We start from the raw sequence: 72,089 nt of genomic DNA on the forward strand, positions 1-72,089 counted from the left end.
AGTCTGTTTAGGGAGCCATTTGAGGCCTCGCCGAGCTTTTTTAAACATTAGTTACACCTTTCAAAATGCATCAGCCACACTCTAAGTCACACGTGGGCAAAATCTCAAGCCGGCACTCGATGGCCTCAACGGAAACTTGACACACACACTCCTCCAAAAAACAGTAAAAGCTTTATTACACACATTAATAAATCATACTGTAAATGCTTTGCGTCAATAAATAACAGAAAGTATCAGCTGTTTGCTCACTGAGTGGATGGAGTCAAATTTCACTGCGTTGCAGGTTGTGACGGTGGCCCTCGCTCCGCTCTGCAGCCTCATTGATCCTCGTGCGGCGACACACGAACCACAAAATCAAAGTCTTGAATTCAGCTTTTAAATTGTGCAGAGAGCTAATGGAGAAAAGCCTCGATTGGGTGATGTGATGGGATCTGGAAAACCAGTAAGAAGCTGAACTGTTGCTTTTTGAACCAGCTGAAGAAGAGCGATAGAAAAGAAGAGGATTGATGTCTATTCCAAGCTCAGATTTTGGAAGCACTGGTTTAATTTTGTTGATGAAATTTGGAAAATGACGGCACATTTTTCTGACCTTTGATGTAAAAGGTTAAGGCTGCATCAAACTATACCCCCAGGTTTCTGGCATCTGGTTTCATGGTAGCACAAAAGGGTCAAGAATACATATTCAGTAGCTGCTGTGGTTTGGATGACTGAAAAACAATGACCAGAATTTGTATGTGTAATTATTAATATTTTCTCCATCCAATGATGCAGGCGTGGATTTTAAAATAACACAATTTAAGTGTATTACAGAGAAAAATCAACATATTCAAACAGAAAGTTTGAGGGTTTTGGAACACAGATCTGTCATGTCTCTTACATTCATGGATTTAATGTTTTTTTTTCTTTTTTTATCACTACATGCACTTTATTTAAGTCAGTATTTTACCTCTGGGGAAAAATGCTCTCCACCCCTGCTCTCTAAAGCATCATGTGTTTGGTTCAGTTTTATTTACCTGCTCACACCACCTCAGTCTGATCAGGGAGCTATTCTGAGCCCTGCTGAGCTTATTAGACGATGGTTACACCTTTCAAGATGCATCAGCCACAGTCCAAGTCCTCATATTTCCTCTGTTGCTCTTTTAGGTGCAGTGACTGCCGTCTCCAGGTTTCCCAACAAGAACAGGCAGGCCAGCTTTATTTATACTGCACGTTTAATACGCAGGGTTATTCAAGGTGCTTTATGTAAGAGACACAGGCGCAAGATAATTAGAAGGAATGTCAGAAGATAAGAAGAAAAACAAAGAAAAGCAGAGAAAGAATTGGGAAGGGGGAAAAAATAAAATCATCTGAAGAAGCTCAAAGCACAAATTGGGCCACACTTTGATTTACACCAAAGAAATATTTCCTGAAGCCATTCTCAGACCCCTGGGAAAATTACCCGATGCATTTGTACTGTAGTTGGGTTCAAGTGTAAGAATATCAAACAGCCTAAGAGTAGGTTTACGCACATATTAGGCTGCTGGTGACAAAGTCCTTCTAATTTGGTAAGCTAGGTGTTCATATTGCTTTGTCTTTCTGCCTTTATTTCAGGATTCCTTATTCCTTAAATTGAACCAGTGAAGAAAAAAAGGATTTTTTTGCATAGTACCTGAAACTTGTTCTCTGGTATGACAGCAGCAAGCTGGACTTTTTGGCCTTTTAAATCTTAAATAACTTCCCTGTATGTGCATGTACTGTGCGTGAATAAATAGGCATACGTGGTGTTGGTGGTGGGGACGTTTTTGTCTACGGAAACCAAGAAAAAATCAAATCCACATTCAGAAAGTTGCACGGGACCGTGACAGCTCTCTGACCTTCTGACTCTTCTCTTCTCGTTCTGCTAGGACACCAAAGCCCCGGCTGCTCGGTTAAAAACACAACCAAGCAGGATACGAATTAATGCGTAAATAAATAAATAAAACTTCAAACGCTGGAGCCCTCATGCAGCGTGAGGCAGGGCCTTTGGTGCACCGCCAGTTCACCTCTGCCACCTGAATATCGAGGATAATAGAAGTACGATGAGAATAACACAGCCATAAAATGGAAGAAAGGCTCAAAACATCCACAGCCATCAAGCCGAGACGCTCTATTCAGTGTAGCGTAATATGCTGCACTTTGACATGCTCCATGTACGCTGACATTTGGTTCTCTGATGATTTCTTTCAAATTGAAATGTGAAGTTTCACTGTCATCTTTGTCCTTCCTTTTCAGCTGTGTCATTTGTTGGCTGTCATCAGGTTTGCTGCTGCAGGAGGTACAGCATTATAACGTCCCTGCTGTGCTGCTGCTGGACATCTGTGGTGAAGGTCTGAGGAGGTCGTTACAGACAAAAGGTGACAGCTGACACTTTTCTCTTGGCTCTCACCTTGTTTTGTTTCCAAATCACTGCCCACGCTATTTTACTATGACTCCGTCTGTCAGTATGTCCAGACAGTTAAGTAGTGACAAGGGTCAGGTTTTCCTCTGTATATCCATCCATTTTCTGCCACTTATGCAAGTGACACTTACCCAGACTTTTAGCAAACTATTTTTAGCCACTTTTAGTGATTCATTTTATGCACAAATATTATTGTAATGATTTTAAAAGATAATGAATAACGTCTTAAATTATTACCATATGAAAAATGATACAAATCAAGTGTAAAAATCAGTGAAGTGTATGACTTGAACTTAAGTCTCTGGTATTAGTAGCAAAAGGCAGGTAAGAGGTGGTGACTGTTTCATGATCTGCCTCAGACTATATTGGAGGTACATAATCTCTCCAGTCTGTTGGGCCTCCTGGCAGGACAAGCCTGAAACCCTTCACCTTGGAGTAGTTCATCCTGGTAAGGTGGTGGTCCACCTCAGGGCCCGACCGGGTGGTGTTAGTACCACTACTCCCCAGGCAGAGAGTTCATCCTGAACTATGAGCTCCTCACTTTATCTCTAGGGTTGATCTCATACAGCCTTCAGAGGAAGCTCATTTCTGCACCTTGTACCTCTGGTCTTGGTCATTACTCACAGCTCCTGGTTGTAGGTGAAAGTAGAAATGTAGATTGACCATTTGCCTTCATGCTTCATTCTCTCTTTACCACAAAAGACAAATTTGTCTTCCCTCATTGAGAAAAGGACCCAGACATAGTTTGGGCTTCAGGAAAGTAGTGACAGGTGTCCCAGTCCTGTAGGTGAATGGTCCCTTTTCCCCTTGTGAACATGTGCAACATCCAACATCCCACCTCCAACAACCTCAGCAACCATCTACCTTCAAAGTGGGCAAAATGCACCATAATTAAATCTAAAAACCAAATAATTAAGCAAGGACTGAGGAGGCAGATACAACAACAGGCAGTGTGGTGGTTCATGCCATGAAGACACCCCCACTCCTATCAAGGTCACTCGAATCACCAGAGCCCAAACACCAAAACACCGAGAGGTCACAGGATCCCACACAAGCCCAGAAACCCCAAGTGGAGAGCAAAGTCACAGAGAGCAGAAGGTGCCCAAAGATACTTGACTGCTTCCAGCAGTCTGTACTTTTACAGACCGACCCTTCTCTGCAAATGTCCCCAGCAGGAGCAGGTCATTGGTTTTTGAAGCCAGAATGATCACATCATCTGTGAAAAACGGCAAGATCTTGATACTAGTTGTGGACACCCTTCACGTGTTTGCTGTTCTGTGCAGTTCATGAACAGTGGAAAGGGCAGTCGTGGCAGAGGAAAAAAGACTGACTCATTACTGCCATGCAAACTAACCTCTCAGTGCAGCTTCTTCCAGCTACTGCACCTTTTGTAGCAGTTTTTCTTATTTTCAGTGGCAGCTGTTTTCTTCCCGCTGCCTTTCCTTTGATTACCACGAGTCTATCTCTGTGTGGAGTTCGCTCAGCCTTCAGCTGAACAGTCTTGGCTCAGAAAGTTGTTACTCTCTTTGTATGGAAATACTCCCCAGCCAGAATAACAAAGTAAAAATCCCTACATGTGCCCGAACTACAGCTAATGTTCTCGGGTAGTTGGGCGCAGCTCACACAATATTTGTAACACCACCAAAATACAAGATAGGACGGTCTATAAAAGTCTGTCTAAAAATATTTTTGTTTCATTACAGAAGAAGTTTAAACAATGCCGTTCTGCAGAGCCGGCAAATTGGTTCCCAAGACATTTCCTCTTTGAATAAACTGGAATCCAACAAGTCCTGGCTGTGCATTTTTAGGTCAGACATGCTCAAACAGAAAAATACAGCAAAATACGAGTGTTGCAAACAATGTCAAGCGCTGCAGAGAGGCTTGTTTTTGCTATTGTTTGAATTGTTAATAGGTGAATTGTTGGCTACTGTCACTGTATTAGCTTTGATGATGAAGCAAGAAGAACTGTATGTCTCTACCTGTGCCGTGCTCGGATTTTTGCTAGTGTAGGGCATCTGGGAGTTTGATGCAGGGTCCTGAGGGGTTTGAGAGGCAGTCGTCATAAGCTGGTGCTGCAGGTTTGGAACACCAAAGAGAGATTGGAATACCCTGCCACCGCATTGGAAGCACATAACTGCCACCCTCTTGAACCACACTGCAGCCATCATAGGGAACCATCATAACCAGTGACCGTAAGTTCCTCTGCATGTTGTAGCCATCCATCCTTTCTCTTCCACTTATCCTTATCAGGGTTGTGGGGGGCCTGGCGCTATCACAGCTGTCACGGGGCGAGAGGTGGGATACACCAATTAACCTAACCGCATGAACAGCATGTCTTTGGACTGTGGAAGGAAGCCGGTGTACCTGAAAATGGGAAAACACTATACTTTTGAAACTTTACCTAAATTATCAGACTCCTCTTGGGGAGTAGGTGTCAAAGTGGTAGCTAACACTAGGTGTCAAAATTAAAAATATGCATATATTTAACAACAAAATCCTTTAATTTTCTCAAAAATCTGCAGCGCACCTTATAATCTGGTGCACCTTATGTATGAATTCTGGTTGTGCCTACTGACCTCAAAACCATTTTATGTGCTACACGGCGCTCAAAAATCTATCAAAAAACGTTTTAGTACGACTTTGGTGAGCTACGAAGCCGCACCACTTGATGGATTGTTGGAGCTTTATGGCTAATGTAGTCAGGAGCCTCGCAGAGTAATCTGGGTCCTAAACTCTGTTCGCTTCAGGTCCCAAAGTCAAACGAACACTGCGGCGTCACTGAGAGTTACAAACTTTCTACATTCTTTTATCTTTAATAACATGATCAGTGTTGCTGCTTTACCAGGTGTAACAATTAAGTTTAACATCCAGGCATCCATGAAAACAGAATTTATTACATTTAACAGAGTTAGAAGTTAGCAAGCTAATTTCCACCTAAACATGATATAGCATGTTCTGACTGAGAGATTTCTGAAAAATTAAAACATACAGCTCTGCTATCACTTCCAACATAAATGAAGACAGAAATGCATGGCAGGATGCTGTAAACAGACCAAACTTCAGTCAGGAGAACAACAGAGAAAATCCATCCACAATAAGAGGTTACTCATTAATATACTGCAACAACATGGGAATAGAGCAGCTGCCAGAGAATTCAACATTAATGAATCAATGTTACAGAAGTGGAGGAAGCAAGAAGAATGATTTGAGTGAAGTTTGACTTATCTGACTGTTTTGTTTCGCTTAATGCGCCTTATGGTACTATTGCTACTATCTGGAGACTGAAGAATTTTGTTTGATTCAGATTAGTTTGATATTTAGTTAGAGAGACAGCTTGATTTTATTTTTCATATATTAACTTGCCAATAACCTTAAACAAAGGTTTCAGATCCTGAGGCATGCATATATGAATGATAAAAACATACTGCTGAGTTTTGTTAATAAATATACAGCATATAATTTACAAGACTTGGTACAGATCTGCATCACTAAATTAAGACAAAATGTGCTGATGTTTACTACTTATGATCACATTACTTTAGTTATGAATAAATAAATGAATTGTCTGTGACATTTAGTTTCAAACAGTTTCTCTTCCAAACAGTCGTGTCAAAGCTGAAAAATCTACAACAAAAAAAAAACGAATGTTTGTGGATTTAAATCCTAATTTTAAGTCTTTGAAAATGGGGAACTGTGTATAAGAGTAACTCCTCACCCGTTAATGCTAAAGTTTTGAATCCCATCTTGATTGATGTAGAATCTGATGTGGTGCTGTACTGTGCTTTGTAAATTTACAAAGACTAAGTAACTGTGCAAATACTCGACTCTCTTCTTGCTACAATGACGTTAACACGTGAGCTGATGAAGCTCAGCAGGCGCTGGTTACCATTTGGCTCATTTCAGATCAACATTTCTGAACTCTTATGCTGATGCTCGTTGTTTTCAGAACTGCAGCCGAAAGCCAACCTGACATTTTTGTTGCCAAGCAGAAGAGTTTTTCGTTTGTCCTGCAGGCAGACCGGGTTTAACTATCAGTCTGCATATTTAGGGAATAATTGACGGATGTGGCCCCGTGTCTCCAAAGCCTATTTGAGTTTGATTCATACATCGCTAGCGCTGCTAAGTTTTATGACTTTATTTGCATACTTATGCCTCTTGAATTAATACTAGATGCATGCATGTGTACAAAGCATGCATCATGATCATGAATTCCCCCCCCTCTTTAGCTTCCAAACCAATTTTTCTCTGCATATGTTTTATTTTATCCCATCCTCTCTCTCTATGTGCTGGTATATTTAGCTCAGAAAAGTTTATCACCCTCCACCAGCAAGCGTCTGAGGTCATTTGTACAATATTTCACTGTTCAGATCAGCAGGGCACAGAGCCTCCGATGACAGCTGCGGTTTGTGCTTTGCTCAATCACTGCAGAAAAGTAATCAGATGCAGCACAGTAATCCGAGAAGAAGTAGCTGTAATGACTTATTTGCTTTTGAATTATCAACAACGGAACAGTTTTCATCTTGTGTACACATTATAACAGATGTGCAATCAAACATTTATGAGCACCGAAGACAGTCAGCGTCAATTTATTAGTCAGCTCTGTGAGAGAAATTTAATTTCTCCCTATGATAAGAGAAATATCTAGTGTTGTATATGAAATAAGTGGGTTTGGGCTGGCATTCAGACCACTTTGTTTCAGACAGGAGCTCAGTCGTTACTTGTCTGCAGACTGTTTGGGGCTGTATTGGCAGCTAAGTTAAAGCCTTGTGTCTGAATTCAATGTAACACAGTGCTACTCTCACTGGGAGAGTTTATGTTGTCTTGTAATTCTCCTAGGGAAAAAGAAGAGACTGTTAAGTGTCTTACTCCATATTGAACCACCGATTTCGAATCACAGCACAGGATGACACCCCACTAGAGGGAGCATTCACCTTCCCACCTGCAGCCGTTCCACCTCTCAGTCCTCCACAGCCACTGTGATGATGATGGAGTGTTCATGGTTTTTTTCATGTCTGTAATGATCAGGTCAGTATAACTCAGTCAGCCGACCAATCGCAGAAAGCTTTGGTTTCTACCACGTTTTCCGTGGCTAAGATAATGGCCACAAATGAGACGTGATCTTGGGTTTTGTGTAGGGTTCCTTTTTGAGGTCAGCCCCCCACCCTGATTTTATATATATGGTGTATTAAAAAGAATCATTTGATTTCTAAAGGCTATAATAAGTAATAGACATAGAAGCATTAGGTCAATTTTAAAATTCAGTATAAATTATTACATACAAAACTTAAAGTGTTCACAAGCGCTGAAAGTGTCCGCCTCCAGACATTTTTGGTGCCGTCCAGTGTGAGGCTGGACGGTGCTAACGCGTTAACGAGCTAACAGCGCTAACGCATTGATGCCGTGCAGCCCCACGCACTGGGCGATCTGCCACGTTAATGCGGTTATGCCGTTAATGTAATTTTAATGAGATCGATGCTGACAGCACTAATATATATATATATATATATATATATATATATATATATATATATATTTTCCCTGTTGGCTGTAAACAATTTTCATTTAATAGAAAATGCAGTTGCCAGTAGATTTGCCCTTGTTTCTGCTTGGCCATATGCTGCGAACTCCAGCTTTTCTCATGTGAATGTACTCGTAGCTGGGCTGATAAACCCCAGGCTGATGTTTGAGTTGATAACCACTTTTGTATGACCGCTTACCCTAAATGATGATTGTTGAAGCCAGATAATGGAAGGATACACTGAGCGTCTAATTTTTGCAGTTTTCATATTTTCTTAGTTTTGGATTTGTCTTTGTGGACCTTGGTCGTCATCCTTCATCTTCATTTTAGTGTCATGTTTCGGCGGTGTGGCGGGCAGGAATTGGACCCAAACGCAAACTCACAGGGACAGAACTTGAACTCAAAGCACAGCTTTATTTTTGGAAAACAGATCACAAACAATACAAAACTAAACTGGGAAAAGCTAATTATAATGTACACAGGGAGAACCACACACAGCATGAGGGAGATCGCGACCCTGACACAGAGAAACACCGGGCTTAAATACACTGGGAAATAACGAGGGGAATGAGACACAGAAGGGGAGCACAGCTGGGAGAAATCGGAGATAACGAGACCAAAGGGAAGAAAAACTCAATACATTCACATAGGACGCAGACCTTCAAAGTAACACAGGAAATGTAACATAGACGCAGACGTGACTAGGGGAGACAGAGCAACTAAGAAACACAGAGAACAATAACAGGGAGACACAGAGAAAATTAAACAGAATACAAGAAAGCCAAACTAAGACACTAGACTAAAGAATAAACTGGGGCAGCAAAGAGAACTAAGATCATAATATAAAAACTCAGAGACACAAGAAACTCAAAACACTGGGTCACCGACCCAGGACCGTGACATTTAGCCCCTTTTGGTATACTCTATATTCTAGTTAAATTACTTATTTTTTTTTATCTTACGTTCAGCCTCTTTGGTGTTGGCATAAAGACACTACCAAAAAGAATAACAAAGAATAAAAATAGTGTTCAGAGCTAAATAAGTATGTAATTACCGTAGTTAATGACAAGATCCAGACATCAACAATCGCCCTTATTACAGTAGAATATGAAATATATATGCAGTCATCAGTGTTGGGGAGTAACGGAATACATGTACCGCCGTTACGTATTTAAAATACAAAATATGAGTAACTGTATTCCGTTACAGTTACCGTTTAAACAGGTGGTATTCAGAATACAGTTACTTTGTTGAAATAAATGGATTACACTGCGGTACTTTCCTGTTTCATTTTGTCGCGGGTCAGGACTGTTTGGGTTAACAGGCAGAATGCTACAAGCATAGCTCTAAAGAATGTAGCATCATGGGCAGTGTAGTCCGTGTTGCAGGGAGAATGGACTGCCATACACGTTATGGGTCTGTGAGCGCGAGGAGGAAGAAAAAGGGGAGTGGAAAGGTACGAGTTGTCATCGAGCAAAAACGGGAGCTGGAAGCATGTAAATATAATGATAACCACTGCAGCCAAGAAGAGAGCCTGACGAGCCCAGTTGTAAGTAAGCTATTAAGACTCGACTGTACACCGTGTTCGTGTTTTCCTCCGAAAACAATAAGTTCCGTTGCAGCAGCCTTTCAACGCCTCTCTCTGTCTCTCGCTAGCAAAGTTGACCCAGACAACAAAGTAAAGCTATTTTTCGGCTACGACAGGGACCCCGCCGTATTAGTCAGAGGTCCCTTTACTACAGTTTGGAGTCGCGGACCTTCAGTAATAATAATAAATCACACAGCAATAGTACATTCACGTTGTTGTAAAAAGCATGATAATATATTAAGTAATCCAAAGTATTCAGAATACGTTACTGTCATTGAGTAACGTAACGGAATACGTTACAGAATACATTTTGGGGCATGTATTCTGTATTCTGTAATGGAATACATTTTAAAAGTAACCTTCCCAACACTGGCAGTCATATATATTCAGCACACAGTTTTCAGCTCTGCTCCCATATTAGAAAACACTATCAAACACACTCTATCACATCTGACAGACTCTTCCCAGTCTGTCAGATGATAAATTATTTAGTTCATTCAACCAAAAAGTGAAATATGGTACAGATTCTGTAGCACCTCAGCAATAATTTCTTTGCTCCCATGCTGGACTGTAATGGATAAAATTTGTTATTGTAATTAAAATCTTCCCCAAATCAAAGAGAAGCAAATTTATTATTGTGAATATAAATTTCACATCACAAAACTGCTGCAATCCATAATATCTTTTTCTCCCAGTTTTGGTGACGACTTTACAACTGAAATGTTTTCTTCTGGATTTGATTTGATTTCACGTATTTAAAGAGGACAACCTTTGACCTGAGCTTTCTTTTACTTTGAGACGGAGCCAAGGGAAGCCTCAGAAGGCCTACACACGACACTGAAAGGTGACCCCACAAATATATTGAATATAAATTTGTCAGATTCACTTTACATTGAACTGATTTATGTCAGGAGCCAGAAATATTAAATTTTTTTGTTCTACACATTATTCCATCTTCCACTCAAACTCTGACAGTTTGGTTTGAGATGTTATGCAACATATTATGCAAGCAGAGGCTAATGTAGCTTCCAGCTGCTAGCTTCAAGCAGACCCAAGCAGCAGGCACCAGCAACCTGATAAGCTCTCTGCTTTCTAACTCCACTTCAGCAGATTTTTCTTTTTCATTTTCAAATTTGTAGTCTTCACTCCCATCCCACGCTATGAAGTAGCACTCAGCAGGACATGGAAATACGCTTTAATGTGTAAAATCAGCTTTCAACGCTGAGGTAGGCAACATGTTTCTGCTGCCACTGGACAAAAAAAAGTCAATATTCTCTCAGCATATGTGGCCTGAGATGTAGATCCCTGCTCTGCCTCTGGGCTGTGTTTTCAGGCTTTAGGAAATCTATTGCATGACGGGAGACTTTGTCCACTCACAAGTCTGTTTAGACCAGATCAGGTGAAATGAGTTCATACATAAGCTAACACATGGTGATGCAATGGGTTAAGCGGAGGACTTTAATGTGGGAGGAGGTGTGAATCCTGTATGAAGATAAAAATTGGAACTGACTTAATTTAAGCTGCATAAAACATCTGTTTACAGAGAGGGGAGAGCTGCAGGAAGAAGGAAGTGCATTTATTTTCTAATTCAGGGCTTTTATCTCTTTTAGTATACGTCTCTGGTAGCTGTCAGTATCTAACTTAATATGAATAATCATTTTCATAAATCACTTTATGCTAAATGCAAAGTGCAAAATGAAACCACAACATCATAACTTCTGCAGCATGTTGTGAATGGAGAGTCTTCATTGGTATATATTTGAAAATGAATACAACTTCACTGACTACCAGCTAAGGACAGGGGCTGGAGGAAGTTTATCATCCATCCATGATTTTAGGGCTTTATAAAGAAAGCAGCTTTGGGCATTTCATCTGTTAATGACCAACAGAGGGCGACTAAAAAGAAGTCAGTTTGTAATGAAGTTAATGGACGTACAGCTTCCACGTTACTTCATTTACCAGTCGGTGTACACCCCCACCCTCACCTACACTCAAAAAAATAATTCATTGGATGAACTTAATTTCATCTTGCCACCTATATTCCACCTAAACAAATCATGTTAAATCAATCCATCTTGATTGTGTTGTTTCAACACTAAATATGTTTGTAAGTGTAACATAATTTAAACATTAACATTCAGTTAATTTGATTTTTATTCAGTTAACATGTTTGTACCAAGTTAGTCTAATTAAATTAATTTAAATTCATGTTATATTGTTTAAACACTTTGGCACATCAAAAGTCAGTCTTGTTACATGAACTAGTAAAATATTTGTTTGTTACACCAATGTTAATCTTGTTGAATGAACAAATGTAATTTATGTCTGTAGTACTTACACCAATCATGTTTCAGTTAGTGTTTGTATTGCTTATGTAAACATTACTTTTAATTAAATTAATGAAACATACATAAATGATAACTTGCAAAACCATCTTTTATTTTGCTTGAACATTCTTAAAACAGTTGGCAGGATCCCAGTTCAGCCTAGCTTTCTCCCCTTTAACCATCTCATACCAAGACCACAGAACTTCCAGATCAAGACATGCTGACTGAAAGAAAAAATACAATACAATAACCCTAACCCTAATAATAAAAATGAAATAAGTCTGTTGAATAGTTTGCAGACAAAAAATATTATCCCCAAAGCAACTTTCGTAAAATGTAGTAAAATATGCATTGCAAACAACAATATGAATTTTAACACAATTTAAAGCTCAGACATAACATTCAACATTACTATAATATTACAACATTACTATGTTGCTTGCATACATTAGTCCTCCATTTAATCAGGCTGTATCCATTAATAGTGACTTTATGCTATTTAACGTGTGGAGAAAACATTCAATTTTGAGCATAACTGCTCCACTCAAACAATTTGTGAAAACCAGTGTGCATTTGCCTTTGTAACAATTGCCATCTGGCAAAAATCAGTGTTTACACTTAAACTGTATAAGACTTTAAGTTATGAACAAACAATCTTTGTATAATAGCCGCAGAGCAAACCACATAGTTTATATGAACATTTTATAACTTACAATTTTAAACTTTAAAACAGTAAACACATATTTGCATTGCAGAAACCTTGAAAAAAAAATATCTGGCTTGCATGAGTCCGTTTCAAGCTCATTCACCCCATTAGCTTGTTTTTTAGGAACTGTGCCTTGGATGACAACCTCTGTCCATCCAGCTTCATGATAATCTTTTGCAAGACTTCAAAAGTGCATTTGAGCTCCGGTGGGTAGCTTAGGTTCAGACAGTATATCAGTCCAAATAACAGAGCACAAGCAATTGCAATGCTCCTCAAACCAGTGAGAACCTCCACGCCTTCAATCAGGACACCGATGTTCCCTGGGTCATCTCCAGGCTCCGCACCCTCCTGATGTATGACATACACTCCCATCACAGTTTGTTCCATGGCTTCAGTGTTGGCCTCAGTGTTCTGTGACGTAAAATATAATAATACATTTGTTTGAGTCTACATATGAAAAAAATAAAGGAATTCAGCAATCAGCGTGAATATGCTGATATATTTACTAAATTCTATGTCTCTGGTTTCACACCTCAGAAATTTGACATGAAACAAAACAAGGACCAATTGCAATATCTTTTATTCACACGTGGTGTCACATTTTACCATTTCATATATCGAAATTACCCATAACTCCTGGAGCAAATTACATAACACAGAACAACTTGTGAATATAACTGACCGTATATTCCTTCACAAGTTTCTCATGGTCTTCATTCAGGTAGACACACAAGGACTTCAGGATGCATGCTCGTCTTGCATGTATTGTGTCATCCTAAGAAAAAAGGGAATCCATAATGACAATATTTAACTTTTAGGCAGCAGTTTGAAAAAGGAATACTTAGTTTGGAAGAGTCCAAAAGGCCACATGGTAAATAGACTGGTTCTTATATAGCGTTTTTCTACTCAGAGCACTCAAAGCTGCCTTTATACAACAATTCATTCACCCAATCACTTTTTCTAAACTGTTTAAATGGCCTGTATTTATATAGCACTTTACTAGTCCCTAAGGACCCCAAAGCGCTTTACATATCCAGTCATCCACCCATTCACACACACATTCACACACTGGTGATGGCAGCTACATTGTAGCCACAGCCACCCTGGGGCGCACTGACAGAGGTCGAGGCTGTCGAACACTGGCGCCACCGGGTTTAGTGCTTACTGTCTAACATTCATACACATTCACACTCCGATGAATGCATCGGTGAGCAACTTGGGGTTAGTATCTTACCCAAGGATATTTGGCATGCACACTGGAGGAGCTTGGGACCAACCCGCCAAGCTTCTGATTAGTAGCTGACCTGCTCTACCACCTGAGCTACAGCCACCTCAAAACATCTGTCTAAACCAAATCAGACACAAAATGAGGCAACACTAATGTTTTTTTGGGGTTTTTTTCCCCCATTTTGATCAAAATTAACCATACGATTTTATCAATTACTTATTAATATAAGACTGATGCTTATATAATTTGTATAAGATATGAAAACCTCTTAGGACTTTTGCCTACCATATGTATAGATATCTTTGCTCATAAAATTGCCAGATTATGGGCATAAAAAGTTCTTAAGCACAGATCTAACCCACCTTAGAGATGGCCACCATGATGTGTCTCATTTTTCTGCCAGCCACCCCACCTTTGCCTCGAAAGAGCTCCATCATGCGTGGAGTGTACAAGTCTAGCTCATAAAAGAATCTAGATAGCAGCGGTACTGTCGATATGCGCAGGAATTCCTTGTCAATCTGAAAAACATGAACAATGCACTTATAATATGCACCAGAGGAAGGACATACCAGGAATTATTAGCTGTTTTATCACTATGTTATGTCAATATTAGTGAAGCAAGAAATAACTGGTCAACCATAAACACACTCTAAAAGTTAGACATATAGGACATGCACCTCTTTCTCGGTGAACAGAGCTGGCCATCTGCTTTTAAAATCTGCAATAAAGGGCTGTCCTTGAATAACTTCTTGCCTTCTGTACGAAAAAGTCTTCTGCATTTTCATTGTCACTATATTGTCATTGTTTCTCTTCTGAACCTCTGAAAGCAGTGCAATTCTCTCTTTTTCCAGGCTGTCAGTGGTTTCTCCTTTTGGATACTGCGGACAGTAATTGACTTCTGCTCTTCTAGGCTTTTTCACATTCAATGCTGCCTTACTTTTGTCTTGGGCCTTGTTCTTTAGTGAATTTACCAACACCTCAGCACAGCCCAGGCCTCTCAGTTTGGTCCGGACATTGGCCATTTTATACTTGAGGCTAATTTTCCAACCATAACAGCCATTAAAGGATCCCTGCTCCCTCAGACAAGGATGCTGTTTGACAAGGGCTTCTGCAACTTCATTCAGGTCATTGTCAGTTGGATAGACTTTAAATTTTATTATTTCTTCAGCCAGCCTTTCTAAAAGGTGGGATTTCAGTTTTGGTGAGGGGGTCAAATGAGTTCCACCAGCAATGAACTCAGCATTGGCCTTTTCAAGTTGCAGTTCAGCCTCATAGCTGAAACGAGGGACTGTGAAGACACTTGGCCACACTGACAGTCTTGTAGACGGTGATGAACCTGACGATGAAACGGGCCTTGTATTGTCTGTGTCTGAAGAGCTTGAAAAGGAATGTGTTGGACTTCGCACTGGTTGACATGTCACTCCATCTTCTGTAAAACTTTGCATCTGCACACTATCCAAGTATACAACCTTTAAAGTTGCTTTATCATTAATTTCAGAGATCGCAGTCAGATTTACAAAATCATTTCCGAAATCAGGATCTTGATATTGAAGACGAAAATCCTGTTGCACTCCAAAATTTGTCTTTATTTCCTGACACAATTCCTCAATGGAGTCTGATATCCCAGCTGGTAAAATTAGTTTCCTGGCATCATCTTCTCCGAGAATGATCCTCAGTCTTATGGGCTGGGGCATCATGCTGACCTGGACAAATATCAAATATTTAAAAAATAAATAAAGATGTACTCATTGACTATTGTGCGAGTGTGTGTAACAAATTCTAATGTCAACGATAATTTGATGATGTCACCTTGGCCTCGAGGAATTTTTTTACTGGAGAAGTGAATAGTGCATTTTCCAGATTTGTCTTGCATTCTTCTAATTAATGACAATTCTTGCATAAGATGCTTAAAAGAAATCTACTCTCACTAAATTAAGTAGCAATTGGTCTGCAAAGTATGATGTATTATTTACTGTGCCAGGTGATATAGGGGGAAAATACTTACAAACATCACTCCTGTTTACCCTGCAAGTTAGTGTGTCTCTTCAGAGTAACCAGACGCAGGCCTCCCACTGAATAGGCAGCTAACGGGTAGTCATCGAGTAGTTCCCCATGCTCAATCAGAGACACCTCTCTCGCATGTGACATGTCAAGCTCAAAAGCTCTGAAGTGCTCTCGATACCAAGCAGAGAACTTTTTTACAAAAAAGTATATTCTGCCATGCAAAATAAAAATCTGCAGAATTTCTGCAAACTCTGGCAAACCAAATATTTGCCCATGAACAACTATCATTCCTGTGCTGTAGTTCATGCCATTGTATGACACGCTTTTTGTAATATGGACATCAGTTTCATCTGGTAATCTTTGCTTTATAGCTACTGCGATATCACTTTTCAGAACATCAATTGGTACTGATGAGCCAACATTTACCATTAAAGGTGTCTTATGGTCAGAAGAGTGCAAGTCAGAGGCAATCACGAGCTGATGTTTTTTGGCAAGTGTAACAGGTATGTTCTTAAAACAGTTTGTATGGCGAGCAATTTGTTTAAAAAAACTATTTTTTGCCTCAAATCTCATTGTCCATTTGTGGACAAGAGGCCCAAAATGCCGAATCAGAGCAGGGTAGTGCTCCAAATAATGATGTTTAGGGAGAAGACTGTTGTTTGGAAAAAGTTCTTGGTATCTCTGGCGATGTTCACTGATTTTACACTCAAGGTAGGAAATCGACTCATCAGACTGGACAGGGGCTACAACAAGCTCCACAATGTCCTTCAGATCCAAAACAATATGCCATGCAGGTTCATCCTCTGGAACAAGTGGACCAATAATTAGAGGCAACAAACGAAGCAGAGACCAATTTTCATGTGCATTTCCACCAATATTTTTTTTTAATGAGAAAGTCTGGGGAATTGCATGAGGCCGGTTGGTTTTATCTGCCCATTTATACTCAAAATTTTGGATCAAGTTGTTAAGTTTTTCTAAGGTGAAATACTTTTTAGAGATTAAAAAAGAAAAACAATGCGCAAGCTCCACTGGTATTATGCCCTCTAGCAGATCATGTGCTACATCTGGAGGGTAGCCTGCAGTGACATGAAAATGGCTCAGATTCTTACTCAAAATACAATCTCGCTTAACTCCACAACAAGCACTTGCTGTTTCTTGTGCACGCTTCAAATGGAATTCATGAAGTTCCGGTGTTCTATGCTCAAAATCACCAGCAGTCACTGACTTTATTTCAGATTTTTTAGCTGTACAGAATCTGCATATGTATTCAGCAGAAAAACTTTCCACAAAACCTGCCAGCCCATGGGCTCCTAGGTTGTCAGCTATGACGCAGCTCACAGTTCCTTTAATACACTCGTTCAACTGACTGATGAACACACCATGTTGCTCCAAAGTTACCAGATCTCTCAAAAGTGGATCAAAGACTTTTTCAAACCCAAATGTCCTCAAATCTTCACTCTTGCAAAGGATTGCCAAATAAATGGATGAAAGGGCTGAATGAGAACCAGGTGGTAAATTGCCCAAGACCCAATATACACCACAAAGCTTGTGCTTTTTCCGTGAGGTCCCAAGAGGATTACAAACCTCAAAATCATCAATATAAAGGTTAATAGAAATTCTCAACTTCTCACCATCTAGAAAGCTATTTCTTTTATAATGCTCCCCATCTCGAAAAGATCTGTAAACCCTCTGATCACCATTCAGATTCTCTCTATTTTCTTGAGCTATTTGTTCTTCAATCACTCTATCCAGCAATTTATTGTGACTCAATATTTCCTGCAATAACTGTAATAAAGGGATGTACTGAAATGACTTCCTTTGGTCTATCGATAAAAAATACTCAACAGGCTCTACAACCCTAAAATTTTGTATGTAGTATAGTTTTCTTTTATAAGGAGTGGCAAGAGGGCCACACTTTCCCAATATTTTAGCCACAGGGTTAGAAACACATACAGAATTTGCAAGCTCTTCAATAACAGCCTGACTAATATGGAGGTTATGGCTCTTAAAAATTTCTGTAATTGTACGTTTTGTCAGAGGTACACTAGCTGAACTCAACAGAAAAACTAACTCCTCTAAGAACTCATCTAATCCTTTTGCTGGAACATGAAATATGTGTTCCAATTTCAACAATATTACTGCTAATTTCCGTTCAATTAGTTCGGGCTGATTTTCAACAGCACTATTATCACATTCTGTCACTGACTCACTTTCAAATTCACCATAGGATACATCTTCAGAACAGCTAGCCCTTACATTATCAGAGGACTCTATCACTTGAACTGGGTCCACACGTGTAACTACACTGGCTTTAAAATCTTTAAGTGTGTGTGGATGATGCTTCCTCTTTTTGTGTGTATAAAATGTATTGTAAATATTTGTCTTGAAAGGGCAACCAAGAAACACACAACTAACTGTCTCGTTACTTCGCAGATGTGTTCCAATATGGACAAAAAAATCTCTCTCAGAGAAGACGTCACTGCAGTCACATAACTCACATTTAAAAGTTACTGAACTTGAAGCTGTCTGTGTAAACTGAGATGAATGAGCTTTATAGACATGAGTGTTCAGTCCACTCCAAGTCTTAAATGTGCACGGACAATTAACATATATGCACAGATAATGTTGACCTATTCCGTAATGATGATGTAGTTTATAATGTTGAAGTAATTTGTACCTGCTGCTCTCTCTGGTAACACAATGCTTGCACTGCCACATACACGTCACTGATAAAAAATGAAATATGCATTAGAAAACGTCAAGGAGATTAAACTTCTGCATCATCCAAAAAAAATAAATAACATAATAATAATAATAAGGCAAACATGAACTTACCATGTATTGTTGAGGAGGTGCATAAGAATCTCAGAGCATGGGAATGTGGCTTTATTTTGTGATGTATTTCTGGGGAGAGAAATTAATTAAAACAAAGTTATTACTCTGACAAATTTGTGTTAATATCTACATACTGTGAAATGTGAAGACTGTTACGGTGCGTACACACCGAACGCGATAGACGCGACCAGAGCTTCAGGTTTACATGTAAAGTCAATGGAGGAGCACGATGAAGCGCGACTGGGGGTCCAGCTAAACTTCGGAAGCAGATTTGCATTGAGAAAACGCTTTTCTGCCTACTTCACATGACTGACGCCTTTGAAGCGCGAAGTAAAATACGCGCTGCAGTTTGTGTGGTGCATTTTGTGCATTCGCGCTTATCACGTCTACCGCTCGAGTTGGTAAAATCTGCGGGACAGCAGCTTCTCAAACTCGGCAAGGGACAGAAGGTGGTACAGCTGAAAGCGGCCGTCATCCAGACGGAGCTTCTGGAGCAAGTGGTGAAACTCACCAAACTGCTCACGCTTGTGGAAGACCTGATGGACCCAGGTACGGTGAGGACGTCCTTTAGGCACTGCTCTGCTCTCCACAGCAAATAGAGAAGGGAGACTCTTTCTTCAAACGCTAGATTGACAGCTGCCATTTTAATAACATACCGTCTGGCACTACTTCCTCCCAGATCTCTTCTTCATACGCGTGAAAATTGCATATAAAGCTCGACCAGTTCATGCTGGGCGCGCTTCGAGGTGCAAATGTGCACGCGATCAGCTAGGGGCGTCTATCGCGTTCGGTGTGAACGCACCGTTAGTCAGCCTAATGCAGAGCACCAGAGAAACTATAACCCGAACAAGTATCCACCTAAATCATTCTGAATTCGAAAACTAAGTGAATATATTACAAAAAAAGAAAATGCACATGCAATTATTGTGACAGATTTTATCTTACTCCTTGTTATTAACTCCCCTAAACGCTGGTTTAGTTGAATTAAACCTTTCATCAATCCAGTTAATGCGGTTGCCGCGACTAAACTCCACTGACAAAAACAGGAATTTTAGATAGAGCATCATAAAACACTCATAAAATCACCAAAACCATGTCGGTCAGTCTTACCACTACTACCAACAATCACCAACTCCGGTTAAGCAGAAAGTAACCCTTCATTCATGGAGCTATATGCGAAGACATTACGGCTCTACGCGGCTTTCCCGCTCTTCAAAGTTAGCTAACTCCAGAGAAGAAAAACAGTCCTACCAACGCAGATAACCATGAAACACACCTCATTCAAAGTCGACAGAAACAAAAACAAAAAAACGAACTTACCAAAATAACCTCATCAGTTTTTGCTCTGTTGCAACAATTAGCGACTCCGGTTAAGTTTTAAAAAAAAACATTAAATTCACCGACTTACATTTGAAAAATGTTTGGGTCTACAACCTCCCTGCTATATATAAATCTCCACACTACACAGGTAAAAAATTTTAACTAATAGTATTTATCTCTCACTCCACTAACCTAAATAAATATATCAAGAAATATTACTTACCTCACTATCAGGTATGCCAAAGAAGTAACTCCACGTGCGCTCGTTAACTTCTCAACGGACCTTTCCGCATCCGGTGGGCGTGGAGCATGCGCAATACATGACGCTATCAGAGCCTTTGGTTTGATGGACCTCATTCTCATTGGATTGCCATGAACGAATTTAACTCATCAAAGTTTTCTTTGATTTATATTCAACAAAAAAGAATGAATCATTTAATGAGCATAAAAATGATTTCTTCATGTGATGTAAACATATTACTACTTTGTTAATCAAACACATGCCCTAGTTGATTTTTTTGAGTGTATGGTCACAAGTTTTGGGTAATCCCCCCCCAAAAAGAAAAAGATTGTGGACACCAATAGTTCAAATGAGTTTTCTCCAGAGGGTGGCTGGGTTCAGCCATGGTGAGAGGTCATTCCACATCCACATCGAAACGACCCAGATGAAGTTGTTTTGGGATCTGAAAGGATGTCTCCTGGGTGAGGGTATTACGGGTATGTCCTATTGTTGAGTCTGTGTTTCCACAGGCCCCGCTAGTTTAGAGACTTATTCCTCATGAAGAAGGAAACCAAGACAGAACATCTTCAACCGCTCTTTTACTCGCTAAGGAGGGAAGCTTTGGTCAGAACCAGGCTGTGAAGCTAAATGCTCTTCACCTGTCTCTGGCCCAAATCCTTCAAAGAGCAGCTCTCCTCGCAGCTATTTAAAGACATGACAGTTACAGTTTACACAATACAACACAAGCACCTCCCACCGTAAAAGCCCCCAATGGTTCTAAGACAAGGCACTGTGTGTGTGTGTGTGTGTGTGTGTGTGTGTGTGTGTGTGTGTGTGTGTGTGTGTGTGTGTGTGTCTGTGTCATGGGTCAGACAAAGGAATGCCTTTGATCCTATAGTTTGAACCAAGACTTTACAAATTTAAGAAACACAATGACAACATTCAACAATTTGACTTAACACCTATCAGCGGGATTTCCCGGGGTAGACCCAGATCCAGCTGGAAAGATTATGTCTCTCAGTTGGGAATGCCTTAGTGTTCCCCAAAATGAGCAGGAGGAGGTGGCTGGGAGAGGGATATCTGTGCTTCTCTGCTCAGGCTGATCCCCTCACGAGCTGGCCTGGATAAGTGGCAGAAAATAGATGGATGGAAAGATGGATGGATACTCCCCTGGTAAGTTACTTCAACACCACTTTCCTGATGGGTTTAAGGTTTTTAATCTCTAGTTTCAAATCCTTTTGAAGTCATTCAACATGATGATTTTCTTTTGCAACTTATTCTACCATTAGTGTCCAGAAAGACAAGAAGGTCAGGTAATCAGGACCATGAAGTGATTAGCCAATGAGCAACAAGTGTCCCCTACTTAGATTTGCACCAGCTGTTTCCTCTTAGCTCTGTTCACCTCTTGTATTTAGTGTCTGCGTCTTCCCCTGCTCGTTGTCGCATTGTACCCTCACTTTCACTGTGTGTTCTGTTTGCCGGCCTGCCTGTTTAGTTTGTTCCGTATTCCCAGTTTAGTTCGTTTTTTGTTCAGTTTCTTCGCAGCAATAAAGCTGAGTATTTTGAGTTACTTCTGCCTCCGTGACTCCTGCATTTTGGGTCCTCTCTTCCTGCCTGCACGCACACAGCCATGACACCAGCTGATCATTGATCAGTTTCATGATGGAACTGGGGAGGGAGGGGGAGAGAAGAGTCAGCTTTGCAGCAAGGACAGAATAACTCCAGCTTTGTGTCTTTTTTCATTCTAGCTGAAGTACGGGACAAATCGCTTCCTTTTCCCCTCAATATGGAACTCTGATGGCCAGTCCAGCTGTGGCTCCATATATCAGTTGTTAAGCTTAACGTTTGAATACTATGCAAACATTTAGAGATTAACTTACGCACTTGCTTTACTTCTCTGGGATAGTTTTCTCTCAGATAACATGCAGCGGTTTGGAAGCATGTAGCGAAGCTCCAAATGCTCCAACAGACCGCCGACAGGTCTCGCAGACAACAGCCGCTCTATCAGGTGACACATACTGCTCCGATGCGCCGAGCTGGGTTACGCCAAGTAGCGCGTTTTGTGAGGTGATTTTGTGATACTTTGGATCGGATTACATTTTTTATTTCTCTCCGATATCCGATCCAGTAATTTAGGCCAGTATTGGACCAACACGTAATATTGGATCGGTCCATCTCTACTGCATAGGTGCTTGATTTTACACTCCTGTGGCCATGAAAGTGACTGGAACATTTGAATGCTTATAAAACCATTTCAGCAACCACCAAATAGCTAAAACAGCAAATGACTAAAGAGCAGGTAAAAAGATTCAGCAAAAGGATAAAAACACAAATCACTGCCTAAAGCTGTAAGTTTCATCACTCTCTAACCAAAATTCGGAACCAGCAGCAAAAGAAGACCAAAACTATGGTTCACGTTTGAAAAACATTGTAATAAATTCCCTCTTACTTTTGCCGTCTGGCTTCAACCACGATAAAATCACACTTGCTGCACAGCTCTCTCTCAGTTCACTTCGAGACCAGATTCCCATCAAAAATCTCTATATTTTTTTTGCCTCATTCGCTTGGTTGTTACACACCAGTCTACCGTTGTGTAGAGTGTTGTTGGCCGCTGTTCTGCCTAATTCAATACTCAAGCAAATTTAACTTGCACAATAAAACATTTGTAACTTTGTCTTGATGTAAGCTCAATCGTCCAGGTAAGGATCAATGGTCATGACAATTATATATATATATATATATATATATATATATATATATATATATATATATATATATATATATATATATTTATTAATGATCAAGGAACTGACCTCACAGCCCATTGTTCATTCAGTGGTGCTAGTTTCAGTCATTATGCAAATGTACTGTTTGTACTGACTGAAGAAGTCACTTGGATGACAAAACGTTTCCCACTGAAAGCGCCACGCTCAGATGAACAGAATCAACTTTTTGAGTCTGATGCTGCTAAAGTGAAATCAATTTACAATCTTTGCACAGGTAGTAACCATATGTTGGTTTTTGTCAGTTTTTGATCTTCTGCAGGGTTTATTATAAAAGACCAGGTCAGGAAAAAACTCTTAATATTTTTCAGTGTTTTGTCCTCAGTTACTTTGGCACAATGGCATCTGCTTTGATGCTTGCACCTCTGATGAAATACTCTGATGAAATAGTCGATTCCCTTTGGGCATGTCATTGTCAAGCAGGAACCTCTCAAAAAGTCCCGGGGCTTAACAGGTTAATTAAAAAGTGTACGAATTTAAGTTTATGAAGTTACAGCTATATCGTGTAGTTTAAAGCTCAAAAACAATTTATGTGCACCACCTCTGCCTCCATGGCCTTCCAGTGCATCTTCAGTCCTACTTTTTCCCCTCTTTAAATAGGTTAGACTTTAATGTAACATCACAATATGTCCTGAGCTGCACACCTGAACTCCAGTCTGACCAACTTCAGAGCAGAAAACAATCATGCAGCACCTCATGAGATGAGAGCCAGCCTGGAAACATAAATGCTGAGCGGAGGTCATTCAGCAGAGACTTTAATGCTACATCACTGTCAGTGAGCTGGAAAGTGCAGAAACTCTCTTCAACAGAGACGCAGTCGACTCATTCTTTGCATTCTGTCACATTTTTATTACATTTGCTGCTAAAAAAAAACCCTTTAAACAATTTATCTTGTTCAAGATTTGCTGAAGTTCTTTGAGGTATAAACTGAGCTCAGAAAAATGGGACAACATGACATTAATAGTACATTTTAAAAGCTGTGTTGTTTGCAACTCTGAGGTCAACAACCTTTTCTTTCAACACTTATCACAAATCCTGTTGTTCTGAGAGCCGTGTACAATAATGACTGTGCAGAGTCGCTGCTGCTAAAATGCACTCAGCTAAAAGTTGGGATCAACAACATCTGGTGATAAGTGGCAACCTCCAATGCTAAAAAATGAAGTGAACACTAAACTGCAGTTCCTTTCATGGCCACTTGAGGCTGGCTCCAAAATTGAGTCAATTCTCATAGACTCCCATGTTGAAATATACAACTTTACAGCAGAAACTGTTTTTTTACAGCTTGCTATAAAAACTTTTTTGCCTATATGACAGTTCAGAACATCTGGATGTGAATTTTTAATAACTCTTGTATCTGGATATTAGAGCTAGGGACTGATTTGACAGGTCCATAGATGGAGTAACAGATGGATCTCGCTTTCAGGTCTGCATTATTTTTAACTTGCCACCAGGGGGTGCTACCCATGGCTTAAAAAACACATCTGGTTTAAGTAGACCAAGATGGTGAAGGTGAAAATGGCCATCTCGAAGCTTCATAACAGGATTTCACAAAGGAGTGATATCACAGTAGATATGCCCACAGTTGGAAAGAATAAAAAGAGACCATTCTCAAGCTTATTCCCTTGCTGGTCGTGCGATCGAACATTACAGCTGACCACACAGCAAGTACGAACCATGGCTGATGTGCGTGCTTTTGCTTGAGCTTTGTTTGGCCCAGGAAGTTGGCGTCTCAACCAAAAATCCTGGTCACGCCCCCTCTCGTGACATCACGCTCCAAAGTCCTATAAAATTTCCTAATGCAGCTTGCTAACCAGGCTAACTAATTAGTTAGCATTTTAGTCTAAATATATATCAAGGGCTTGTCATGTGTATCGTGAGAGAGAGCGAGAGAGAATCATAATTAGGTCCCTTTAAAGTGATCCATGGGTGAAGAGCATCCTCTGATGCAGGCTTTAGTAGAAGTTGAATGGCTGCAGGTACAAACAAATGTCTGTACCGTTTTGTTCTGCACTTATGTGCTTCAAACCGACAGCTGGTGTGAAAGAGGTGGAATTCGCTGTGTAATTGATAAGAGCAGCCCTGAACGATGCAGCTGTTAGGAGTAAACAGCTGGCCGGTTGAGCTGAGACTCACCTGCAGTTTATTCTTACCGACCCACTGACAGTCGAGTTTAGAGAGTTTTTGTTTCTTTCGAAGTTACAAATGATGCAGGTGGAAACGACGAGACTGAGCAGGGGCGAGTCTGTGGGGAGGGCACTAGCCCCCCACACCAATGCATTTGGACTGTACCAAAGTTTAATGTAGTTTTTTTTTTTTTTTACATTCCAGTACTTTCTCCTCTTGTAGAGCTTTATTTAGTAATTATTTTGCAGTTTTTAAATTATAATCTATTATTATATATTATAGTAGATAAAACCAAGCAGTATGTAATTAATACATTAATTCATTAATATAAAGCAGCCAGATATAGCTGTAGAAAACAGCAAGATGGATCCAAAGGAGATAAAATTGCACCTTAACAGTTGGTTACAGGCTGCGTTGGTTTCTGTGTGTGTAGGAGTGGCAGACTAAAGAGGGAATTACTGATTGTAATAGCACTGAATGGACATAATGAAAAAAAAATTAAATAAAAGTAAATAGAATAAAATATTAGGAGGTGATTCCTTCAGTCAGCTCAAACTGTTAAAGCACTGTGGCAACAGGAAGGACGAGACTTGTTTTTCCAGGAATCCTGAGTTTTGTCTTTGAAATTCAGCAGCACGAGCTGGCACACATCATCTAAAGTTCTAATTATTTTCCTGGCACCACTGTCAAAAAAAGAATGCCTTTCTTCCCAGCACGCTCCATGTTTCAGTTTCTACATATGTACCTATAAGCTTCTGGCACCAACTCGTGAACCTCTTAATTTAGATTATCCACAGGCAGCAGTCCTATCAAATGAAGCTATCACGGAGATCTGCCAACAAACATGTGATCCAGGTTCATAACAACGCTTTTTCACAAACTCAAACAGCTTATCACTTATGTAGCATCACAGCTTGGAAAGCAGTCACAGCCCGGTGTGAATCTGCTCCCTCACCACTTGTGCATTTGGCATTCAGTAGTTTAACTGAATGAGTCTGCGATGCTGGAGGTCACGAAGCCAAGGTCCCTGCCTTTGCCCACTACCTAGTTTGCACAGCACCCGACCCCAGCACGTGGCCCTGCAGGTAATGAGTACATCAGGGCCAGCAAGTCCCGCTCCCAGGTCTGCATTTTAGGATTTTACCCCAAAGTTTTCCTCCAACAGGCGAGATATTTTTCATCCAATAACTTATTTACTTCGAATTTTGAATTATTTAGTCTGCATGTACACTGAGGAACAAAGACGGAACCAAAAAGTGATCAAAATATTAAAAGAATCCCATCCAGACAAACTGCACATCATACATGTACCACAACTCCTCAGTTACAATATCATCATCATAATAATAATAATAATAATAATAATAATAATAATAATAATAATAATAATAATAATGCAACAACTCGGTGCAAAGAAAAGGATTTAAATGCAGGACACCAAAGTAAAATATTAACAAAATTTCAGTCCAGATTTCAGACACCAAGAACCACGTCTACAACTCGTGCAGAGTCCATATAGGAGGAGAATAAACTTGAAATAAAGAAAAATAAAAGGAAACGACTGGAACGACTGAGTTTAAAACTAAACTTAAAGAAGTCAGAGGAAAGCAGGAGAAATGCCTGGAAGCCTTGCAATAGAAGGATACAGGGTGGAGTACGTACACAGATAAGTAACTGGCTTATGAAGAACAAGTGAAAAAGAAAACTGAGCAAAAGCTTGAAACAAGAATTATCGAATAAAAACAGGAACTGATGGCAATAGAACAAAATCTCACACTATGATAAATAAAGTGAATATGTTTTTGGAGCATTGCTGAAGCTGCTTCACAGTTGAAGTGTTCAGAAATGACAACGAGTCATTAAGGACTCTTGTTATTCTAGAACACACAACTGAAACAATGCTTTGAAATCAGTAAGCTTCCACTAAAATAAAGAAATAATTAACAGTGTCCTGTTCCTGCAGCCTTACTCCAAAGATCATGTTTTAACAAGGGCAGACTTCAGCTCTGCGAGGACGATTAACACCCAGATCCGCCGGCAGCTTCTGCTGCTCCTCGCACAAGAATCTGAGATCCTCGAGCTAAACGCGCGATAAATCAGCCATTAATCCCTCTGTGGTGCTTTAACAGTGTAGGCGATTCATTTAAAATACACCCCCATGTTGGACAAAAGTGTGAAATTAAATGTCACTCCTTCTCTATCTCCAGTCAGCGAGCAGAGCCAGCAACTCCGAGCCAGATAAATTTTACAGAAAATTCCACCCTTGGAAACTCTTCAGCTGTTATATATAATCAATCTGCGATATCCAACACATTCCAGGAGTTATTATGTGACAGAATGTGGTAATTTACCTTTTTTTTGCTGTACTCCCTATACCTGACCCCACTTCACCCATTTCCACTTCACTTAATGGTTTTTAGTGTTTCCAGGAATAACTTTTGATGACTGCCAGAGAGGAGGCCGGAGCCTCAGTGCATTAAACTATGTCCAGACATGATCTCTGTAGAGTGGGTTTAATGCCGGATAGCAGACATACTCTGGATATATTTTGTTAAATATTCAAACTGCTGGAGAAAGCGGACGTTAAAAGGTAAAGCATCAGTTCAAATTTAAGTCAGAAGAAAATGTAGTTTTCATTTGAAACACGGTTAACACTCAAGTTATTTCTCCAGTTAAGAGCGGACAAAAACTGCTCCATAAAAAGACGTTTGCTAATGTTTCCAGACGTTCGTTCGCTCTCAGTCTGCTTGGTGCACTAAGGGGAATTAAAGGCAGATATGAGAAAACCAGCCCTACCTGCTGTATGAATGTTCTTAGTTGTGTCTTAAAGCTGCAAATATTCCACCTGCTCTGCCTAAACTTCGATATTTACAGCTGATGCAGTTGTCTCAATGCAGAAGGATACAAACGTGTCCCTGTTCATCAGAAAACTTTGGTGGAGCTTAGTCTCATTTTGTCCTCCTCAGATTAAAACGCTGTCACTCATCTAACTGCAGTTACATGAGTATTATTCTGAAAATCAGGCAACGTGTGGAACAAAGAAGTGGATGAGAAATATTTTTTTGCTGTGACAAAGTTGACAGGAGTATTGCTTCGATCGATTGATGTTGCAGGTGATATGGCTCTGAAGCCAAGACTCGAGGGGATGTCAATGAATTTTAGACAAGCGCAAGGTGAATGCCAAGGAGTGGGTGACAGAATATCTCCCAGTCGTGTTTTACCCATCACTCTGAGGCCTTTCAGATCTGGCGATACTAAAAACAGCTGCTGAGACCGTCTTTGTCATGATCAGGCTGTGTGCAGGCAGGATGAGGACCCAAACGCAAACTCACGGGAAAACAGGACTGAACTCAAAATACAGCTTTATTGCTGACAAAAGATAACGGCAATACAAAATAATATGAAACTGAACTGGGAAGTACTAAGGAACTGACTTACGCGGAAACACACGGCGGGGCACACAGTCATGAGGGAGAACACGACACTGAACTGAGGGAGATGTGGACATAAATGCACAGAGGGTAAACGAGGGAAGTGGGAGCACATGGGGAACACAGCTGACACAGATAATCGTAACGAGACAGGGCAGGGGTGAACACAACATGACGCATACTGACGAGACACTGTCAAAGTAAAACAGGAAGTACAGAGGTTCAGACAGGAGGAGAGAGCACGGACATAACGGAAAACATGGAATAAAACACAAGGAGGGGAAACAAGGGCTCACAGATACATAAAGGGGCACACAGGAGGTAACCAAATAAGGAACATCTTAACTAAACAACCTAGGAACCAAGGCATAAATAGAGAACAAAATACAAAACACACAAAAACTAAGAATACTGGGCCAACATGGCCCAGGACCTTGACAGTCTTCATCATCACCCACTGCTGTAAACTCAAAAAATCCCACTCCGGATGTGAACGTTATTAATCTGTAGTAAGAGTCAGGCTTTTAAAAGTGTTGAACATACAATTAATATCTTTGTTGACCTTCCTTGTGAGGTAATGTATCCATGAAGATCCAGTTTTCAACACAGGTTTTCCATTAAAAATGTTCAGTCTTCAATGCAGCACCAAAATAACCTGATAACATCATTAACTTTTCAGCTTGAGGCTTTTTTTCTTTCTATCTGAGGAAAAGGTCTAATTCAGACAGTAAAAGTCACTCATCTGTGAGGCTAAAATGAACAACTTTAAGATCAGTGGATTCTCTGTGGCCCCATTACTGCGCCCTATATCCGACAAGAAAAAGACTTTTTAACATGATTTTTTCATTCATAAGAACAGATCGGGGATGCTAACATCATTAAAACTGTTGTGAAAAGCTACCAAATGTGATGCAAAAGAAAAGAAGCACAACAATGGTGCAGTTATTTTAATAACAGTGATAAATGGCATCTCTCCAGTGAAAGTTCAATGTTTGGACACCTGTCTAATTGCAGGTTGACATTGTCCCCAAATAGGAGGTTCCAGTACCTGTTTGAGGACACCTGTATTACCAAGCACGGACTGTGACCGCAATCTTTTTAGTGACCAACAGGAGGCAGCTTCTCAAAAACATTTAGTTGTACAGAAACCTACAAGAAAATGAGCCTGCTGCCTGCTTACTCTAGGACCTTGATGATCACTTTGCTGATGAGTTTATGGTGTCAATCTGTAGTTTCAAGTCTTACTCAATATAACATGTTCATATTGTAAATAATGGTCCCCTTCAGTGTCCAGAACGGCATTAAGCTAGGGCAGTGGTCCCCAACCCCAGTACTGGTTCATGAGTCGTTTGGTATCGGGCTGCGAGAGTCGTGTTAAATTTAAGGTTTTCAGGATTTTTATCGTTCTTTATCGTTATTTTTTCTATCATTTGTCTCGTTAGCCCGTTTCCCCTGGGTCTTTTCCCGTGTGTTATGGATAAATCTTCTTTTTTTGCTATGGTACCCGTTTTATTTTGTTGTATTTATCCGCGACTCCTAATAGGCCGGTCTGTGAAAAAACTGTTGGACATAAACCAGTCCGTGGCGCAAAAAAGGTTGGAGACCGCTGTTTTAGAGTGTGATTGACAGGATGTAATAGCCAATGAGTGTGTAGTGTTTGTAGATGCTCAGTAGGTTTTAAAACCCTAAAACTCTTAGCTTGAGGCTTCAGATGGTCTTTCTGGTGACGACATCTTTTACATGCAGTCTATTATTACATCAATCCCTGACTGGGAGACCGAAAGGGAGCACCAAACATGGAGACAAGCGTTAAACATTCATAGAACGTGGAACACGGGGGAGGCATGGAACCTAAAGACCAGAAACTACAAATATAACACAAAGCAGAAAAACACTCAAACCAGAACCAGGAGTACGCACAAAATCTTAGAATATTAAATGAACTTGAATCAAAATGTGCAAATACAGAAACACTGGGTCACAGACGCAGGACCAGGACCGTTAGTCATTAAAACATTACTGTGTGGTCCTAACATTTATCCACACTGAAATCCTAATTCAATTCAATTCATCTTTATTTATATAGTGCCAAATCTCAACCACAGTCGCGCCTCACGGTGTTACATATAGAAAGGTAAAGACCTCACAACAGAAGGGAGAAAAGATTACCCTCTGTGAGCAAGCACTTGGTGACAGTGGGAAGGAAAAACTTCCTTTTAACAGAAGTAACCTCAGAACTGGGCTCAGGTTAGTCAGCCTGCATGGGAATAAAAAATAAATACATTCATTAATCAAACAAGCTTATAAAAAGCACAGGAGATGCTTGGACCCTGAAACAGGGTCATGTGGCCCGACCCACTGAGTGGCGACCGAGTGCTTCTGTAACAATGACATCATTGTGAGAGAAAGAGGTGGAAGATTTAATGTTTTAAATTTCTTGCTGTTAATATATTAGATTGCCTTGTAGTTTATAAGCATGTTACATAATATCCCCAGAGAGAGATTCAAGGATATGGAGACAAATCTCCAAAAACCATCTATATTGCATGCTTTTCCCTTGAAAGTTTTGTTCTTGATGCATATTTTCTGTGGCAACATCATGAATCCACATTCTCTGCTTTAATATGACGCTTGGAGTTTAAAGCCTAACCTCGTGAAGACAGAGGGACGGCTGAAGGACACAGTGGCTGTTGAGTGGGGATTCATCAGTATGCATTTACAGCCAAACCAATGGCAGAATACATGGCGGCTGCAGAGCAGAAATATGAGCAAAAGCTTTGAATTCATCAGGCGTATTCCTCTAAGTGTTGATTTTCATTCATGAATTTATCATGAAGCAAGCTGACCTGAATGCACGAAAGCTATCCAAACTCCTTACAAAGAAAGTATCAGAGGGATCCATGATTGCTCCGCCACACTAACTTTTTTAAACCTACATTTTTGGGTAAGTGTCCTTCCTCTGTCTCTTAGAAGTGGTGAATTGTTTTGACTCTGCCACCTCAGGATTGACTGCAGTCTGCTGAAGTGCAGTCTATTAACGATGCAGTCGTTAAAAGCTGCACACTGCACCTGTTAAAGAATCCACATGTCATTTAGAGTTATGGCCCACGCACGTATACTGAGATCTGGTTAATGTTTCCTTGTAAATAAAAATGATTTAAATCAATGATGCCAGTTTGTCTGGAGAAAAGTATGTTTTCTGATTTTCCCTATTATCTCTCATAAAGCTAGATGTTCCCGTTAAACATGGAGTCCCTCTGAGTCAAAAGCACAGGCTGCATTAAACTTTTCACAATTTTTCTTCTATTTTTAATCAGTATAGTGATCATGATATGATCCTTTCAGGCATATTTCTGCAAGCATAGGAGCCCCAGATACCAGCTGTTAAACCTTCTGTTTGTAAGGGGCAGCCAATAGGAGGAAGTTTGCTTAAATTCTTGGAATGCACATTTTTCCTTAGTGAGTACTCACCCTGGGGTCAAAAGCTATGCTTTAGGGGTGTAAAGTCAGCCAGTTAGTGGGAGGTGTGCTGGTTGCCTACCTGTAGCTAACTGCTCTTAGGTATGTTAGCTACAGAGGTGTAGTTAAGGAGAAATTTCAGCTATCTGTGCTTTACTTGTGTATTTATTTGTCTGATGTTTTACTCATTTTATCACAAATATCTGTACGTTTTACTCAGAGTTGTTACTTAAGGTTCTGTTATCATCTGTAGAGTTTATACTTGGGAGTTTAAGTGGGTGGGTATCCGCAAGTTCTGGTTGCAGTGCATGATAATCAAGGTAGTGCTACTGAAAGCAGTTAGGGTATATGAGTGTCGGGTAGTTTCAAACTAAACGTTTCTATCAGCTCAACAAACATCAGCAAACACACAAACTGTTTGTGTGCAGTTTGTCTCACACCAGGTCCAGCTGCTGCTTTCAGGGGGAGAGAAAAGAAAGAGAGCTAACTTCACTCAGAGATGGAGAAAGATAAGAAAGACGGGACAGGAGAGGAAGGAGAGACGTTACATTCAAAGGGAAGGAAGTTTACATGTAATGCTGTAATTTTAATCACACATTGAATTTTTTATGACATGTTTTGATAAATTATGTATTTTCATATTTTGTTGTTTTTGGGTTTTTCTTCCCTCTCTCTCTCCTCACTCTCCTCTCTGCCTGGGCGGAGCTCATTTTGGGCTCCCACCTTTGGCCACGCACCTGGCCTGATTACCTCCAGCTGCTGCTCACTGATCTGTTTTCCAGCCACTACTGAAGCTGGTGACTCTGAGCTTCTCGTGGCTGGATCGTTGGGCTATTTGAGTTTGTTTGGACCTGTTCTCTCTTTGTGTGTAGATTTCCTGGACCTGTCCCTGAACCCATTTGGAGTGTTTGTTTGCTGGAGTGGTGTGGATTGTGGAGCAGTGCGAGCGTGAGTGGCAGAAGAGGAGAGCATGTGGAATCCTTTCTCCCCCCTTTCCCTGCACCTGTGTGTATATATATGCATAGCACCTTTCCCACCAATCCATCCCTGGAGCCCTGGTCCCCCTGCATCGTCACCTTGTATATATTCTGCACTGTGTTCATTGTAAATAAACGTTTGAACTTCTTCCCAGTTGAGGCTGCACCTGAATCTGTTCCGTCTGCCTCGACAACTAATGTCAGGGGGAAACTGGAGAGCAGCACGAGAAATAAAGATTATTTTAAAATCTATTGTCAGAGAGTCCAAGCATGAAACTGTGGAGTCTGCTGTAGGTGGAAATTAAGATTTAAATTCAACTATTCTTCAAACCAAATCTGCATATGCAACCTGCTGTTATTTTAAGTTGACAGCATGCTACAGCTGACGCGATAATTAGATAATTACTCATTTAGTGTGCAGACTGACAAGTATGAAATATTTATTTCTCAATCTGGGTGCTTAAAAGGAGAAAAAAAAACCCCAACACGTAGTCCACAGAAGGGTCTGTTTGTTGCTAAGGCAATAAATCACGTTAACTGTCGTCAAAAACCTGCTGCACATGCATGAATGTAACAAAGAGGTTTTTGAAGGCTGGCTCCCAGTTGGTGTCTGATTATTAACAATGAGCAGGATAAGTGAAATAATCCACTTTACACATAATGTTGGTATTAAATGTACCTGTGACTGTGTGTTTAGTACAGTGAGTAGTTTTCCTGTGAATGCAAAACTTTCTTATCATTTTAAAACCACTGTGCACTCTTCTGTGAGGAAACAGTGGCTCTGCTGCTCTACCAACCTCAACTGAAGTGCAGAGTGAGGTCAGCCAAACAATGACACCTTAACAAAGAGCTGAAAACATTCCTCTGTCAGTGCACCTCAGCTCTGTGAGGCATACAGCAACAGACACCAGAAAATAGATCAACACTGCAAAAGCTTTTTTATTTATTGTGCTTCCAGGATTGCATTAACTTAAACGGAGGAAGAAATTCTGAGGTTGTTCTTGATTTTGATACTAAAATAATGTGTACTGTCCTGTGTATGTAGCTATAAACTGTATTCAAGGCCTCTTGCAAACTTGTGGACCACTGCACAAACCTTGCAGTGCCACTCTTTCAATTTTATGTATTTATAGAGTAAAAGTAAAAGTAAATATGATGTGCTTTAACCAATTGTTGGTGTCAGGACAACAGGCTGGTGTGCATAAGTTGAAACCTAAATAAAGCAAATGAGCTGAGTTTGGTGGTTTCTCAAAGGCTCGTTCATCTGTACGGCTGTAGAGGACTGACAGACGGGTTTGTGCCGGCGCTGTACTGGGTCGCTGTGGTGGGAGACGACGGACAGATCGGTTTGCATTCTAACCTCACCTATGGACACAAGAAGAAGGCTCTAGATAAAAATGGTGGAAATAAGGCTCCTCCAGCAGGTGTCTGCTTAGAGATATGCGTGCGGAGCTCGTCATTTGTGAGGGACTCGGAGTAGAGTCGGTTCTCCTCCACATTAAAAGGAGCCAGTTGAGGTGATTCTAAAGGGTTAACATCAAAAAAGTGAAGGCAAGTCAGAAGTAATGTCCACGTGAGGTTAGCTTCAAAACTGAATCTGTCCTCCCATGGCAAAATATCCAACTTTAGAAATGGTGATTTTCCTCCTTTTGTGGAGGACTCATCTACTTGGCAAAAACAGAGATGGGGTGTATGAAAAATTTGAGTGTTTTATTAGTCTGTTATTTAGCACCAATTAGCAGATATCTGTGTCTAATGTTAGCAGATAACTTTACATTCCAGCCTCTCGTTCAAATGGTCACATCTGACAATCATGATGCTGAGAACTCAAAATGTGGAGTCCAAAACCAATGCATGATGCCATGGTGTCCATGCCCATTTCTGTGGTCCATTTAGTGTTCTATAAACCAGCAGCAGCATTAGGGATGGGTATTGTTTAGGTTTCATCCAATACCGGTGCCAAACCGGTACTTTTGAAACGGTGCCGGTGCTTAAACGGTGCTCAAACCGGTGCTTAAAGAATGGAGAACACAAAATTGGTCCAAAAACCTCTCATGTTCAGCTGTTTTTTTGTGAAAAGATAACAATGTTAGCCTTTTCTGCAGCTATAGGGCATATATGGTATCACTCTTGGCTGGAAGCAGTGCTTAAACAATGGAAAAAACAAACTTTGTCCAAAAACCTCTCATGTTCAGCTGTTTTCCACTTTTTCTTTGGGCATTTTAGCCTTTTTGGTCAGGGTGAAGGGAGCATCTGCCATCAAACAAGAAGACAGCCGCATGTAGCTATGATGATGTTTGCTAGTTCACCTTACATGCATTAATGTAATAACGTGGTTAGCCTACTCAACGTAAATTACACACGAACAACATTAAGCTACTCACGCAGAGAAGAACGGCTGCTGCTGCATCATCATCCTCATCATTTCTGCTACACTGGCAGGGCTAGGGGCCAGGACTCTCCTCTTCGGGTTTTTTGGGGATGTTGCTAACTCCGGGTCCAATAACAGGCAACCGACCTCACACCCAGTAGATGCGCTCTGTGTGAGGTCTCGCAGCAAGCTATCAAATACGGCGCATTTTTCAGCTTTTAAAAAAAACGCTATGCGTCGCCAGGTGTTTCATCGGATTTGAGGTGTTACCTCCTTTGACAGTATCACCTTAAAGCACTTGTTGCAGGCTGCTGAGTTTGCATCTTTTGCTGTGAAGTACAGCCAGACTTTTGACCGCTTCACCTTGGGCATTTTTAATCTGTAGCTCTGCTCTAAAAGAACGTACGTACCTGGACCCGCCTACTATCCTTGGAAAGGTAAAATGATTGGCTAGAATCCAAAGTGTATGACATCTCAGGAAAAAAAAGCACTGAAATAAAGCACCGAAATGTGCACTGCTTTTCGGTCTGGTTACTACCGTTTATGTCAGGATACCGGTACCCATCCCTAAGCAGCATCATGATGGGCATTTGTTGCATAGCAGGCGTTCACTATTTTGGCGATTTGATTAAATCATTTTTTCTTCTGTTTTCTTTTTTTAAAATCAAATTTTTATACCAAATAGATTAAAGTGCTATAATTACCAAGTAAATAAATTAAAGCGAACAAACTACTGTGTTAACATTTTCTAGGCTAAATAATTACTTTGCCCCTGGACCTAGATCAGCTCTAAAAAGTGGATAGATGGATGGATTGGGGAAGTAGGGCACTAAAGTGTAAAACTACTTTAATATCCTCCTGATGTTGTGCCTCAGCTATTTCAGCAGCATGCATCTTTCACCTCACATATCAGCAGCTGGCATGGAGGGACGCTGTTGTGCTGTACTCTGCTCTGTATATTTTGCTATGATGTCAGATTTTCTTTAGCTTCATAAAACAGGACGTCTTTGCAGCTGTTGAAAAAAAGCCCTGTTAAAAAAAAAGGCTGATTTGTCCTCCGAACTCGATGACACAGCAAACGAAGCTCCAAAAGGGCACTGCTCCAGAGGTTTGCAAGGCAGAAGGCCCTGAGCTGATTTTAGACCTGTGCTCTTCCTTGGCAGAAAGCCCCGCTGCCCCATGATTGAATGCCATTTGACATGTTTTCAATAGGTTTGTCACCCTTTTCCTGTTCTCCTGAATATACATCAGAGCAGCTGGTGTCTCAAGAGAGGCGTTGATCCTTCCTCTTCCTTTTTCTCTCACTTACTGTTTTTAAGCTTTAGGGTTCCTCCTCTTCCTTGACAGATAGAAAAGTGCAATGAGAGCTGATCTATAAAGCCTGCAGTTATGACTGAAGTAACTTTGTCTTAAAACACATAAAGGAAAAAATATATACATACAATCTGGAAACCTTCAAGCAAAAGACTCTTTAAAGCTTGGTGATCAGAGTTGCAGGATTTTGTCATTTTAATTTTACTGAAATGGAGGCAAAACAGGCCGAAAGGGAGAATTTGAAAGTTTCTAACTGGGCCATTTTCTTGGCGTCTGTCTATCCCTCCTTGGATCCTGTCTGCTACACACTGGAATAGTTTTTTCTAAGAGTAAGAGCGAGGACAAGATGCATGCAATTCTTCTGCAAATACAGGACGAGTGTAAAAGCTGGTACAAGTCTGGCAAGGTGAAAGATACTAGAAGAAGCTGACTGTGGTGATCAGCGAGCCAACGGCCTTTGACATGTTCAGGAAGGATAGATCTGGCTAATGAGCGCTTGCGAAGGAAATTAGTCACTTTAAAGGCATCAACACACTGCACGGGCGCTGCAGGCAGCTGATAAATCAAAAAATAAAATCTGTCTTTAATATAAGTGTAAATTAGTGAATTGACCTCCAAAGTACAAATTAAATATACTAAAACAGATATGTCACTTATTACATGTATTAAAGGCCTTTTATTGGCAATGCTTGAGCTGATTGTAAAGAATCTAAAAAATTAGACCTTTCCTGACAACAGCCTGTGGAGTAATTTGTATATGAAGGACTAAAGGATGTGATGCTTGCACCCGTGTGTCATGCTACAATCAAACCCCTCAACAGAGGCAACGTTAGCTCAGAAATAGAGTCCACTAATGACTTACGTCAGCAAACGACCAGCTCCCAGCACACCAAACAAACGGTGATGTGGGTTTGTTATATTTTGGTAGTGATGCTGTTAGCAACAGGCAAGCTAAGATTAGCCTGCTGGTTGCTGCTCTGGGAAGAAATAAAATGAGTGGTTTGCATTAGCACTCAATCTAATGTTGGCTAAAATTAGCAAGAAGGTGCAGAAACACAGAAATTGAGAATTCATGAGAATCTAGATTCCTTATCGTCGTTGTAAAAAAATAAAAAAAACGGATAAATGTGCTTAGTGGTACTTTTTTTTTTTTTTTACTAATGTTCCCATTTACACACACATTCATATAGTGCTTTATTCTAGTCTTCTTCTTCTTTTTTTTTTTTTTTTTAACAAATCTCATGTTTACTCACACTTCATGTGACCTTATGACTTCCTGTGTCTGCTACAGTATTAGACCTGGGTGTTTGCTTAATATAATATCTTAAATCTTAAATCTTGGTCAGGTTAATTGGCAGTTCTAAGCTGGCCATAGATGTAAATGTGTCCCTGTCTGTCTCCCTGTGATAGGCTGGCAACCCATGCAGGTTGCACTCTGTGTTTCGCACTATAACAGTTGGGAGATGCACCAGCCCCCACAACACTGAACAGGATAAATGGAAAAGATGGTTGGATGGAGAATAGTTTTTCTTTAACCAAATCATGGTGCTGAAAGCATGATTTAAAACTTCTGTGAACTAGTCCCACTCATGCCAGCATCTTATGGATCCAAGTTGCCATAGAGTTTCCAAAGAGAAACACGTGTAAATCCTGCTCTTACACGTTTATACACCTCTCTATATTTAATCATTTGGTATTGCTAAGCTCTGGCTCTTTGGATGGCTGGCTCTGGTAGATGGCTGCCCCTCCCTGAGCTTCCCTGAGAATATCTGGGTTAATACTGAAAATGCCAAGTTTCCACCATCTTAAAGGCTCTGCAGGATATGAGTGAAAACAGTGTCCATAGTGATATATATTCCCAATCTAACTGTCAACATTTCACTAAGCTGAATTAATTTAAAAAATACCGCTGATTCTGAAGTATATGAGCATGGGGAAAGGGACAGCAAACCCTTTGTAAAAACACTGAGCCACTTTCCCACAGTCCTGCAGGAGAACCACAGGGACTGCAGTTAGCAAAACTCAGTGCTTCTTGAAACTGCAAGGTGCCACTTCAGCTAACAATATGATGCATGCTCTTCATCCAGCTGTCAGTGTGTTGGTAAGTGTGTGCAAGCTGAAAGCAGCACAAAAATAAACCCTTACAGGATAAGGGTTCATTACTCCTTCTGCAACAAACTCATACGTGGGACTGTTGGAGGACCTGCTGTGTAGGCGGCACCATAACCTGCTCTTACCCCAGAGTGGCCCGAGCAGCTGCGTTTGAAGTCTCAATTGAGTGGGGAGAAGAGGATTCCCATGCTGACACGGCACAAGCACTGCAGTATGGTGGTCGTTCAGTTAATAAGGTATCTTCAGAGGATCGGCGGGACCTACAGCCTCAGACAGAGTTATTTCTAACTGTGTCAGCTGCATCAACTGAACACTATAATGTGTGAATAAAACACCCACATGTCTCCAGTCACTTTTTATTTAATACGGAAGGGGCAGGAATTATGAATTTATGACCTTAATGTCAGAAGTATAATAAAAGACGGAAAGGGCAACCACGCGAACAGAACTTTGACACTTAAAAATGAAGGTAAGTTCCTTCCTGTTCAAAGAAGCCCTTTGTTTGCTGCTCTTGGTATTTTGTATAGTTCTGCAATCAAATGCAGCAGAATCAGAATGACCTTTCTTTCCGGTTCTTTTTTTGTCAAAACTTAATTTTTTTATCCTGATCCATAAAACCGTAGAATCCAAAAAGGATGTACTTTTTATTTCACATGATTGCATCACTCAGAAGTTCAAAAGAAGTAAACACCGTACCTGCCCAACCACAGCCCTGGGATGTCCACCAGCAGCAAACTGTTAGCCACAAAAAGATGCAAAACAAACAAATCTCTCTCTGCGTAAGAGTCGTTCTCGCTCCAGAACGAAGCTCCGCCTCTTGCAGTTAACTATTAGTAACTCTTGTTGACTTTATGTGCAGGTGACTGCACAAAGGTGCGTTCATGATGGTTAGGACAGCAACCTCCTTGCAACTAATAAACATTGGCAATTGCATTGAGTTGACCACTTTCAGCAACTGACTGCAAATAGTTGCGGCAACTGATTGATTGCACAGAGGTTGAGCAGGCAACACCTTCAACCTGTGGGTGACCACTTTTGACTGACTCCATCTCAAACTTAAGATCACCAAAAAGTTATCTCCTACCACCGTGTTCCTGAGTGTGACTGAAGAGAAATGAATACTGGAATAATACCAACGCTAACAAAGAAGCTGATGGAAAACCTGGTCGGTTATAACCTTTAACTCTTTATTTGTATGATGTGTTGTTTGTATTTATTTTTTGTTTATGCGTTTTTTGTTTACAGCTTTTATGTCAGGCACTATGGATGTAAAAATGTGCATATTTACATCTGATGTATTCTGATATTGAGATCCATTAAAAATGCACTTTCCATGTTAAATAAAAAAACCCTTCAACAAATATTAAACCAAACAAAAGTCAAATTTTTAGTCCTCAAATTTTGAGAATTAAAAATATTCCATGTGTTTTAACTGTTTTCTTTATTAAGATATGGAATTTCTGGCATAGTCATCTTAGCGAGTTGAACTTTGTAACTTGTGTTTCTCTTTGTGAATAGACCTTCTGGACCCGTCTCTGTTCTTGTGCGCGAGTGAGTTTGTGAGTGATCGGAGTGTATGGCTGAAGACGAGTGTTTGAGACCAACCCTTCTTCCCTGGAATCCCCACTCTGACACTATGCATATATGTCACCTGCTGTTGAAAACAAACCCTCTTGTTTTTCTAAAAGCTCTGCACTTGAGTCCATCCACTTGTTGTTTCTTTCCTTTTAAGAAAAAGTTATTTATTTACACATCCTTTCAAAGGATTTATTATGTTTATTACGTAGCTGCTAAGTCTTCCAGTTTTGTTGTCGGTGTTTTAGCGCTGCCTATGAAAAGCCGATAAGCGCCACAAAATGAATACACTGAGCTGAAGGTCACTTTGAAATGCTGAAGATTTGTGTAGCCGCAGCTGTTTCGTCCTGTTTTACCTTAAAATACTGTGAAACTGCTTCAGATAAAGATTTAAGGAAAGATGTCATGATTTTAAAAAAAAGAAGAAAAGATTTAAAATTAGACATAAACAATCATCAACCCTGGCATCCTCCCTACGAGGGCGAGTATAATCACGAGTAAAAAAAACGAGCCATCAGGTCACGAAGCCCTTTTCTTGCTCTTGTGTAGTTTTTGCTATGAGAGAGCAGTGGTTTGTCCTTTGCAATTGTAGCTTGATGTATTAGCCTTCATAGCCAAAATGTCCATTAACGTCATTCACAGAGCCATCTTCTCTCTTTGAGTAGGATAAAACGAAAGAGGTGAACAGAATCGGTGTCCTGAATATGCAGTGGGTAGTTTTTGCTCGAAAGCAGCACATCAGCCAGAAGATAAAAGCTTTTAAAAATCTGTAAATGTCAGCACCTGGAGAAGAAATCACTGAGTCACGGTATTGATCAACAGTTCTGTCAAACCCCTGCAGAGATATTTGCAGTCATTTTGCAATACGGGACAGCACAAATCATTTTAATTGGCCCCTTAACTGCTGAGGTTTAATTTTATCAAAGTGATGAAAATCATTATGGGTATTTGAAAGAAAATGACAACATGATGCGTCCTTTTTCTCCGACTTCTCTTTGTTTAATGGAGAAATTTCAGACACCAAAGACACACCCTGACATGAGGAACCCTGTTAACACTCCGGGTCCAGCAAAGCAGCCTAGAAAGAGCTTTTTTGTGGCAGGAGGAAGACAGCATGGTGGCAAATCATACCTCAGTCCCAAACGCTGCTACACAAAGGTTGGCCACTTTGGGATCGTCAACAAATAGCAACATTTTTAACTAAAAAAAAGACGTCAGGAAATCAATATTTGATCGAATTTGACACATTTTTTCTCAAATAAATCATATCAAGTCATTTCCAGGGGAAATCACAGATCTTTTTGAGATTTTAGGGTTCTAGGCTGCTGTTATTTGTTCCCAGGATTTAAATGACCACTCGGTGCTGAAAGACCAAGCTGGATTATCATGTGGAAAAGGTTTTGGGTCGACATGATTATCAGCACATGTATTGTATAGGACCAGGAGGTTTTCCAGTATAAGAGCAGGTATTTGTATACAGTGATGTGTGTAATAAACTCATTCATATAACAGGCTGAAAACAAATAAAAACATTATTAGTTTTGGTGTAGCCCGTGCCCCTTGGGAGGAGCAGCGCTCCCTGTGCGCCTATTTTACTATTTTATTTTATGCCTGTTACATGTTACTTCTAATAAAAGTGATGCAATATGTTACTTAAATAGTGCAGTTCTCCAAGTAGCTGTTACATAACTTTAATTACCAATTTATATAAAGCTGAGTCGTAGTCCCACACACTAATACAAATCCTATACAAAGCTGAAAGAGGACACGTGCAATTATTCTTTTAGGTTTTATCTTTGAACAAATGAAAATCAGCTCAAAGAGACTTCTAGAATCTTTATAACACAAGATGTAACTGTAATCTAATTACTGAATGCAGTACAATAACAGTGCATAACTGTGCTACTGAAATATGTAATGTGTTATTTTGTTGCACTTGTAGTGTGTTACTTTGTGAGGTGTTACACCCAACACTGGAAATAATACATCACTTGTTACATTACTTACTCTATCATTCTGACATTTCTCAAATTGTGTGTTCAGAGGATAATTTTCTCACTCTTTTTTTTCGCCTTTCATTATTTGCACCAGTTTGACTGTTACAGTATCTCTGTGCAATCTAGCTTTATTCACTCCAGCCACCAATTAAACAAGCATTAGCCACTTTTAGACATCGTAGTTCCTGAGACTTCCTGAAGGAAAGCTGCCACCAACTGAAGAGGTCCTCAGGAAACGCACAGCCTCGGTGCCTTTTTCTATATATATTGCACCACTAATAAGAACTCTGAAGTGATAAAGTGTCACTTGTTTTGGTCTTTTATTTTCTTGGTACACTGTTTCATTTCTTGTCTACACTATTTTCCTGAATGGTGGATTCTTTGTAAGATAGGGTGGAGGTAAGTTTCTACCAAAGATTTTTACATTTCATTTTTTGTGTCTTTTGTTCGTGCAGCTAAACTCACTTAACAAGGTGCCTCGGTGACCTAACCATTCATCTTCATGTCCAAATTCACGGTTATCTTTAGTTAATATATATTCACATTAATATTCCAGTAGGCCTGAGACATGAGTCAACCTTCAGCCAGAAAAAGACCAACTGCTGTTTCACAGCAAAGATTAAAATACGTGGCCTCTGTCAAAATTACACCCTCAGGAATAAATGACTTTTCAGCACTTACTGAAGCACCAACAGAGCTGTTTTCCCTCACAAAGTCAAAGGTGTACGTTAAAAAAGAATCAGGGTTATTCTCAGCCATCCATCTACTCAGCCTTAATGTGAAACAAACAGGAAGTAACATTCTTTATTCCAGGAGTTGTTGATGAAGTCGACCGCTAACTTTCATGTTCACAACTCCTCTCTCCTTCCCCCTGCTCCACTCCCCTCCCATCCAATTCGCACAGAGGATCTTATGCCCTTTTTGTCCCCTGCGGCCTTCTGTGTAGCTCATTTATGAAGTCTTGAAGTTGGCTTTCCCACCATCCTCCCCCTAAAATAGCCATGGAGGAAAGCGTAGAGGGCCCTCGCTTCTCTGTGCAGCAACATAACCAGGTCATGTCTGTCCTCTTTAAGAGACCAGCAGGCAATTTGGAATCCAGGGGTGGTTGTGAACAACAAGCAAGTACACAGAAAATGTTTGTCGATTGAAAGGTGCCCTTTAAATGTGTTCCTGACATTCAAATGAAGAAAATGGAAATGCTGAGATGGAGGGAATATGTCCAGGAAGACAAATTGGCACTTAAAAAAATAAATAAATAAAATGAAAAGTTCTTGGATGTAGAGAAGTAAAAAAAGTCATTCAAAGAGGCATAGCAGAACAAAGTGCAGGAAAACATATTTCCTTCCTACAAGCTGCAGATACCATGAACATGCTGATATGAGAGTTTCTTTTTGATTTATTGTGGATTATTATCTGGAAAGTCACATGGACTTTACATTCATCCTGCTAATAATTGTCTCCTTGTATTCGCAGCTCATCCATGGAATTCATAAACTGCTCAATATCCCAGTGCATAATTCAAATTTGCTGCATAGTAATCTGCCTCTAGAGGAAAAATAAATCACACTCAGGCCTTTATTCACGCCAGTCTGTCACTACACATGAGGAGGGCTACAAAGCATGAAACTACAATTCTGGGGCCTGGAGGTATGTTGTATTCCAGATCAGAAAGTGCCATCTCCAGCCGTTATCACCTAGATGTCTTCACACTCGATGCCTAGAGTCACCCACCAGGATGATCACAGTCTAGTTGATGTCCTTTTGTAGGTTTTAGTTTCAGGTACTAAATCTAATCCTGTTTGATAAAAACCCAAAGTGAACGCTTCTACAGAACAATGTAGAAAATCAAAATACACAAAACTGTTTAGCAATGACTGGGTGGCAGTGGCCATTGTCAGACGGTCTCTGCTAAACCCTGTGATCATTCAGCTTATCGGTTTTCTCCTTTTTTCAGCCATCTAATGCATTTATGAGCAGGAGGTGTAAACACACAGGTGAATGCTGCACATCATACTGTTTCAATGCTTTGCAGACTTTTATTATCTATTATCTAGTCATGAAGCCAGATGACTCACCAATTAGTTAAACTGCAGGAATGTGTGAAAGACAAAAGGTCTGGGTGATCTCTAATTTCCATCCATCCATCCATTTTCCTTCTGCTTATCCATGATGGGGCAAAATGAGATAAAATTGAGGTTATTGTACTAAAAATCTTAGAAACATAGCGTCTAAACAGAAACTTACTCTACATGGCATTGCCTTGGCCTCAGTTAACAGTATCAGGAATCTTGGAGTTATATCTTTCTAGCATATACTGTATCATTCAGTACGCATATTAAAAAAAGGTAGAACTTGCATTTGTGCAATATCCCTAAAATTAGAAACATCCTGTCTCAGAGTGATGCTTAGGCTTCTAGCTCTCACTTGATCTTCAGTAATCAAAAAAGCACTTTGCTCTCAGACTGTTGGCTTATTTGTGGTTCCCAGGGTATTTAAAAGTAGAATGGGAGCTCCCAGATTGGGAGCTCCCATTCTACCCTCTTTTCTCCCTCCCTCTTTTCTCCCTCTCTTCGCCCGGTTCTGGCACATGGCCCCGCCCTCCCTGACCCTGGTTCTGCCAGAGGTTTCTCCCTGTTAAAAGGTAGTTTTTCCTTCCTGTTGTCGCCAAGTGCTTGTTCACAGAGGGTTGTTTCATTGTTAAGCTTTCTTTTTATTCTTGTTGGGTCTTTACCTCAAAGAATTCAACTGTCTGAATATCTTTAAGTTATTTTAGGTTTTGCTCTGTGTTTGCTACACCATGTGTCAACAGCGCTTCAATTGCTACTCAAAGAGCTAATTCCGCTTGGATGAAGCTAACAGCAAAGCAGAAGTTTGGAGGTATTTCACACTTGGTACACCAACAGCTGTTCTTTGTATATTTGCACAAGTCTTTTTTTATTAATTGTTGAAGTTGGTCAAGTGAATTGACATGACTGAAAAAGCTCTGAGAAGCTTCTCTCCCTTATTCTGAATATCTCGTGAAGCTTTTATTCCACTTTCACACTCACTGATCTCTATAATATCTCTGTTGCCATTAAAACATGTTGTCCAAGTAAGTAAAGATTGAAATCCCTCTGCTGTTTGTTGTGCAAAGCCTTGTAAGCCATTTTATATAACAGAAAATCATTTAGTGTACTGGATATTTGTGGCTTATTATATTCTGAGGTTTAAATGCTGCGTGCTCTAACATATGACACGCCCATGTCAGGTTGCTGCAGTAACTAAATTAAAGGCATTTCTCTTAATGATGTCTATAAATCCATCATGAATCCAGGAGCTCAGCATCTTGGACCTTACACATCCTCTGCTGCACTGCTCATCTAAAGTGAGCCTCTCGCAATGGATCTTCCCTTTGTCAATAAAGATGAGAAGAAATTAGAAACATTTATTCATCCAAGTGTTGACACAAGTACTTAATTATGAACTCTGCTCACCAAAACAAATGGCAGGATTTAAGAGTCTTCTCGCACTGCAATCAGAGCTCTCCAAATATTTGTCTACATAAACAAAAAAGAGTAAGGCCTGAACGCCGCTCAGAGGCTGCAATATTAAATTAAATGTATTTGTAGAACTGAAAATCCAACCCTGAAGTTATCTGTCTCCATTACGCTGTCTAATGCTCTGTAAAGCTGTACACACACAGCAAGTGAAGTGACTCAAATCAGATTTTTTCCCCACCTCCTGCATGTAAAACAGATCTGAGAGTGCCTAAGGAATGACAGCTCTGTTCTGTCTGGACTAACATCTGGGAAAACAACTGGTTTGTAGACAATGTGACAAACTGTACGTTTGTTCAACACCTGATCTTTACCTCCAGTCATATGTGTGGGTTGTTTATCATCTTGGTACTCTAAAAAGTATTAAACATTACTTGTTATTTTGTTAAAAGTAATGGAGGATGTTACTTACTCTCACCTTGTTGGTTTTTGGAGCCTAAAGTGACCATATTCAGGTTTGAGTACCAGTTATCAGATATCTATTTAACGAAGCCTGTCTCCATAGGTGAGTGACTCCCCATAATTAAAAACATTAAAATAAATGTTTGCAGACTCTTGTAGGCTCTGCCATTTAAGTGATGTAAATGATGCTCAGCTGGTTCTGAGTGGCCCAAAGTATGCAAAGAAAATATCTCACATACCGACAGGATGGGGGATATTTGGACAGGTATACCAATAATGGCTGGTGTCTATTTGTCACGGCCAAAATGGCCAATGCGTTTGAGGTGAGTGGTCCCAAATGCAGACACACAAGAGGTGGGACTAAAGTTTAACAAAAAGCAAGCCTTTATTATGGCTGATTGTTTTTTGTTACTTCATTTTTCAAAGGCAAAAACTAGACTAAGGCCTAAACCGGGAAGTAACTAAACTAACTACACTGAAAAAAGAAAATAGTTGAACCAACTTAATTGAATTATTTCAATTGGTAACACCAAATTTAATTAAGTTCTTTGAAATTAAGTTAATACATTAAATTAACACAACTGATTTAAGTTACATGTACTTAATAAATTAATTGCTGTCAAATAAACATTTTGCATTAATCCAACTTAAAATTAAGACATTTCAACTTAAAGTTTTCAGTTTTTCCAACCCAATAATTTGCATAACCCAAAAGTAAAATATTGCTCTTTGCTAACCTAATAATGTGGTTTAGTGTAAATTACTTTTTGTAGTGACTCTAAAATGAAATTTTAGTTTGTATAATAAAGCTTAAATCAAAATTTTAAGTTGCCTGAAAATATTTTTCAAAAATTCAAAATCCAATGTTTTTTTTTTTAAATGCTTTATTGTATAAATGTAATAAAGTATTACCTTTATGGCAACCAACACAGCTTTTGGTCAAATACATTACACATTTGTCCTTTTTGAAACACATATGCACAAAATGCAAGTAATGCTTAGTAGGACCACAAAGTTGTCAACAAAGTGTAAAGTGCAACACAGTATTACACAAATATCAATCTTAACACATACAGTGTCAACTATGAAAAAGTGCCCCAAGAGTATACAGAAACTTCTCTTCAGCTATAGCCAATGAATAAATATCTGAACAGTGTAGCTGACCAATGGGGATGAAAAAATATAAACACTCCTCTAGAGTTTTAGAATGTCACAACAGTTTGTTGTATAACTGAGCACATCAAACCTGAAATGCAACCTTTCCCTTGAAACGAAGGCAAATATGTCTGAAAAAAAATTAAAAAATAAATAAAAATACCATAAAAGCACATTAAATTGGGGTTTGAGGTCTCTTGGAGCATAAAAAAGGCCCAACATCCAAAAGAGACTACATATTTTACATGCTATATGTCCAAACACAGTTGTTCCTTCGCATTATGGCACAGGGCCATTTGTTGGTCATTGTTCTGTGCCATTACTGGGAGCTTTGAAGTTTGATATACAGATTTTGGACTTTGGGGGACATCTTGTGCTGATCAAGCTGCATGAAGATTTTTTGGAGCACTTCAAAAGTGAAGCGAAAGGGTTTTGGATAAGCTAGGTTGAGTGCATAGATCAAACCTAGAAGCAGGGCACAAGCTGAGGCAACTGAAGTTAGTTCATGCAACACTTCCACACCCTCAATGACAATGCCAATGTCTTCAGGTGGCTCCTGCAGTCCCTCCCCCTCCTTCCGAATCACATACACTGCCATGGTGACCTCCTCCAGGTCCCTCTGAACATCATCTGCTCCACAGTCCTACAGAGGGGTACAAGACACAAACACAAATCATCATTAGCCTCACTTCTTACTGTGATTAAGTGTTTGGGTGATGTACCAATATGTGTTATGTGCTGGGCTATTTCTTGGCTGGGTGTCATCACACACCAGAAACAGCAGAGAGAGGTGTATCAATCTGACTCTAATCAAATTGTAAGCAAGAAAGATAAGATTTCCCAACATGTCAAACTATTCCTTTGAACTTAAATAATCAAGTAAGCCCGTCTTACTTAAAACAAAGTCAATCCGATATGTAATGTGTTGTTGCTGGGAATTACATAATGTCCAATATGGTCATGATAATAAATACATGTCAGCAATCCAACTAGGGTTCACGTGTTATGTTTGTTCTAACAGTTAACTTTTTTGTGTCCCTTTGACAAGATGTGCTGACAAACTGTTGAAACTTACAAGGTATTCCTTGATCAGGCCATCTGCATCTTCTCCCAGGAAGATGGTGAGGGCTTTCAGCACACATTCCCTCCGATGATTAATGTCCACAGTCTAGAACAACAAATGTTGAGTAATTTTAAACTCTAAATTTCATAAGACAGACATCCTTACTCTTATTGCTTAACTTACATGTACTTTATTTAAAAACAGTAATTCACAAGCCCAGAGATTCATTACAGAAAGAAAAGGGGATGAGTTCAGTGGAGTCGCTAAAAACATTCATGCATATGAAAGCCATGATTAGCATTGGCCTGCCCATATTGTCTTTATGAAAGATTCAGTTAAATATATATATATTTTTTTGGATTCAGATATATTTTGACAGCCCTCTTAGTTACGAAGCATCTTGTTTGATGGTACAGATTTACCTGGTCCAATGTGTCCAAGATGTTCGCAATCTTTTGGCGTGTTGCTCCTCCTTTGGCACGTATGACTTTGATCAGCTGACTTGAGTGCATGTCTAACTGGGCCATGAACTTCCACTCAAGAGGAACAGCCATGAGCCTCTGGAACTCTGTATTTATCTAAAAACAAAACACAAATGACAGTAGATATTGTATTATGGAACAAAATGCTGAAACTGATTGTATGCCAAAATGTCTATATCCCAAAAAGTATAACATATATGGGAATTCAAAATGTAAATTCTTTCATTAAGTTCAGTGTTATAAAATCTCAACCAAATCAAGTTATGACCGATTCATGAAAGTTAACTGCAATAAATCCCGAAGCATACAGACTTCGATCACTTCAGTTCCATTCTTACCTCTTTCTGTGTGAAGAGTGCAGGCCATCTGTCCTTCAGTTCCTGAATGCTTGGTTCTTGGTTTACCACCTCATGTCGTCTGTAGGCAAACGTGTTAGCCATTTTGTCTGCGATGACCCTTTCATTGTCCCTTATCCCGATCTCTGTCAGAAGTTCTAGTCTCACTTTTTCCATGCTGTCCAGAGTCTCACCAGTAGGAAAGGATGGATAAAAGTTAGCTTCAGAACGTTTTGGCTTCTTCACTTTTTTAGCAGGGAAAGCATCTGTAGTAGCTTTAGATTTCAGTGAGTTTACACACAGCTCTGGACACCCCTGTAATTTGAGCTGGGTCCTGTAGTTTGCCATTTTGTACTTCAGTCGTTGTTTCCAACCGTAGCAGCCATTGAATGATCCAGGTTCTTTCAAACATGGGTGCTTTTTGATAAGGGCCTCTGCAGCTGCGCAGAAATGTGCATCCTCTGGATAGGCCTTGTAACGGTAAATTTCTTCTGCAACTCTTTTCAGGATATCAGACAGCATTCGGGTGCTTAAAGTCAACATTTTTTGGCTCACACGGTACTCAGTATTCCCCCTCTCTAGCTGTAGCTCTGTGTCATATGAAAATTGGGGAATTGCAAAGTCTTCTGGCCACTGTTGTATTCGAGATGACATAGATTCAGGGGATGAGAGGATAATTGTGTCATTTGATGCCACCGAAATACCGTCATCAGACTCAAATGAAAGAGACAGAGATGAAGTGGACTGATCGGCACTGATCAAAGGTGGATTTGTTTGCTGGTGGATCACTTTGATTGTCCCCAAATTCCGAAGTTCGGTGGTAGAATTCAGATTAAAGAAGTCGTTGCCAAAGTCTTGGTCCATGTATTGCAGTCTGAAGTTACCTTTTAACCCAAAGGTAGTCTTTATCGTGCTGAGAAGGTCTTCAAGTGACTCTGGGATGCCATTTGGAAGAGTCAGCTTTTCAATGTTGTTCTCTCCTAAAATCACCTTCAGTCTTGCAGGTGTTGAACCAGCCATGGTGGTCTGAGAACAAAGCACAAGCACAGTTAGTGAGGATCAACATGTAAACCACTGACATTTCCAATTAGGAGAATTTAATGTCAAACTAGAGGAAAAGAGAGAAGGCAAAGAGAGGAGGAAAGGGGAGGAGAAAATGAAGAGGAGAGGTGGAGATCAGCTGAGGCAGCGAGGAGAGAAGGCAAACCGAAGAGGAGAAGGGAGGAGAAGAGAGATGGCGAGAATATGGGAGACATTGAAGAGAAGAGAGAAGGAGAGGAGGTGAGGAGAATATAGGAGACAATAAGGAGAGGAAAGAAGAAAAAGAGAAGAGAAGCAGAAGGGGGGAGAGCATAGGATTAGCATTCACTGACTGGAATCCAGCGACCTGCATTAAAAAAAATGACATAACTGATGAATTGCCAATGACATCATCACACCACTTTGGCTTGCAGTATAAAATAAATATGTTCTGAGAACACATTAGTATTGTATGGGTCTGGGTTTTGTTTTCCCACTTAAGAAAATACTTTATCATATTTTGAGGCCTCACCATTTAAACATGGACATATCTTTTCAAGGTGACAAGACGCATCCCTCTAATATTGTAGTCTGCCAGTGGGTAGGTATCATGCAGTTCTTGTGGCTCAACAAGTTCCACTTCTTTGCTTGGTGATGTTTTGAGATCATAAGCTCTGTAGTGTTCCATATACCATCCGCTAAGCTTTTTCAGAATGAAGATTAGTTTGTCCTGCAGTATCACCATTTGGATGATTTCACCAAACTCTGGCAGTCCTCCCAGTGAGCCGTGGATCAAGATCATCCCACACTTGTAGATTATTCCATTATATGCTACACTTTTAGCCAAGCACACATTGTCCATATCTGGAGACTTCTGTCTCAGTGCATTTGAGATGTCCTTGTTAAGAACATCAATGTGAACAGTGGAAACATCTGTTACTTCCAGTGGGGGTTTGGCAAAGCTAATTGCATGCAAATGATATGCAATCTGATACTGATGTCTCTGTGAAAGGGAAAGAAGTACATTTTTGAAGCATCTGATGTTCCTTGCAACTCTTTTAAAAAAACTATGCTTTGCTTCGAATCGCATAGTCCATAGTGCAACCAGTGGCCCAAACTTACGGATCAAGTATGGATAATGTTCCAAGTAGTGGTGCTTTGGTTTAAGATTAACATCTGGGAAAACCTCTTGAAACTTGATTCTGTGCTCGGAGATCTTAAAACCAAGATATGCAATGGAGTCCTCAGTATGAACAGGACTGACAACAAGATCAACAATGTCCTTCAAGTCTGTTAAGATGTGCCAAGCAGGCTCCTCACAGGGTACACTCTGCCCAACGAACAAAGGCAAAAATCTGATAAGACTCCAGTTCTCGTGTGCATTCCCTCCTACACTTTTTTTGGATGCAAAACTGAGAGCCACAGGATGAGGTCGATTTGTTTTGTCAGCCCACTTAAAGTTGAAAGATGATATTGCTTCATTCAATGTACATAATGTGAAATACTTTTTTTTGATTAACAAATTGAGGCAAAGCGCAAGTTCAAAAGGAACAATTCCCTCAAAAAGATCATGTACAACATCAGGTGGAAACCCAGTGGTAACATCAAAATGTGAGAGGTGCTTTGACAAAATACACTTTGATTTCACACCATAATAACTGGGCCATTTGTTTTCCTCGATAATTCGTAAATGATCTGCATGAATGTCTTTTGTTCTTAAAGTAAAGACTTCACTTCTGACTTCAATAGTCTGGAACTCTGATGTTTCTGCAGTGCAAAATCTACATACGTATGTCCCTGAGAAATTTTCAAAGAATCCAGCAATACTGTGTGCACCAAGGTTGTCGGCAACAACACACTGAACAGTGCCTTTTACTGTTCTGCCCAACTTTGACAGAAATATCCCACTCTGTTCCAAAATTACAAGATCATTAATTACAGGTTTTAACACTTTCTCATACCCATAGCACTTCAGATCATTACTTTTGATTAAAGCAGCCAAATAGATTGAGGTTAAAGCAGAATTACAGCCTGGTGGCAAATTACCCAAAACCCAGTACAATCCACAAATTTTATGCTTCCTCCGTGATGTACCAAGGGGATTACATATTTCGAATTCATCAATGTATAATATCAATGAAATGCTTTCCTGCTTGGACAACAGTCCATTTTCATGGAAGAAGTCACCATCGAAGATAGTTTTGTAGTGCACATAAGTTTTTTGAGGCTGATTATCTACAGTATTCAAATTAACAGCCTGATCCAAGATTGTCTGGCAGTCAAGAATATGCTGCAAAGACTTTAAAATTGAAATATATTGGAATGATTTGTTATTTTTTCGGTCAAGTATATATTCCACTGGTTCCACTACTTTAAAGTGGCTCTTATAGTATGCTTTTCGTCTCCAAGGACTGGAAAGTGGACCTTTATCTCCAATTGCTTTTTTTACAGGGTTTGTCTCACAGAGTACACTGGCTAGCTTTTCAACAACTGACTGGTCAAATTGGCATCCGTTGTCTTGTAATACTTGGCTAATAGTCTTTTGGGTAATCGCCACAGAAACAGAACCAATCAAATAGTTTAACTCCTGCAAAAGCTCATCTACAGCTGCATTAGACACAAGAAAGATGTGTTCCAACTTAAGGAGCACTGAAGCAATTTTAAGCTCAATATCCTTCTCTAAGTTTTCAGAATACCCATTGTCAAAAGCAGAATTTAAATTTACATCACTCTCTATAATTTCCACATCTGAAATATCACTGGCAACACTGGCAAAAGATTCATCAACAGAACTTATTCCAGGCTTAAATGTGTTCACTGTACCAGAGTGTTTTCTGTATTTATGACTTTTGAAGTTCTCATAGACATTGGTTTTATATTCACAGTTTTGGAACACACATGTTACAGTCTCCTTATTTTTAAGATGCTGATAGATATGTTGAAAATATTCTCTTTCTGTGGAGAGTTGATTATGGCCACAAATATGGCAAGTGAATGTGGACGCAGCTTTGGAGACTGCTTGTTGGGCAGGGTGATTTCTTGATAGATGGCTCAGTAGGGCGTTCCAAGTCTTGAACCTACATGCACAATTTAAATAAGTGCATGGATATGAGTGGCCTCGTCCGTAATGCCTATGAATCAGTTTGTAGTGTTTGAGCAATTCAGATCTTTTTGTTAATGTTGTCCCACAGTCCTTGCATCTCCACATGAAGCATAGCACTGGAGGAACAAAGAGACACGCTTTACTGGGTGTATATAAATAATTTGAGAAAACACAGAGGGAGAGTTGGGCAATATTACAATATATCAATATGGTGATATGAGACTAGATCTCATCTCAGCTTTTTGCCACATTGCCCAACACAAAGCGAATCATTTAAACACAAAATGTATTCATCAAATGTAGCCAGCCCTCTCTAATTAGATTTTAAAGGGATAAGTTCAAAACAAAAGTTTAAAAACAAAACCCAAATGCCCATAGGTACATTTTTTTTTTTTTGCAATTGTTTTATATATAAAGCCGATTCCTGTTCAGTGTAAAACTGAATTAAGTTTAAATGAGACATTACTATTTTGAACTTGCATACCTTTGTTGTTGATAAACTGAAAGTACGCAAGTTCACAGGTAAAACGAGCTGCCTGGCACGCCTCCACACAGGAATGCCCCTCTTGAAGTAGTCACAGAGCTGAGAAGAAGTTAGGTCAGAAGGTGGCGATGGGGCATCACATTGGACACCAAGCCAAAGGTTGTGGCACTGTCCAGGGTTCCAACCAGAGGTGATGTAATCTTTCTGCCATCAGCAGACACCCCTCTGGAGAGGTTGACAGGAAGGAAAGGAAGCGCTACCCAAAGTCCTAAAGATTAAAGATATGTTCGAGTTAGTCTGTCGATCTTTCATCATGTTTACAGTGTTCATCTGCATCTATGTACTTATATATGTATTCAGACACAGACCAGAAGTGTGCTAGGTCTACAAGAAATCTGATGGCTGTATTTTCTGTGTTCAATAGCGTAATACTTTCTTCTATGATTTCTAATTTTGATTTTCTGCCGCACACCATCTCCCTCTCACACGGCTGATCCGTGCGTGTACGAGCGCAGCGCTCGTACACGCCTTCTTAACGTTATGTACATTGAAAGCAATGCAAGCGGCAGTAAATGCATGCTTCCTGGAGCCACCACAGCTAAACTTTACCTCCTACATCACCCGTGGCCGTGACCGCGTGAACTATTCGCGCCGACAGGCATACTGCGAACAACCACTCGTGTATAAATGCGCGCGCCCGAAGTAACGTATTCTGAAGAGAACCGCGGCCCAGCTTGCCGCTATAATGTGCTAATGCTAATGAATAACTAACAGTAAGCCAACACCGACACACTGCATGAATACACAACTTTAAGCTAGCGTTACGATATTAAAACAAGAGAGTACCGCCGGAAAACTACTAACTTAACCTACATGTCCAAGCACAAACTACCAACAGGTCTGACATTTCGCTAATGTTAGCAGGGCTGAATGATAGCGGTTTGGTCAGGTCAGTTTACTAAACACTTAACAAACTTAACAATACAGTTGGAATATTTTTATATCTAATATATTAAAATATGTGTTCTACATTTGACTTACCTTCAAGGACTATGGAAAAAGTAATATCTTCGTTACCTTATTGACCAAATTGTTCACGAGGTCCTGCCTGCAGCCAAGTGCCTCTCAAATTGTTGTTCTCAACCGCAAGTAGAAAATTCTGGAGAAGGCGGAGACGTCATGACATCAGATGCACTGCGTCAGGAGAAACCTAATTGATGCAGGTTGACTCTAATGAGAATAGCAGGTTACATGTGTACTGAGGGAACAACACGTAATAACAAGTTGATATACTCCACAAATTTAGACTGGCTCCACTAAAGCAGAAATCTTAATGAAACTGACTCTGAACTTTACATAACTTCAACTACTGCTGAAATACACTTTTTAGAGTGTATGAAAGCTGTGATGAGAGATATGAACGTGAAGAACTCAAAACCTGAGCATGAACCTGAACAGTTGCATGAAAAACTCTGAGACATGAGACACAAGGTAAACAGACAACCCAACAAAGAGCAGAAGGAGACCGAGGCTTAAATAAAAGGGAAGTGGAAACACCTGGGGAGACACAGCTGGGGCTAATCCGACATAACGAGACAAAAGTTGAAGTTGGGCTAGCTGGTATATAATGCAGTGCTACGTGATCGCTAGCTACACAGCTATGTTAGCATAATATAAACAGTGAAGCTGCAGGATAAACGCTAACTTTTTTTTTCACTTGATAAAAGTTAACTTGAGGGTTCCCGATGGTTAGGGACAAATGCAATCGCATGGCAGGATGCTGTAAACAGACCAAACTTCAGTCAGGAGAACAACTGAGATAATCCATCCACAATACGTGGTTTCGGGGCTGTAGTTACATCGTAAGGGTTTAAAAACCTTAAACCTTTAGAGCTTTAAAATGATTAGAGGTAATAAAAACCGAGAGAGGCCGACAGTGATAACTGACTGTTTTAGGAGCTTGTTCAGATTAAATAGAACAAGATACAAAGCGTTCAAACATGTTAAATATGCAACAGCCTTATTAAATGCAGAGTACTTTGGACCCAGAAGCAGCCTATGGCAAGACCGGTAAACACACAACTCAGGACTGGTCTGACCCACTGGATAGCTTTGCAAATGTGAAAATTACAAAGGACAGTATACATGGAGTCATTCATTCACTGTATTTTGTGTTTAAGAATAATTAACATTATGACTTTAACCTGTTATTTTTATCTGAGACAGAAATCTGAATCAGTTTGTATTATGTTGATGTAAATTAACAGGAAATGTCCAGATATTTAGCCTCCAGTTACCTTTTTTTTGCAGGTTTATTTTCTTGATTATGATCAAAGTTACAAAATTAAAGGAGTCATATTGATGGGTTTCTTTGATTTGCTACAGCAGCATTTCTTCATAAAGTGGAAAAACTGAAGCGTGTTGTTGAAATTAAAGTTATTTTTCTTAATTCATCTCAGTCTGTTCATCATCTGGATGGCTAATTCAAAGAGAGATTTCTCTGAATGCTCTAAAAACTTGATTTATTAGCAGACACTAGAACAATTTGAAGCTTTTTTTAAGGTTATTATGCAGCTGTTTTACAGGTCCGGCCCACTTAAGATCAAATGAGGCTCTGCTTGGGGCCCATGAGTTAAAATGAGTCTGACACCCTGCTCTAATGACAGTGTGGGTTATGGCAACACTTTCTATGTGCTGCACATATCCACTGAAAATACACTGGTTGTTACGGCCGCTGGCCTCAGGTGGCCCCGCCTTCCTCCCTGGAATCTACAGTGCTCCAGGACTCACGGGGGATTGGCTGGCCCGGACATATGCCCGCCCCAACTTCATGCGGATCCGAGCCTGTCAGACTACACACACCATTGGCTCCCGCAGGAGCCTGGAGTACGACGGACAAGTGACACAGCTGTGTGCAGTTATGGCAAGTGACACAGCTGACTGCAGTTACCTGATAGTATAAAAGGCTGAGGAGTCTTCATTCGTCGAGGGACTTGTTGATTTGAACTGACTGTACAGAGAGTCCCTCCCTTTTGCCTTTTGCCTTCTGCCTGTGTTTTGTGTTGCCTCCTGCGAGACGTTTAGTAGAGCAGTGCTCTACTGGTGTTATTAATCGTGGTGTTTGTTTAAAGTTTCTCTGCTGCCTAGTGAGTTGTTTCACTAACGGATTTCAGTTGTGTTAATAAACCTTATGTTTGTCGTCCTATCTAACTCCTTGGTCTCTGGGCTCGTTTATGTTACGTCCGTTGCCGCCTAGCTGAGCCGGGCCGTAACATAAGTGGGGGCTCGTCCGGGATTGCCTTCGCTGGGGGGGTCCGAGGACCGCCCCAGCCTTCGTCGTCTGCTGGAGGGTCAGTGGGACCGCTCCAGCCTTCGTCAGCCTTCGTCTGCCTTCGCTGGAGGGTCCGTTGGAGGGACCGCTTCAGCCTTCGTCCGCCTTCGCTGGAGGGTCCGAGGCACCGCTCCAGCCTTTGTCTGCCTTCGCTGGAGGGTCCGTGGGACCGCTCCAGACTTCATCCGCCTTCGCTGGAGGGTCCGGGGACCGCTCCAGCCTTCGTCTGCCTTCGCTGGAGGGTCCGAGGGACCGCTCCAGCCTTCGTCGTTTGCTGGGGGTTCATGGGACCGCTCCAGCCTCCACCAGCCTTCATCCGCTTTTGATCAAACATTTCACTTGGGGTTACATGTTTGATTTTTGGGTGGGGGGAAATGTTACGTTTCGGTGTTGTCAGTGTTTTGTTTTTGCGTGACTGTCATGTGTTTCCTGTTTTACTTTGAAGGTCTGTTGTTATCTTAGTGTGTTCAGTTTACGTTTCCTTGTCTCGTCAGGTCTAATTTGCCCCAGCTGTGTTTCCCTCCTGTGGTCCATTCCCTGATTGCTCCTTCTATGTATTTAAGCCCTGTGTGTCAGTTGGTCATGGTCGCGATCTCCCCCGTGTTGTAAATAGTTTGGTGTTTTGATGTAAATAAATAGTCTGTTGTAAATAGCTGTGAATGGGTTTGTTAATATTTTCGTTTGAGACACCTTCGTTTTGGGATTTTGGTGGAGAGCTTTAGTTTGTTTCTCGTGTGTTTTTTTTCTTATTTTTATTTTCATACGTTGCATGCCGGTTTCCTAGGCCGGGGTGTAACATATGGGGGCTCGTCCGGGATTTGAACCCGGGACCTCCCACCTATTCTAGACCCCGTTTGTCTAACTCTGAAATGCTAAAAGCATTGCCGGGTTTGCTTGGGCATCTGATGTCAGAGCAGCAAGAGGACCTAATTGCCTTAATTACTTTTTTACTGCCAAAGTGGAAGTGATTAAACAGTTTCCCACGCCTACCACCAGGCGTGAGTTACGTCGGTTTCTAGGGATGGTGGGCTACTACAGGAACTTTTGTAAGAATTTCTCCTCTGTAGTAAAGCCATTGACTGACCTGCTCAGCCCAAAGGTTGAGTTTAGCTGGTCGAGTGAGTGTCAGGATGCTTTTGAGAGTGCAAAAGCCCTCCTCTGCCATTCTCCTGTGTTAGCTGCACCTGATTTGACGCGACCATTCAAACTCGAGGTTGATGCCAGTGCTGTCGGGGCTGGGGCAGTGCTGTTGCAAGAAGACTTGATGGGTTTGAACCACCCCGTTTGTTACTTTTCCCGCAAGTTCAATAAAAATCAGTTAAACTACTCCACCATTGAAAAGGAGACCCTGGCTTTGTTGTTGGCTCTTCAGCACTTTCACGTGTACCTGGGGTCCAGCATGTTGCCTCTTGTCGTGTACACAGACCACAACCCACTTGTGTTCCTGGCGCGTATGTTTAATCACAACCAGCGCCTTATGCGCTGGGCTCTGTTGTTGCAGGAATACAACTTAAGTATCCACCACAAAAAGGGGACTGAAAATGTTTTAGCTGACGGTCTGTCCCGTTTGTAAACATGTTTTACTGCTTTTGTCTTTTGTTGTTGTTTATGCTCTGTAACGTTGGCTTCAGCCCAACATAGTTGGTATTTTAAGGGGAGGGGTGTTACGGCCGCTGGCCTCAGGTGGCCCCGCCTTCCTCCCTGGAATCTACAGTGCTCCAGGACTCACGGGGGATTGGCTGGCCCGGACATATGCCCGCCCCAACTTCATGCGGATCCGAGCCTGTCAGACTACACACACCATTGGCTCCCGCAGGAGCCTGGAGTACGACGGACAAGTGACACAGCTGTGTGCAGTTATGGCAAGTGACACAGCTGACTGCAGTTACCTGATAGTATAAAAGGCTGAGGAGTCTTCATTCGTCGAGGGACTTGTTGATTTGAACTGACTGTACAGAGAGTCCCTCCCTTTTGCCTTTTGCCTTCTGCCTGTGTTTTGTGTTGCCTCCTGCGAGACGTTTAGTAGAGCAGTGCTCTACTGGTGTTATTAATCGTGGTGTTTGTTTAAAGTTTCTCTGCTGCCTAGTGAGTTGTTTCACTAACGGATTTCAGTTGTGTTAATAAACCTTATGTTTGTCGTCCTATCTAACTCCTTGGTCTCTGGGCTCGTTTATGTTACGTCCGTTGCCGCCTAGCTGAGCCGGGCCGTAACACTGGTCTAGAGATGCAGACAGCAAACAAATGCTGAGGCAAAAACGACAAACTTTAATACCAGAGAGATTTCTTACACTTGACTTCACCAAGATGATTAAAAAAAAAAAAAAAAAGTCCTGGAGAGACAGATACCATCTTACACAGGGCCCCTGAAAAACCTCCATATTCATACTGAGCCCTTCAGTGAACCTCACAGTGTAAAAACCACCCTCTGGCACACAGTGAGGGCTCAGTCGGTGACTTTTGGATTCAATAAAACATAACCTCTCAGAGGCTAACACCGACCAATGTGAGGCAACAGGCTTAGGCAAATAAACCCAATTATTTACAACACATGTGAACCGAGTAACTTGAGGTCTGGTGGTGTCACGTCCACGATAAAGTGTCCGTGAGGTTATTATAGACCAAAGAGAAGACTACGATATGAACATCTACGATATGCCAAATGAAACTCACAGCCGACAGTGGATCGTATGTGTGTTTTATTGAAGTGGATCAGTGCTGGCTGGTGTATTTGTCAGATACAGCTTTGGTCTTGGGCAAGGTAAAATGTTGTTTGCGAAGCCTTGCTGCTCCCTCCTTCAAGCCTGTTACATTTTATGTCAGCAGATGAAAACAACTTTATTTTTGATGTGTGCAACACCAGTACTTCTGCTGTCAGACATTGCGGTGTACACAGTGATTAATAATAGATGCCAAGGGTACAGTTAGGGGGGGTTGATCCCTCTTTCCTCTCTCCGAGTACACGTGTGCGTGTGTGCGTGCGTGTGTGCGCGCAAATCCCATCCTATCTACTTTTCATATCACTAAATAAATGAGAAAACAAAACATTATTTTTCTATGAGTGAGCCCCCTTAAAAAGCAGCATAAAAACAGCACTTTTTTTTCCTCCTCATTTCTTTTAATGAATAATTGAAGCAGCTCTCTTCACTCAAACAGAGGATGAATTCGAAATAAAGCCCAAGTACCTTTTTATATTGTTGAAATCTGCTCATAAATGGAGCAATTTCTGCAAGCAAACACCGCCATCCTCGGCTCTCTGAGTTGATTATATTTGCCTCTTCCTGCGTTTTGTCATCTTTATTGTTGCTTGTCTCCTTTTGTATCACTTATACTGTAACCATATGTTCACAATGGCAGCTTGAAAGTTAAACATTTAGAGTTTCTCATTTTCAGTGTATTTTCAGTGTCAGTGTGGAAAAAAAAACACTATTCAGTGACGCCTTTATAAAAAAACAACAACAAAAAAACCCCCAAAGGCATCGAACTTGGCTGTGGTTGGATTAATCTCAGCAAAATTAACTAATCTGATTATTTAACGCAGCTGTCGACGTTAGTGAAGGGCAGGATGTGAGCATCAGCAATATTTGACCTACCAGCAGCTCTAATGCTCATTTTCATTAGATCACACATGAGCTTGGGACTTAATCAGTTTTAAGTCATAGTCACCTTTAGAGCTCTCCTGGGAAAGGTAAATCCAATTTTTGTTCTCAACCCTCTCCTAAGTACCATTCAGACAAAACCATTCCCTTCTTATCGACTGCTTCATCACTGCAACATTTCTGACGAATACAGAGGCCAGTGATTTCAACCACCAGGGAAAGTTATGAAATTCCTGTTTTCTCACAGGCAAAATGAAACAAACAAACAAACTCTATAATAAAATAGCTTAAATAAAGTAGAATAGTTCCACAGTATGACAAGGATTTAGGGAAACACTGAAGGTGAAACTAATTTTTGGAGTCTGCTCTTTTAAATTTTTAATAAGTTGTTTTACAATCAAGACACATGATGAAAAAAATTAAAGCAACAAAAAAACGTAAACAAGAAAAATGAAATTCTAATCAGTTTGAATAAACACCAGCATAATTAAAAGCTTTACACTGTGTAAAAAGCATGAAAATTATTATTTATTTATAGCAACAATGCAAAAAAGGACATAAAATGGTAAAGTTCTTTACAACTTCAGTGATTGTTACATACATCCCCACTAAAATGTCTCGACGTATCCTGGGTTGGGGAAACCTGCAGCTGCTGTCATCTTTGACAGCTTTACAATAGCTTAGTGCAGGGCCGGGGTCCTGCAGGTTTTAGATGTGTCCTTGATCCAACACGGCTGATTCAAATGGCTAAATGACCTCCTCAATGTGTCTTGAAGTTCTCCAGAAGCCTGGTAATGAACTAATCATTTGATTTAGGTGTGTGATATCTAAAACCTGTAGGACACCGATCATGAGGCCTGGAGTTCTACACCTGTGCACTAAGCTATTAACCTAAGATGCTAACATTTGTTTGTTGGTTCAAACTTGGGGAAAATGCAAATGACAGCTAAGAGTTTATTAGATAAACTAAGATATGCGGTGCCAGTAAATGGATCAACCATAATTCAACAGTAGTTTAATCATTGATCAGTATGTTTTCAAATCATGGACTGTACTGAATACAACAAAGCAAAATAACTTCTTCAGATTCTTCTTTTGTTTGAACAGCAGTTAAAAATTTGCGTAGTTCCCTTTAGTGTGAAAGGAAATACTGTGTTGTAGAGATTACTAAACAGAGAGATAGATTTATACTAAAGTAGTTACACAGAAAAGCTTCAATACATCATCTTAGGTCATTTTGTTCATTTTTATTTTATGAAATTTAAAGGGTTAAATTTAGGGTTATACAAAAGAATGCAACAACCCCGGTTTGCTAAGTTCTCAAACAGAACTGACTTTTAACTGATGCAACTGTTTTTAAGTTAGCACATTCCAAAGTTTGCAGTGCTGAAAGCAGTTTAATATCGGCTGCGTAGCAACATTGCTGCTTGAAGTTTAGCAATATTTCTTTTCTTTGCATTTAAAACAAATTGCCTGGGTGGCCTATAAGGTTGCATACTCGCCTTCATCGACCTCTACCTACATCTTTTCACCTTACGTGCAGTATTGTGACTTCCTGGCAGGGAGCAGATGAAATTTACTTCACGGCTCAGTACAGCATATGACATGCAGCGTTAGAGGGCATTGGTAAGTCTTGTTTTCAACCAGAGTTTGTGCCAAATGCATTCTTTATAATCCCACACAAACATGGGTATGTTTTCCTGGATGTGTTCCTGCAGAAGCCTCATTGTCGGTAGATCTGAAGGCCTCTGGATGGTGCTGGAGGGAAACTGGTGGCGGTGGTGGTGCTGGAGTGGAGGGGTACTGTTTCTTGTTTTGTACACTGCTTATCAGAGTGCTGCACAGTGAGCAGATGCTGAACTGAGATTATTTCTCCAGGCTAGTTTCGTTGAACGCAATTACATGTCAGCATTCCCAAATTAGGTTTTTCAGCAGCACGACATGTTTGGAGGAGAGAGAGTGCAAAACCTGATGCTCATCCTTTTTTCCGTCCTCCGTCCTCGGATGGTCGACCACTGTGGGGAGTTGATTGAAAGTTGGAAAAAACATCTAACTCTGTTCCTGAGATTGCTCATAAAATTCTCCCGAAAATAATGAGGCACAGAGAGAAGAAAGCGTCGTCCTCGGAGACTCTTCTCTGAGTGGTAAAAATCATTTTTATTACTCCTGATAATGGAGAGAATTCAAATGAAGGAAAACTTTTTGATAATTGATTGTGTGGTCATTAGATGAGACATAACATGGGATGAGCCTCCAGCATCCAACTCCAGACAGTTACTGAACACATGGTGTCGGTCCCACGAGAGTCCTCAGATCTGTCTGCTCATGGGCCGCTCTGAAAGGAAGCGTTTCATGAATCCTTTACATCTACCTGGGCGTGCTCAGTCCTGCCATCCGTGTGCTGTGTTTGAGTGAAAACGACGACTCCGGAAACCCGACTCCAGACTGCTAATGCTGCCACTGATAATTGGACTTAAGGTTCCTTCTTATTATGTGCTTGTCAAACAGCAATCTAACACTTTGCCATCTGTTTGTGTTAGTGTTAATCATATCTGTTCTCCTCTGTTATTGTTCCAGATGGTTTCTATAATTGCATTGTTCCTTCTGCAGATGTTTTATGGTACGCTTTCGGAGCACAGCCAGCCTCGGGTTGATAAAGCACTGGATCGGTTAATGGGAAAATAACCATTTTTCCAGGCAGGTTCCAAGTTTTCGTCACTAGTCACACAAACAGTGTAATTGCCACTAATGGGCCGGGATAACCAGCGGATGAGCATTGCTCCAAGATCTAAATTTAGGCAGTGGCTGAGCTCACCACGGTGTGAAAAAATGAATCACTTGGCACTCACTGGGCAGAATGTGGAAAGAGATCCAAATGTACATTATGCAGGGGCTTCTCATTATTTTGGATGGATGGAGGAATGCATATACTACAGCTGCAGCGGTAGCAGCTGGAACAAAGGAAGCAGAAGTTTCAGTTCCAGGGATTAAGTTCTTGCAGAGGTTCTCTTGCTGCTCTGTTTGTTTTACAATATATCAAGTGGCTGGAAATATCCAGAGCATGCTAAATGAAACCGTTTGCAACCCTATTGTTGCCATACTTTGTAAAAGATTTGCAATTAATTTGAAGAGTCACATAACCTTTAAGGCTTATGAGTAAAGTGCGAGACAGTGGCTGTATAGACTGCCTGTGCCGTGAGATGCTGAACCCATGCCTATTTTCCCTAATCGCCTGTGTGAGCAAAACACTGCTGATTCAATCTGCATTTGACAAATGTTGCTGACTAGAAGAGGACAGCTCTGGCATCCTACATAGCAATTTTGAAAACGGTCCCATTTCCCTCCGCCATTGTCTGCATGGCAATAGTGTCTGCGATGAACTGGAATCACATTATCCTGCTGATACCTGGGCATCAGCTGCGCCGTCGGAGACACCGCCGTTGTGAAATGAGGGTCACAGAGACTCCCCCAGCCTCTGATTCATCTACTCAAATGGGGCAAAGGTCACATTATGATTCGAGCTCATCAGCAGAGCTTCTCCAGCCAGCCAATCAGTAGGGAAATTATGACAGGAAAAGGTGTGGAACAGGTGTAAGGAGATGGGGAAATATCAGTTACCACTTTTAAAGTATAGAGTGTACATATCTCAATTATTATTCATTGTTCATATTGAGTAACTTTTTTCCCCAGCTTACTGTGAAAATCCAGTCACTGAGCTCAACTGAGGCCAAACTGTCTGCACTGAAAGTTTGCATTCAGCACATTTCTCATTATTTAATGACAACAGAATTATAGTCATTATTGTCCCACTCACATAGCGGGCCGTGACAAAAGAAAGCAGCAATATAATGCTAATCTTACAGTGAAAAGGCCATCTCGTGTTAGGAATCTCATTTCCTTTGTGCTCCCTGAATCAACTCCTGAGTCTTTTTAATTAAATCATGTATAATTCAGGACCTTACCGCACCTCGTATTTGGCCCAAGTGCTGTAGTCTGCATTACATGACATACAAAGGTGGGTGTAAATGCCTAAGCAGCAAATACAGTTTATAATTCACTTTTGTTCATAGCAAAAGTCAAATGCTTTAATATTGTATAGACCCTAAAATATTGGGGCATCAACTAGCAGATTATCTGTGATGGTTGGTGACACTGGGGAGAAAGAACTCCCTTTTTTTTTTTTTTTAACAGGAAGAGACCTTCGGCAGAACCAGGATCAGCCATCTATCATGACAAGATGGGGGAGAAAACATGAACAACAGATAGGAAAGAGCCGGAGCAGGTAAAGGGGAGTGGATAGAGGGGAGGAGAAGATCTCAATGCATCATGGGAAGTCCTCTAATGCCCACAGCCTACATAGCATGGGTCCCTTATCTTGCCCTAACCATGAATGTTATCAAACAAAGCCAAACTGAGGGCTGGTTCCACAGTAGGAGGCCTGATAGTTGAAGGCTCCGCCCCTATTCTACTTTCAGAAAATCACAAAACCACCAGCAAGCCTGCAGTCTGAGAGCAAAGTGCTCTGATAGGAAGATATGAGGTGTTAAGATATGATGGTGTCTCAGGACTTTGTGAGTGGAAGGATTTTAACTTGAACTCTTGATTGAAGAGAAAGCAAAGTGGGAACAGAATGGTGTCTTTTTCCAGTCCCTGGCTCTCGCTGAAGGCTCGTCTTTTTTTAACAAAAGCCTGAAAATTAGTAAATACAACTGTACAGCCTAGAAATAACACATTTGTGAAGTTGTTTTTCAACAGGATGTTTCTTTTAGCAATTAGGTGGAGGCAGGTCAATACAGTCCTAGAAGCAAGTGAGTTAACTCTGACTCTAAGTCACTACTTAGTGTTAGAATTAGGTCACATTTACCCCTTCATATTGAACTTGGCCAAATGAATGAGGCCAAAATGCAAAACAGAGAGCTTATTTAAAGGGTAACAAGTTCTAGTTTCTGAAAATATACCTGTTTAGGATATGGATACATGCAGCCTGGTTATAACTGACCTCAGTGTTGATCAGAGTAGTACTGGAAGACAAAGTGATGCCATCTAAGAGCAAGAGTGTAGTTAGGCCCCATATTTGCAGCTTGATCTCCAGTTAATGCCCTTTTGTAAAAACCGCTGGTGTTGCTCAGTTAGGCTGACGGTCGTCTTTGGTATCTGTGCTTTGACACACCAAGTCCTTGAAGTAGTGAGAGAGATCTGTCACTCCCAGCTCATCATTTGTTAGCTAAAGGTTGCTGTTAAAACCCCAGATGAGTAGTTTTTGAGTTTTCATCCTGATCAGCGAGTCAAAACTAAACTAAAAAACAAGTGAAAAACGTAACAATCCAACCAGGACCTCACCACATACACCACCACCCCTCCAACCTCCAAATAAAGAGTTTGTAGGTCTCTAAAACGGAACTGTTATAACTCTGTCGAGGACGCTGTCAGAGAGCTGAGGCCACGGGCACCTTCGATGTAATGGTGAGACACAGCAGGCATGGGACATATCACGTTAAGTGCACGTTAGTGTTTCTACAACATGCACGAGCTTTAGTTTTGCTTGAATTTAGAAGTCGAGAAATACATCCAGGCCTTAAAGACATTTCCTTACTAATGAAGACACAAACGTCTCGAGGATGAACAAAGCTGACATTGAGAAGGTAGGCTCAGGCCTTGTTGTAAACTGTCCAGTCACAGGCACAGATGCAACAAAAGGCAGCTTACAACATGCAGGGGGAAAAATACTGTATAATCTCCACCCACATGTGAACACACTGTACTCTTCCAGTGCAGAGGAAGCAGTGTGCTTCCAGCACTTCCATGTCAACTTTTCAGACCTTATAACACAATGTGCTACAATCTTCCTGCAGGGTAAGAAAAAAAAGGAGGCAGTGAATAATAGCCAGGAGAAGCTTACATGAGATACAGTGACACATGGGCTAATCAGAGTGGGCCGAGGAAGGACAGTAAAATGAAGCGATGCAATGAGGAGCTGAATATCCGCAACGGTTCAGGGCACATGGAATGGAGAATAACTAATCACTGGCATCATAATAGCCCCCCTGGAAAGGGTGTTTTGTCTCCATTTTGAGCAAAGTAGGCGATTTAAGGGGAGATTTAAAACTCATGCAATGTGCTGTATTATCTATAAGTTACTGCAAGGAAATGCAGGAGAGAAGAGCAGGGATACAAGCCAAGGACTCCTATCTTTATGGAAACAAAGTGAATCTGTTATAAACGTCATTAGAGACAGTTTGGGAATTTCAGGTTCTCTCTGTGGCCACATTTTCTCAGCTTCTCCTTTAGAGGTGCTTTTTTTTTTAACCTCGCTTTATTTTTTACCGACTCAGCTTTTTGGTTTCAACAGCTCAATGACCTGCTGTATTTGCCTTTTTCCACCAATAAGAGCAAAACGTGCTTACAGTACAGTTTTTGAAATCACTTTATCGTGCACTGCTTCAAGAAATGTCGATACAATTGTTGTCAAAGTAATTTTGTAACATGCCTGTTTGGCTCTGGAACAAGCGAGAGCGAACTAACGCGAGGCTATGAAATGAAAGATATTGTTTTCATTTTTTAATAAAGTTTTTCTTATTTCTCTTCTCCTGCTGGGGGAACATCATTCTTAGTGAACATGGCTTAAGAGGTGAATTTGGGGTCAGGTTGGTTTTATTCAATGACAATTTTCAACCACTGCCCCACAATATTTGCCATATTCTTGTACTTAATGAATTATTAGTCACAATTACAAATCAGTCCATATTAGTCTTAAATTCGAGCCATTCTGTCCAGATCAGCCGTTATGAGAAAGCATATTATCCATGTCTGAACCTAGATAAGTGTCAGCCTGAAGGCTTCAGAGGTTAATCCATTGAGCTCTATATTCTTATCTTCATATGAATGACACTTTAAAATAATCCTTATTTATCTCACAATGGCCCTTGGAGATTCCCTCAGTTTTTCCACCAGCATTTAGGCACACCTTCTTCTGATTGGCTGCCCCTCATAAAGCTCTGTTTCAAACAGCAGGTGTGTGTCCTCTATCACTAACATCATACCCAAATGAGTAAAAACAACTGTCTGAACCTGAAAGGACTGTCCAAAGCCACAACACAACTGAATGCAGAAGTGCCAAACCTGTAGTTCTTCTAACGTCCACTGGAGGCTGGCTCCAAAATAGAGTCAATCTTCATAGGCCCCTGTAAGAAAATGCCCAACTTTACAGCAGAAATACACATATGTTTATGTTTCGTTCATCCATTTGCGCATTGGAGTTACGCATGTGGCCACTTTTGGCGGTCTGACACTTGTATAGTTCCTAACTGTGTTCTAACTGGACCTTTTGTTGGTGGCTTTTAGAGGATTTTACTGAGAAATAATATATTATTGTAAGCTATAGATGATCCAAAAATTTGTGCTTCAGTCTTGGTGAGTGAAATTCTAATAGCCCTTTTCCACTAGTACCTACACAGGTCTGCTTGAGTCGTCTCAGTTTTTAGGGCTTTCCATTAGCTGGTAGTACCTGCTACCGGGTACTTTTTAGTACCTGCTTGGCTGCGGTTCCAAGCGCTCTGAAACAATGCAAAAATGTGACACCAACAGACTGCATGACACCGATTGGCTTGCCAGTGGCAGCTTGATGAGTTTCTCAAATTTTCTCAAGAAAATCATGAATGCCATTTTTGAGACCCGGCAATGAAGAAAATGGCTACACAAAAAACACCACCGTGGTACCTGTCTACACAGTTCACCTCCAAGCTAACAAGCTAGCTAACAAAGAATAGCACATAAGAATATAATTAGTTTTCTTTTGTTAGTTTGATTTCACACAATATCAGGGATACAGAGAGGCTCCAAAAGAGGTTTGTTACAGTGGCTCAATCTATGGCTATATATATATATATATATATATATATATATATATATATATATATATATATATATATATATATATATATATATATATATATATATATATATATATATATATATAAAATTACTCACAACATGAACATCCTGAACAGTGGGCTGTCGTATTCAGGCTTCTCCCCTGACTTGGTCCAGTAAGACTAGTAAACAAGACCGAAAACAGTAGGGGAGACCGGGGATAGTTGTAACATTTTTGACATTTCTGTCTGTAAATTGAAGCTCTTTTAAGGTAGTGGATTCAAAATGTAATGCAAAGTATCTACATGTCTCGGCTATTAAATAGTGCAGCTATTTTCTCTGCAGCACAATTACCCATTGCATGGTATGGCCTCAAACACAAAGAGTGAAATGTTACAATTAACCCCATAGTCTGGGTTAGTTGTAACATATCCTGGGGTGAAATGTAACACAATGAAATAAGGGTACTAACAAAACATTAACATATAATCTTTGTTTATTCAACACATGAATGCACTTAGAGCCATTTATGTAGCTATTTGTGTGTGTGACAGAATGCAGAAATCTAGCTTTTGAACATATTCCAACCCCCCAAAAAAGACAAGTTATGGAATTTTCTGCAACTGAATATTTCATTAATTTTGGTTGGTCTTCCTCGAGGTTGGCCTCATTGGCTCAGTGGGCATTATAACCTACAACTCTTGCACCAATTTTGAACATAACAATGAAGCTGGAAAAATGTAGTTGTTCACCAGCATCGCAATTCCATTACTTTTTATCATGGCTTACCTTGGTGTGGTTTCAGAAAGATGAGGAAATCTGTTTCTTGCACCCATCCTGATTTATTTCCACTACCAGTACTTCCTACTGGTCCATCTCTGACACAGTGGTCTGCATAATGTATGTGTGGGAACACAAACAGTGGAGGAATTGTGTTGCCAATGGCATTAACCGCATGTACAAATGAAACCAGTGAACCTCTCTCTGCTGATGTCGTTGCCCCAACTTGTTTAATATAAGTTAAAGTAATAGTGCGGTAAGTTGTAACATCTGCATTATTGTTACAACTAACCCAGACTGTTGCTGTTACAACTGACCCAGACTCCTATAGCCATGAACTAGCTAACATTACAGGCAACGGCTAAAACATTAGCACTAAAGACCTACACAGAACATATCCCCACAGACATACAAATAACACAATTTAAGTTTGATGAGTTTAACTGAAAAGCAGATAATGCTATTAGAAATTGAAATAAAGTAGAAAAACTTACTTTTTGCCATACAAATTACTTTTTTTCGTGTTAAATTGTCTGTGTTTGACAAAATGTGCTGATTTTTCACATGTGATAGCAGAACTGAGTTGGGCATGCACAGGATGAGTCACATCATTTGAAACTTAGCCCTGATTGGAGAAATTGGAAGTGTTACAACTGACCCACGTTACAACTATCCCCGGTCTCCCCTACTGCTGATAACTCCCACTCAGCCTATATTTGATAAACCAGGCTGTGGCAGTGATCACGCAGTACAGCCCGTTCTCATGGTGGTCAGGTATACGTCAGGAGGACCAAGACGCCAGCTGCTTCTCCGGTTCTGTATCATCAGCGAAGAGCGAGACAGAGAACAGGTTTGTAAGGAAAACAAAACAAGATGTGGACTGACATCCTGCAGTCACGCGTGACAAGGTTGAACTGAAAAGAGTTGTGCAGCAACAGCAACAAAGTGATGAAGCCAAGGTCATTTAATCACAGCAGAAAAAAAACCTTCGATGATTCAGATAAATTATAAAATTTATGTGCAGATTTTTACCATGTGGAACAGCTGGCTACATGATCAGAAACTTTTAGTTTTAAATTTCCCACATATCTGAAACATGAAACTTTTGTTTACAAGAAGCCAATCAGCCAAAAGAGACCGCAATATAAACACAAACACTCGTCATCTTTGCTTGTTGAGAGCTTCATGTGAACCAAACTATATGTTAGGCTATATTATATATGTCTCTGATACTGATGTGATTCTCCATCTGTTCATAAAGCCACGTAATTGTTTGAATAAATTCTCCTAAACATGATTTGATTTTGGAGGAATTATGAGACTCATTTTACACTTACATGGACTATTTTCCTACCCTTTATTGATTGTTGCTAAGCAGCTGAAGTACTTCACCTTTGGGATATTGTCAAAAACATGAGTTGTTGACCCTCCATTCATTTGTGGGAGAAGTGGCAATCAGATTAGTACTGACAAGGCGGGAGAGGCTGAATGTTTTAATGACAGAATATGGATTTTTTTCCAAATGAGTTCACATAAATCAGCACAGTTTGTCAAAGGCTTTCTTGTCCTTACTATGACAATATTTCCGTGTAGGCTAAAAGCACGCAGGTAGAGACAGCTTTGTAGTCTGGACAGCTCAGGAGGCTTTTATTCACATACTGAGAGCTTTCATACCGCGTATGAGTGAGTGGGTTTTATTGCACATTGAAAGAGACTCTGCTATTGAGTGTGCGAGCAGAAATTATAATGGCTTGTTTATACTTCATCATGCATGAAATATTTTTTTTAGATTCTAGCCTCAAATCCTCTGACACCTCAGGTCTTCACTACAGCTTCTTCAGCTTCCCCTATTAGCAGGCCCGGATATAGAGACATTTTCTTAGGGTGGCATGGAAATCAAATGCAAAATCACAGCCATTTTTTTTACACATAGGCAGGTGTTACATTCTGTAATATGTATTATATATGGTCAAAATACATCAAATGCAATAAGTATATACGTAGTTTATTTAAACATTGTCTGTATTGCTTTAGCCCAAATAGTTAAACATTTTAGTTACATTAAAAAATGTGAATTTTGATTTTATGTTTTGTATAGCCTATATAATAAATAAGCATGTAGCCCAATAAGTATAAACTCCAGAAAGCTGCACAACATGAAGATGATCAGATAGAAATACAACAAAACATGACTACACTACACAGTAACTACAGACTCCAATATTCAGAAGTAAAGCATAGCATGTGTTTTTTTTAATTATCATAATATCGAGGCGTCCGTCGACTCCAGATGGTTAATAACACTCACCTTCAATCCATTTCCAGAGTGTAACAACCAACCACCTGTGATCAAATCTGAAATGTTCATGGTGTTGATTCAAAATGTGCTCTGGCACAATCATAGGCATCGGTTGCTACTGACAACAAGAATTGAAGCCATTTGTGGGCTGAACCATTTCTTTATATCAACATTGTCATATGCAAAATTAGGGTGGCACATTCCACCACAGTAGATCCGCCCCTGCTCATTAGGGACACCTCACAGCATGACTCAGCTGCTATCAGAGTCGGCAGTTCTACAGATGGAAGGCATCTTTAACTTTTTAACAGCCAGTGGAGTGACATTTA

General features: G+C 40.4%; 3 protein-coding genes across 3 annotated transcripts; all 3 read right to left on the reverse strand.

Moving 5' to 3' along the window:
- Positions 1-12,628: 12,628 nt before the first annotated feature.
- Positions 12,629-15,215, reverse strand: LOC146631269 (uncharacterized). Its single transcript, XM_085355227.1, has 4 exons — positions 14,461-15,215; positions 14,146-14,301; positions 13,238-13,330; positions 12,629-12,966 (listed from the first exon to the last, which is right to left on the reverse strand). Exons 1-4 carry the CDS (start codon positions 14,803-14,805, stop codon positions 12,655-12,657), a joined length of 906 nt encoding a protein of 301 aa, XP_085211353.1. The 5' UTR covers positions 14,806-15,215; the 3' UTR covers positions 12,629-12,654.
- LOC146631270 (uncharacterized) lies at positions 15,053-18,913 on the reverse strand. Its single transcript, XM_085356658.1, has 3 exons — positions 18,623-18,913; positions 16,349-18,513; positions 15,053-15,160 (listed from the first exon to the last, which is right to left on the reverse strand). Exons 2-3 carry the CDS (start codon positions 18,503-18,505, stop codon positions 15,053-15,055), a joined length of 2,265 nt encoding a protein of 754 aa, XP_085212784.1. The 5' UTR covers positions 18,506-18,513; positions 18,623-18,913.
- Positions 18,914-47,717: 28,804 nt separating this feature from the next.
- LOC146631271 (uncharacterized) lies at positions 47,718-49,657 on the reverse strand. Its single transcript, XM_085356659.1, has 4 exons — positions 49,282-49,657; positions 48,884-49,039; positions 48,474-48,566; positions 47,718-48,041 (listed from the first exon to the last, which is right to left on the reverse strand). The coding sequence occupies exons 1-4, from the start codon at positions 49,624-49,626 to the stop codon at positions 47,718-47,720; spliced, it is 918 nt and encodes a 305-aa protein (XP_085212785.1). The 5' UTR covers positions 49,627-49,657.
- Between the last annotated feature and the right edge of the window lie 22,432 nt (positions 49,658-72,089).

This window comes from Diplotaxodon limnothrissa, linkage group LG6 (genome assembly GCF_057381915.1).
Source record: "Diplotaxodon limnothrissa isolate DT_005_m linkage group LG6, D_limnothrissa_male_GT1.1, whole genome shotgun sequence".
Lineage (NCBI taxonomy): Eukaryota > Metazoa > Chordata > Actinopteri > Cichliformes > Cichlidae > Diplotaxodon > Diplotaxodon limnothrissa.

Coding starts and splice junctions, on each gene's coding strand:
- LOC146631271 (XM_085356659.1), bottom strand. CDS start 49,626: ATGGCAAACTACAGGACCCAGCTCAAATTACAGGGGTGTCCAGAGCTG. Junction 49,040..49,281: donor CACTCTTCACACAGAAAGAG/GTAAGAATGGAA, acceptor TTTTGTTTTTAG/ATAAATACAGAGTTCCAGAG. Junction 48,042..48,473: donor GCCTGATCAAGGAATACCTT/GTAAGTTTCAAC, acceptor ACCCCTCTGTAG/GACTGTGGAGCAGATGATGT.
- LOC146631269 (XM_085355227.1), bottom strand. CDS start 14,805: ATGGCCAATGTCCGGACCAAACTGAGAGGCCTGGGCTGTGCTGAGGTG. Junction 14,302..14,460: donor CTCTGTTCACCGAGAAAGAG/GTGCATGTCCTA, acceptor CATGTTTTTCAG/ATTGACAAGGAATTCCTGCG. Junction 12,967..13,237: donor AACTTGTGAAGGAATATACG/GTCAGTTATATT, acceptor TTTACGTCACAG/AACACTGAGGCCAACACTGA.
- LOC146631270 (XM_085356658.1), bottom strand. CDS start 18,505: ATGTGGCAGTGCAAGCATTGTGTTACCAGAGAGAGCAGCAGGTACAAA. Junction 15,161..16,348: donor AATGGACAATGAGATTTGAG/GCAAAAAATAGT, acceptor TTCCTTTTCAAG/CTCTTCAGACACAGACAATA.